Genomic DNA, 72,089 nt, shown 5'->3' on the forward strand with positions numbered 1-72,089 from the left:
CCCGGGATTAAGAAAAGGATTAGCAAAACCCTAACTAGATAATTATGAGTTAATTGAGGAATTATATTATTATATAGTTCAATATATGTGAAATTATATGAAATTTAACATGTTAAGACCCCGTTGGTGAGCCAGGGGCATTTTGGTAATTATGACCCGAGAAGGGTAAATTGATGAAATTAATTTAATTATGTGCTTAATAGAACTATATTATTATATAGTATGCCTGTGTTGTCTTTTCAGGTGTGTTCTGACAGGTTGGCGCGGTATAGTCACAACCGGGTATTTCGGGTCGAACCGGGTTCGGGCCCGAAATGAAAATTAGATTGAATTAATTGGCATTTTATTTGATAATGTGAAATCTGAAATTTAATTGGGTTTGAATTGGTGTGTAAATGTTATTTTTTTGCCCTTGCATGCCTAAGTGAATGTTATTTGGCCCTAGGGGCAAAATGGTCTTTTAGACCCTTAATTTATGTTTAATAAAAGAATGATTTTAAGGAAAATAAAATGAATTTTCTGGTGTTATTCTCTCTCTCATCCGACCCTCTTTCTCTCTTCCAAAACCTCTTGATTTTTCAAAATTTGTTTGGAGAATTGCTTGAAGTTGGTGTGGAATCAAAGCTTTGCAATTGTTGAATTTTGAGCTTGCTTTTGGATTGAGTTTAAGGTAGTTTTCTCAGCTTTATTTCTAATTAAAGTTTGCTGATTTTTGTTGTTAGAAGAGCATGAAAATGGTTGTGATGTTGTGAATTGCATGTTCTTGATTTTGATGTTGATCTTGGTGAATAGAGTGTGTAAAGCATAATTTAGTTGTGATGTAGGTTTATTGAGCATGGAATGTGAGTTATTGGTTGAGTTTGCAGCTCTGATTTTAGTGTTGTTCTTGAGTTTGTGTTTTGGGGTTTTGATGTTCATGGTTATGGACTTGAATTCTAGGTTGAATTTTTGCTCAAGTGTTGAGCTTGACTTGAGAGTTGTTAATCTTATGTTTGGGATGCATATTCTGTGATGAATTTAAGCATGAAATTGTGTTTTACTCCCTGTTTTGGTTGAGGTTCGATTATATGGTAAAGTGGGCATGTTTAGACCTTAAAATCTGGTTTTCTGGGTTTTTCGAACCCAGTGGCCGCGGCCAGATCTATGGTCGCCGCGGCCATAAAACCTGGCAGTGAGCCATCTTTTTCCTGATTTTGTTTTGGCCATAACTTTTGACTCGGGACTCCGTTTGGGACGTTCTTTATACCGTTGGAAAGCTCTTTTCGAGCTCTATGTGATTATCTGTATTGTAAATGCCATGCTTGAATTTTATTGAGTTAAAAGTCAGGGGTTAACCCTAAGTATGAATTATCCCGGATTTGTGTGACTAGGATTACCGGCACCTGATCAGGAGCACCCGGGGATTTGGAATCTCCTTCTATAGCTGGACAACAGGTAAGACAGTGGTTTGCACGTAGAGTATGCGCAGTGGCGCTTATGTTGAATATGATATATGTGAGTTATGGTAACCGGGATTAGGGTTATTACCCTAATAGGAACGGTTTGTTAGCCTAGGGTTATTACCCTAGTGAAATATGTGTATAAATGTCATGCCATGTTAAGTGAAATGAAATTTAAGAATTATGCGCTCAAGGCATAATTAGGTTGGACTCGGTACACATAACCGAGATGAACCACTTCTAAGGCCTTAATGTATTTAGACGTGTGAGAGCAACACGTGGTTCTACGTCACGTAGATTTAATTAGATGTGTGAGCGCAACACATAGGTCTACGCCACGTAGACATAAATGGGCATGTTGATATAGTGATTAGGTCTGTGCTATACAGACATATGTAAATGAGCATATTATATTTATTGTGATTTATACTGTCTTGCTGGGCTTGGCTCACGGGTGCTCTACTGTGCAGGAAAGGGTAAGGCATTAGCTGATCTGCCATGAGTTTTCAGGAGCAGGACGAAGAATGTACATGTTCACGCCACTTCAGACCAAGCGGGTTATGGGTCTAACAGTGTTGACTTTTGTATTCTGTTTTGCCGCTTAGGCCGGCTAGTAAGAAAGAACTTGTAATAATTTTGTAAATATTTTTGGGATCCCAACTATGTTTGAAAAGTTTAAATATATTACAAGTTTATTTTCAGTCTGTTTAATATAAAAGTTTAAATTCTGCGCTATTTTTAATTAGTAATCCCGGTTAGGGGATTAGGGTTTCATAATAATTTTGGGTAGCGTGCCTAATTATTTAGGGCGTTACAGGCCTATATTGTCCCGCCGTTATTGGTAAAATAAGGCCCAATCAAGTATTTTAAGGGACCAATCTCAGCGAGCCTATATTGGCCCGTCGTTATTGGTAAAATACGGTCCAATCAAGCATTTTAAGGGACCAATCTCGACGAGCATATATTGGCCCATCGAGATTGGTAAAATTTTTAGCTTTCAAAATATCTATAATCGCGGAACATACGATGCCTGTCGAGATTGCTACGCTCAGGATTTTTCTAAAAAAAATTCAGTTCTATCTCGGCACGCACACGTGGGCTCACCGAGATAGGGCTACCGAGATAGGCCTTTGTTGTAGTGTTAATATTATTTAAGAATAATATTATTTTTAACTAAATAATATAGTTTTATCAGATAAAACTATATAATTAAATACTGATTACATAATTCATAATTAATGTAACTATTTAAAATAATAATTTTTACAAAATAACTATTTTGCTCTTAAGAATTATTTCTCAAAAAAATTAATTCTTACTCAAATTTCTTCATCAAATTAAACTTTTCCCTATACAGTGTTGTATAGATGTGACTTGGGGAACATGAACCTATATTTCGAAGGTCCAATAAAAACATGATTATGACTGAACTCATCAATTGAATAATTCAGTTTATTAATACTATTCTTACTCCACTATATATATATATATGGAATTACACTCTTTGACAATATATATAAAATTATATTTTTAGAATTATTACTAGTTATCTATTAATATAATCAATATAAGTAGTTTGCCCTCTAATTATTATTTCATAATTAGAGTTGGTCAAAATTACCGTTTTACCCTTCTAATTATCTCTTGATTTTTTATGTACCATTAATTCAATGTGAATAGTTATTCTATAATCTAATTATAGATTTAGATCCAACTATTATCACTCCCAAAATTAAAACTATAAGGGAACTAATATTCGATCATATCTAAAAGTTTGGATTCCATTATTAGATAACATATTCATTGCCACTTATTTTATTAAGCTCCCAAAATAGAAATTGTAACAATCATCTTCTCTGAGAAACTTTAACGAGTGAATCAAAGAATTTAATGCACACAAATAAGAGTTCATGTATACTCAAGATTTAGACTAATCTACTAATGATCATCATTGTAATATGAACAAACTCTTTCATGGTAAATGATATGTGAATGAAAGATGTTATTACATATCGGTCCAATAATGTATAATCAAATTATACAGAGCACATTTACTACATATCTATCCACATGTAATCCGAATACAAAATACACTAGAGTATAGTGTATGGTAAACTACACTTGGTAATTCTATATTAAAGATCTCTTACTTTAATACGCTATCGACTTGTTTTATTCATATTGTATATTTTTTATTGTCTTGTATGAATTTACAAGATTATACCATCTTCATATGAATAAGGAATTTTTAAATATTTATTAATTATATTTCTATGATTAGTGTATTTATTTTATCTTATAATTGCATTTTATATATTTTATAATATATTATCCATTAAATACTTGATTTTATGGCATAAATCCCAACAACCAACTCCTCCAAAATTGTTATCGAATGTCGGGTTCAAACTCTTCGTTTTGACGTTAGTAGGCGTGGTGTTGGTAGCCCCTTCATTGACGACAGTTTCGTTTATGCTAATATTGAAGCTCAAAATTTTGATTCTCCAAAATCACAAAAAATGTTACTAGAAATCTCCTTCTTGTAGCGCAAAATGTTCTTGGAGAAACTTATACAACACAAAAAATACGAGTATTCGAGTCGATAAGAATACCCACAAACAGAACTGCAAGTATTCACCTTGAGTGGGGAGTAATCAAAGTAAAACAATGATCATCAAAATATAAACAGAAAATATATAAAAGACACGGAAGAATTACAGTGGTTCAACTAGAGCTCGGTCTGGTTAGTGTACTTTGAAAAATAGATTGTGATTAGACTTATTTATCTCAGATCATCTCCTTTATCTAAAAAAGAAGTGATTACAAAAATGATTATATAAGACTGTTACATCATTAAATATACTTAAATCAAATGAAAAACCTTTATACAATAAATGAAAGAATATTATTTTGACCATTCTTATTTAATATTCGAAGGGGTGCGATTATATAATCACACATTGACCGTTCATATTCCTGTAACTATGTACTCCCAAGTTCATTCGAGTTACTCGTATAGTGGGTCTTCAAACTTTTTGGGAGCATATGAACCTCTCGAGGTTTCGGGTGCATAAATCTATCGAGGTCATAAAATATTATGCATGATGATATTGATTGCGCATCATCAGTCATCCATGTACTGACAATATAGAACTTGCGAGTTATTGTGTACACTAGTCATTCAGACCAACTATTGTAAAGACGCAATATTTACATAAGGTGCGAGAGAAAAACACTGGGTCATCTCATATAATCAATATATATTGTCACTGTGCTAACCTTTTTTTATGGTTAATTAGCTTTTATCCTCTTTTACTATGTACGGCATAGTATGCGATTAGACCCTGTCTCAATAATACTTTCTCGCATATTTTTTATTAGGCGATCGGATACCCTGTCAAGATTCATATTCTTAACATGTCATCCATTTTCTATATGAAACTGGGTCCATATATTAGTTTTTTGAACAAGGGTCCATATATTAGTTAAATACACAAGACTACACGCTGTTAAAAATTCATGATATTGAGTGTTATATCGATCTATATTCGTCAATAAACATAAAATCAACATTTTCCACGGCTTACGACTTTTGTATAAATTCGTATAATTGGTCACCCAAGTATATATAGGGAATAGAACTCTACATAATTAATTAATTATTTTTTTCTTTACAATAATTAATTAAATAACTTTTCCTAAATAATAGGCTTAAGATTATAATAATTTCAAATTTCATGATGTTACACAATCTTTTTCCACATTATTTCAAGGTACGTCTTTCTATAATTGGAAACTCTTCCTCAATATAATTGATGAAGTTTGACTTGATATTTTCTGTTGGTGATATTGGTTAATCATGAGACAGAAATAGAGGACGAGAAATGAATAGTTCTAGCTACTTCCACTGTTTAACTGGTGGCTGGATATTGAAGTCAAACAATAATATGTTAGGGATGACTGAATTTCGAAATATATTAATTAACAAATTTAAGTTATTAAGACTGTCCCCCAATAATGATCAGTTTCCGACCACAAATCTCATCATTTAGAAAAAATAAATATTAATTAACAATGACATAGTTAAATTCGTAATAATTGACTACACTTAAGAGAGCTTCGAAATGTCCTACTATTTGACTTTTTCTACCAAATTATTAAATGACGTTGCTTTCTATTACTTTTTTTTTGCACAGTCCATATCCATTATTGCCAAACCCAAACGGAAAAAAGTGAAACAATATAATTTTATATATTATGCCTTAAATTATATTGAGATTATGGGATTTCGTATTTGATTATAGCTAGTTGTGCACGTTAAATTTCCCATACCTAAATTTAAAAATACGTTCATACAGTGAGAATACAAATAACTACTAGTGTACGTATATATATAAATATTAATACTATATATATAAAGTTGATTTTTTATTTGGTGTACGAAGCACATGGTCTCGAATATACATACTAGATACCCTATTAATTATATATAATATTGACCCCAAAAATGGATAGGCCTGCTTAGTTATTCTTCAAGAAAATTGATAATGCATATATATATAAAATATTATTAAATTTAAATTATGAATTAATTAATAAATTTCTACGTATTTATTGGGAATAGTCTTCTAAAAAATGTCTAGTAAATAATAAAATTAAAAATAATATATCCATGTTAAATTATATATATGAGAAAGAGAAAATGAGAAAAAAAAATATAAAACTTAATCAACATAGATAAATCATAAAAGACAAAAATTATATTATACTATTTTATATACATGAAATACAAAAAAAAATTAATAATAATAATAATCGATGCTAGGGTAAATTATAATTTTTCTTCACCAATAAAAGTGAAACAAAAAATAAATAATTATTTTAAAATAAATAGTCAAAAAAATAACAAAATGATACAGTTGGAAACTTTCTTTTTAATAGAGGGTAAAATAGTTAGATAAAAATTATATTATACTATTTTATATACATGAAATACAAAAAATAAAATAAAAAAATAATAGATGTTAGGGTAAATTATAATTTTTCTTCATCAATGAGAGTGAAACAAAAAATAAATAATTAATTTAAAATAAATAATCAAAAAAACAACAAAAGGATACATTTGGAAACTTTCTTTTTAATAGAGAGTAAAATAGTCATAAAATATCAAATTATTATAACACTTTTAGAATAGTAAGAAAGATATATGCACAAAAATATTGTCACATAATAATATAATGATATATATATAAAAAAAAGTGTCAATACCATTAATAGTTATACAATATATAGTAAATTAATTCACATTTTAATTATAATTATACTAGCAATTATCATAATTAATATTTGATTGAATAAATAATATTTACCAGATGAAATTTTAAATAAATCTTCAAAAAAATTCAGCAAAATAAAAATTTTCAAAAGAATATATATAATATCAGACAAATTGAAAAAAAAAAAAAAAAAAAAAAAAAAAAAAAAAAAACCAAATCAAAAGTACCAAAAGACAAAAGAAAATAATAATAATAAAAAGAGGGCGGCAAAAAGACACAACACAAGATAATAGCTGGCAGCAAAACAAACAATTATAAGAAAAGAAAAGAAAAAAAATGATGTCAATGTAAATACTTAATTTTTGTCTTTCTAATTTTAATAATAAATAAAATTATTTCAAAGTAATTGCAAATAAATAGTATTAGTTAAAATGTAATTACTAAATAAATTAAAATTTTATTGTAAAATAAATAAATTAATTAACTTCTAATTTTAATTTGATATAATCCCATGTTTTGGATTGAAATTAAGTCATATAATTCATAACATTTCATTATTTAAAATAAGTTATTGGTTAAATGTTATATAATATTATTTTTCAATAAATCTATAAATATAAATTATTAGTTAATGTTTGATAATTTATGTTTTCTTTTATTATATTGTGATGATTTGAATTTTTATAAAAATATTAAAAAAGTCTAAAATGTACGGCTAACTTTTTTCTTTTTTACTTAAAAAAAATGCTTCAACCACTAAACAAAATTAAAATTGAAATACAAAGTATGTGCCAATATTTTTTAAAAAAAAAAAATATTTGAACAAATTAGAAATAAAGTATATAATTTTTAAATTAATTTTAATTAAATTGTATTCAATTTTATAAGATTGTATTATATTTTGTATATTTATACAATTTTACTGAAACTTATATTAATAATAAAACAATAAATAAAATATTATAATTAATTTCTATGGACATATAAATATTATAGAAAATATAATATTTGTACTAAATCATCATATTGATTATTATATTTTAAGTATTAATATGTAATCAATTAAATTTATATATGACTAATAATATTAATAATATGTAAATGCTCCAAAAATAATTTTTAAATACCATATATTTGTAATGTTTTGGATCATATTAATATAGTCATTGCAATGTGTAATTAAAACAAAAAATAAATTGTAAATATTACTAATTGTAATCACCATAAATTTTATTTTCACTTATAAAATGACTTATGTAATATATATATATTATTTATAGTGATAATTTGGTGAATTATTTTTATTAAAAATAAAGTATTTCCGATTAAAAGAAAAACACCTGCACGTGTTTGGGTAATTTATATGGTTGGTGTAATTATAAAAAATTAAAAATTTATAAAAATAATTTTAATTTTACAAAAATTTACATAATAAACTAATAATATGAAAAAAAAAATTACAAAAATATGTCAATATGGAAAAAAAAATTATTTTTACTCTTTGAATATTTTTATTTACAAAATATCTCTTTAGTAAAAACAATAAACCATTTTTGGTTGCCTTACAGTTTATTTGTAGTTGTATTATAATTGTCATGAAGTTTTTTTTTTATTATTATTTTATAGTTTATTTATAGTTGATTTATAGTTGTCGTGTGGTTGATTTTCGTTATTATATTTTAGTTGTGCTTTTTTATTTTTTGCTGAATAAAGTGTATTTTTATAATTTTAAACTTTATAAAATATATTTTTGTAATTAAAAACTTAAGCCGTAAAATTATAAATAGAGAGTATATTGAAAATTTATCTTTATTTTAGTCACTGTTAATTTTAATATTACATATGACACTATATACAATGATGTAAAAGGGTATATAGGCAAAAAGAAGATAAAAAGAAAATGGAGAGGACACTTTTGGAAATATAGGGACTTTTATTTGCACCCCATAAAATATAAATACACTCTATTATTAAAAAAAATAAACTAAAATAATTTTTAAAAATTACTCTTAATATTTTTTTTTCAATTTTTCCTCATATTATTTTATGTTAATTTCAATACTTATTTTAATTTTATTTTCATGATTTTTTCTAACTCATGTATATATATTTTTTATTTTTTAAAAAAAAAAATTCATATAATTTTTTATTTTATTTTTTTGGTATAATATTTAAAGTATAATTTAATTTTGTTCGATAGTATATTTTTTAAGAATATGAGTTGGAAGAAAAAAGTTGAAAAAATTAAATATAATTAAAGATATAAATTTTATATAAAATAAAATTATTAAAATAAAGTATCTTTAGATTTTTTTATTAATTTTTTTAAGGTGTAAATAAATATTCCCTTTCCAAATCCCTATATTTCCAAAAGTGTCCTCTTCATTTTCATTTTGTAGTCTCTTAGTAAATTGTAAGATATACTGTTGTAAACAAAAGTATATAGAATTACAATTAATTTATGTACCGAAAATACTAAAATTACTTTTAGAGAATGAATATTAAGAACATTCACTACCAAACAATTTTTTTATGTATGTATTATATGTAAAATTCAGTATAAAGTAAAATAAAAATGGAAAACCAATATACCAAATGTTAGGGCAGGAAACACATGTTGCTCTTATAATTTCTTAATTAGTCTTCTCTTTGGATCACTAATTGACCCGGTAAAAAAAACATAAATTCCAATATGCATTATCACAAAATCAATTCCGCAGCTAAATATGACTACAATATATTTATTATTGAATGACTTAGCTTAGGCAATCTAACCTACGTGATCTTTAGAAAAGGATAGATTATGTGTAGATTTTTTAACAAAAAACTTATTATTATTATATATAAATTTCTTTATTGATTATATATAGATGTATTCTTAATTGGTATTGATGGGTATTATTAAAAAAAATTTGATATTCTATACCTAATTTTATCATCAAATTTTTTTTTTTTTAGCAAAAATTCTTACATTATATGGCTTGAGGTTGTTGTACCAGAGCATCTTCAAAGCATTTTGAAGAATATTTGATGAGATAGAAAATTTAGGTGACAAAATATAAGGATGTTAGAGCATCTCCTATGGAGATACTATTAAGGATGCTTAATGACATGAATATATTTATAGTATTTTTTAATTGATGCTTACCATTGGAATGAAAAAGAATATCATACCATAACATCCTAATGATGTGTAAGAGAGATAAAATAAAATAATATATTTTTAAGTGATGTGGAAGTTTATGACACTCTTAAAGAATGTTATTATTGGAGATGCTCTTATACCTTAGACATAAAAGAATATTATTCTTGAAATTTGCATTGATGTCACACAATGATATTAATACTATGTTTTTTGTTAAATAAAAAAAAATTAAAGGTTCAATATATATATGTTATATAAATTAACAATTAACCCAAGATCTATTTGTATATAACATAGAACACAATAGTAGTATATGATAATTGAGTATGTGTACCTGATTGATCCATAGCAATTATCTCTATTTGATCCACAGCAGTTACTCCAATTTGATAGTGCAATACTATCAACTAAGTCTTTCCACAGCAGTTACTCCAATTTGATAGTGCAATACTATCAACTAAGTCTTCCTCCCTAGATCTCTAAATCAGAAGCAGTTTATTTTCTCTGATTATCAAAAGGTATACAATTGTGATGAGACAATATGTATTTATAGAGTTAGGGAGGGGACTTAGCTACAAAACCCTAGTTGGGCTGGGCCTGCTCATCAAAGGCTTCAGTCAACTAGAAAAGCCCACACTTCTGCTTCACCTAGACTTTACTCACAGATGCTAAGCCCATTAACAATTGATCACCAACAACATGGGCTAATACAACAAAGAACTATCCAATCAACCCAAGTTTTAATAAAACCAATAAAATTTAATGTAAGCCCAAATAAAAGTCTAACATTCTCCCACTTGGGCTACATTGATTTTAATACATATATATTATATATCAAAATAATTTTGTTTGAAAACGACTCATGGGTTGAACAACAGGAAAACATTTGTGGCCACTTTAAAAACTGATAGTTCTCTGATAGCATCTCAACATACCGGTCCAATTTAACCTTTGATAATGAACTATGACAGTCATATTGTTTTTAGCTCAACAAAAGACATTCATAATCACAAATACCAAAGTATTAAATCGACATGGTCAATAAGTCTAGTAGTGTGGTAAGGAATTATGTTCAACATGTGATCAATTTAAAATAACATAATATCCTTATCAGTCCTCAATTTCACTGATACCGTGATGCTTAATAAATAAGCCAGTGAAATTAAACATACACCACTTAAAATAAGTAAGTGTCACTAAACTTGCTTAAAGAATTAAGCCAACAACATATCATTGTCAATAAGCAAATAAATTTAAAAGACAATGATCACAACAATATGAACCACATGCTTTCAATTCAATCATTCTCGAGAATATAACAAAACATAATTGAAAACATATCCAAAAAATATTGAAACATAAAATGTAGTTCATAACTTTATTCAAAAAATTATAAATAATAATTTCTAAAAACAAACAGAAAACAAAACTCCCACTAACCCAAAAGATCAAAAGATTCTAAAATTCCCATATTAACAACATGTTTATTAAACAGCACGGCACTTAACCCTTTGGTTAGAGGATCAGCTAACATCGACTCGGTCTTGCAATTTTCAATGACAATGTCTCCTTTCTTGACCAAGTCTCTGACAGTGAGATACTTTATTTCCATATGTTTAGAAGCACTACTAATCTTGTTATTCTTTGAAAAGAAAACAGCAGCATTATTATCACAATAGATTAGCATAGGTGTGGAAATAGAATCAACCACTCGTATCTCCGAAATAAAATTCTTCAGCCACAAAGCTTGCAAAGATGCCCCATAACATGCAACAAACTCAGCATACATAGTAGATGATGTGATCAAAGTCTGTTTGACACTCTTCCAAGAAATAGCAGCACCTGCCAAGGTGAAAATATAGCCAGAAGTTGACTTTAAATCATCTACACAACCACCAAAATCTGAATCTGAATAACCAACAACTCGAAGATTGTCAACATGCTTATACACAAGCATAAAACTCTTCGTTCTTTGCAAATATCTCAAAACTTTCTTGGCTGCAACCCAATGATCAAGGCCAGGATCAGATAAATATCTCCCAAGAACATTGACTACGAAAGCTATGTCAGGTCGAGTGCAAACCTGAGCATACATCAAACTCCCTACTACACTTGCATAAGGGATGTTCTTCATTGCTCCTCTTTCCAAGTCGTTCTTAGGACATTGCTGCTTAGTGAACTTGTCCCCTTTCAGAATAGGAACAGAACCAGCTTTACATAAATCCATGTTGAACCTTTTGAGCACACGATTAATGTAAGCTTCTTGAGATAAGCCAAGAACTTTTCGATTCCTGTCACGATGGATCTCAATCCCCAAAACATAGGATGCCTCTCCAAGATCTTTCATATCAAAATTTGAAGACAGAAAATTTTTGGTCTCATTTAGTAGTGACAAATCACTGCTGGCAAGTAAAATGTCATCTACATAAAGAACAAGAAAAATATAACGACTCCCACTGATCTTCATATAAATACACTGATCAAACTTGTTCTCTACGAAACCAAACGATGTCACAACCTTGTCAAACTTCAAGTACCACTGGCGAGATGCCTGTTTGAGACCATAAATGGATCGTTTCAACTTGCAAACTAAGTGTTCTTTTCCATTCTCCTTGTAGCCTTCAGGTTGAGACATATAGACTTCCTCATTCAATTCTCCATTCAGAAAAGCAGTTTTAACATCCATTTGATGCAACTCTAAATCAAAATGCGCAACTAAGGCCATAATAATTCTGAATGAATCTTTAGTGGAAACAGGTGAGAAAGTTTCAGTGTAATCAATACCTTCTCTTTGAGTAAAGCCTTTAGCCACTAAACGCGCTTTAAACCTTTCAATCTGTCCCTTTTTATCCCTTTTAGCCTTTAAAATCCACTTACAACCTATTGGTTTAAAACCATCAGGTAATAAAACTAGCTCCCATACACCATTTTTCTTCATGGAGTCGATCTCATCATCCGTAGCTGCTAACCATTTTGAAGATTGTGGACTATTAAGTGCTTCACTAAAAGTGACAGGATCCACAAAATGATCAATATCATATTCTCCTTCTCCAAGATAAACAAAATTATCATGACACTTTGTTGACTTCTTTTGTCTCTGAGATCTTCTTAGAGGAGGTACTTCTGGAATAACTTCTCTTTGTTGATCATTGTTTTGAATAACATCTTCCACAACTGGAATTTCTTCAATAACAGGATTCTCATTAACAATAGGAGCTTCATCATTAATAGGCCCTTCATCAATAATAGGACCTTCATCATCTTCGATATCGGGAGCAATATATTCATCAACAATGGGAGCATTACCAACTGGAGTAGGATGGAGACTACTATTATCATCTCTTGAAAATGACATAGGAATACAAATTCCTTTAGAGGACTCCCCCATTTCAAGAGATGTTGAAGGAATTTTTTCAGCAACATCAAATTCCAGAAATTTAGCAGTCTGAGATTCAACAATTCGCGTACCACGAGTGGGACAGTAAAAGCGATAGCCTTTTGAGCGCATTGGATAACCAATGAAATAACAGCGATTTTGTAACACCCTAACTACCTTAGGCATATTACGTGATTTCTAAACGTACTGTGCAGCTCGTTGCTAATCAACGAGGTTTATGGAAAAACGTGATTAATTAAAATTTTGCTTTTTGATTAAACTTGTAAAACATATTATAAAAGACTCGGGATCCCGATTATAAAAATATTTACAAAAAATTTCACTGTTTAATTATTACATCAAAATAAAAGTCGTCTAACGACAGTTACAAAATTTCAGCCTTGCTGTCCCGAGGATCGTACGCTCCAGGCCTAACCGCCCCGACATGTACAATCTCATAAGCTCGCTCACGGTCCATCAGCTACAGCCTTGCCTTTACCTACACATGAACATAAACTGTGAGTCGACAGACTCAGTAAGAAAAGCATAATAATATCATACATAACTAACTGCCGTGTCCAACACGATACTGAGTCCCGCTACTGCCATGTCCAACATGGTACTGAGCCACTACTGCCATGTCCAACATGGTACTGAGTTTTGAACGTTCAGGGGACGGTACTATTGACAAGTATCCTCTGACGGCCGAACCGGTCATACTCCGGCTGCTGGTCATACTCCAGCCTGTACCGACGGGATAGGTCAATAGCACTGAACCACCAACCAAGTGTCATCCTGATCGGTCGAACCGGTCATACTCCGGCTGCTGGTCATACTCCAGCCTGTACCGACGTGACAGGGTTGGTTGGTTCGAAGCCTAAATACATAACTAATGTAATCTAACAGGCTTCCTACATGCACGCTAACACATGTAATCTACATATGCATACTGTTATACTAATCTTACCTGGATTCCGATTTCAGGTGTGCCGGTCAACCTGACTGGAACTGAAGCTGAGCGGCGGATTACTGGCTCCTAAACCATAAAAATCACAACGCTATAAGTGACACGCTAAATCACTTCCCGGGGACTAAAACTAAGAAATAAAGTTTCCCTATCGATAAAAAGCATGGCAATACCCCTAAAAACCTAAAAACGAGGAAAACTAGGGTTCGGAAAAATTCCCCGACCGGCAGACCGGTTGCCCAACCGGAATTCCGGTTCTGGGAATTACTGAACCCTCATCCGGAATTCCGGATGTACAACCGAATCCGGTTCCTCGCAGGCAGCCAACTAAAATTCTCATAACTCGACCAATTCAACCCCAATTGGTCCCAAACTTTCCAGACCTGTTCTAAACTATCCCTAGAACAAATCCAAAGCATCAAAACCACCCAGAAACCACACATACAAAAATCACCATTGGAGCTCAAGCTTTGAGTTCCAAACTCAAGCTTGAGCAAATCCACCTAAACATGCATTCCACTAGCTTAATTCTACTTAAACTAGCATAAAATCATCACTGAAAACAATTAGAAACTACAGCAACAATACAGAAACAGAATCACTATAATTTCCTCCAAAAATCATATTTTTGCAAAGAAAACTCAAAGCTTTAACAATCTAACCTACATGCTTACATCATAGCTCAATAATATCAAATAACATGCTTTAAATCACATATATCAACAACAAAATCACAGCAGCAACATATACCAAAATCATGCATGCATTTCATCAATTTTCACCATTTTTTTTTTTAAGAAATTAAAGAAGGAGAGACAAGAACCAACCTAGCTAGCAATGGACCTTAAGAGATGATGAATCAACAAGCCAAAATCAAGGGAGAAAAACCCACTCCTTGCTGCTCAAAGCTTGGCCGAAAATGGAAGGGAAAGAAAGAGAGAGTTTCTCTTTTTTTTTTTTGAAAATTCTATTTTTGCTAAGTGTGAGAAATGAAATAAAAGCTATTTACATAAACTTATTTCAGCCAACTAAAAATAAACAATTAACATTTAATTTCCATTTAAAAGTCACTAAAAGACAAAAAGTCATTGGGGCGAAAAGACCATTTTGCCCCTCCACCATAAAATCACATAAATCATACTAAAGGGGTATTTTTGGGAAATTCTAAATTCCCGGCCATTCCCGACATTCCCAATGTCTAAAACCCGTCCCCAAATTACTAACATACTAAGTTATGATTTCTACTGAGCCAAACGCCGAGTTCCAAAATACCGGACACCGGAAATGCAAAATATGCAAGCTACTGAATAACATAAATAACAGTATCATAAATTATTTAAATAGCTATAAATAATTTCATAATTAAACATAAACAACTGCTAATTTCCAAATTAACTAAGCGGGCTTTACAACTATTCCCTCCTTAAAAGGATTTCGTCCCCGAAATCTAACCTGAATAACTCTGGATATTGAGCTCGCATATCTGACTCTAGCTCCCAGGTGGCTTCTTCCACCTTACTGTTTCTCCAGAGAACCTTGACCAATGCTATGGTCTTATTCCGAAGGACTTTATCCTTTCTATCCAGGATCTGCACTGGTTGTTCCTCATATGACATGTCTGGCTGAAGCTGAAGACTCTCATAACTGAGTATATGAGAGGGGTCTGAAACGTATTTTCTCAACATTGAGACATGGAATATGTTGTGCACTGCTGATAAGGCTGGAGGCAATGCTAACCGATATGCCACTTGACCTATCTTCTCGAGAATCTCGAAAGGTCCTGTAAATCTAGGGCATAACTTGCCTCTTTTCCCGAAACGTTTAATCCCCTTCATCGGAGATACCCGTAAAAATACATGTTCCCCTACTTGGAACTCAACATCTCTGCGTTTCGGATCTGCGTAACTCTTCTGTCTGCTCTGTGAGGCAAGCATTCTAGCTTTTATCTTTTCTATTGCCTCATTGGTTCGCTGAACTGACTCTGGACCTAGGTATTTCCTCTCCCCTGTCTCATCCCAGTGGATAGGGGATCTGCATTTCCTACCGTACAACAGTTCATAGGGAGCCATCCCTATCGTACTCTGATAACTGTTGTTGTAAGAGAATTCTATCAACGGTAGATACTTACTCCATGAACCTTCAAAGTCCATAACACAGGCTCTCAACATATCCTCCAATATCTGAATCGTCCTTTCGGACTGACCATCTGTCTGAGGATGGAATGCTGTACTGAATTTTAGCTTTGTACCCATTGCCCGTTGCAAACTTTGCCAAAATTTGGAGGTGAATTTCGGATCCCTGTCCGAAACTATAGACTTCGGTACCCCGTGAAGTCTCACTATCTCCCTGACATATAACTCTGCCAACTGATCCACTGAAAATGTTGTTCGACCGGCGAGAAAATGAGCAAGATTTCGTAAATCGGTCCACCACTACCCGGATGGAATCATGCAAACCCGTGGTCCTAGGTAACCCGAGCCACAAAATCCATCGTAATATCCTCCCATTTCCATTACGGTAGGGTTAGAGGCCGCAACAACCCCGCCGGTCTCGATGTTCGGCCTTGATCCGTCGACAAGTGAGGCATCTCGATACGAATTCTACCAAATTCTTCTTCATACAGTTCCACCAGAAGTACGGTTTCAAATCTTGGTACATCTTGGTGGTGCCGGGATGCAGAGAATATGGAGTAGAATGAGCCTCCTCAAAGATCTCATTTCTAAGTTCCGTACTGTTCGGAACACAAACCCTGGCTTTATACAAAAGCATCCCACTGTCTGACACTGAAAAGTCTTTGGCTTGACCAGCCAATACCTCATCTCGGATCTTCACTAACTCCGGATCTGTCATCTGAGCCACCTTTATTCTTTCCAACAGATCAGATTGCAGCGTTAAGTTGTGAAGCTGACCTACCACAAACTCAATGCTGGATCTAACCATATCCTCTGCTAGCTGAGGTGAGATCTGAACCATGCTAGCTACTTGCCCGGGACCCTTCGCTCGGTGGCATCGGCCACTACATTGGCTTTTCCGGGATGATAGAGGATCTCACAATCATAATCCTTCACTAATTCCAACCAACGCCTTTGTCTCATGTTCAAATCTTTCTGAGTAAAGAAATACTTGAGACTTTTATGGTCGGTGTAGATCTCACACTTCTCTCCATACAGGTAATGCCGCCAAATCTTCAGTGCAAAAACCACTGCGGCTAATTCTAAATCATGAGTCGGGTATCGCTGTTCATAATCCTTTAACTGACGGGAGGCATAAGCGATAACCCGATCGGCTTGCATCAATACGCACCCCAAACCCTGTTTGGATGCGTCACAGTAGACTACGAACTTCTCCTTGTCCGAAGGCAAAGCTAGCACCGGAGCAGTAATCAACCTCTGTTTCAGCTCCTGAAAACTAGCTTCGCATTTATCTGACCAGATAAATCGCTGATTCTTCTTTGTAAGCTCGGTTAAGGGCATTGAGATTTTGGAGAACCCCTCCACGAACCTACGGTAGTACCCAGCTTATCCCAAGAAGCTTCTGATCTCTGTCACTGTCTTCGGTCTCGGCCAATCCCTGACGGATTCAATCTTCCCGGGATCCACCTTGATCCCATCTTTACTCACAATGTGCCCTAGGAAGGACACCTGAGACAACCAGAACTCACATTTCTTGAACTTGGCGTAGAGCTTATGTTCTCGAAGTCGTTGTAGTACCATCTGAAGATGTAACTCATGCTCCTCTTCTGACTGAGAGTACACGAGGATGTCGTCAATAAACACAATCACACAGATATCGAGGAAATCCTTGAATACTCTATTCATCAGGTCCATGAATGCTGCAGGAGCATTGGTTAGTCCGAATGACATAACCAGAAACTCGTAATGTCCATACCTAGTGCAGAAAGCCGTCTTTGGAATGTCCTCCTCTCGGATTCTCAACTGATGATAACCCGAACGGAGATCAATCTTAGAAAAGACCGTCTTCCCCTGAAGCTGATCGAACAAGTCATCAATCCTAGGTAATGGATATTTATTCTTCACCGTCAGCTTGTTCAACTCTCTGTAGTCGATGCACATCCTCATAGATCCGTCCTTCTTCTTGACGAACAAAACCGGGGCTCCCCAGGGTGACACACTGGGCCGAATGAACCCTATGTCAAGCAACCCTTGGAGCTGAATCTTTAGTTCCTTAAGTTCAGCTGGAGCCATCCTATACGGGGCTTTGGAAACCGGATCCACCCCTGGTGCCAAGTCAATCACGAAATCGATCTCCCGCTGAGGTGGTAACCCTGGAAGTTCTTCGGGAAAGACGTCCAGAAATTCCCGAACCACTCTGATGTCCTCTGGCCGAATGGTATCTGGCCGAGTGGTGTCCACCACCACGGCCAGAAACCCTAAGCACCCGCCGTGCAACAATTCTCTCGCTGACATAGCCGAGATCACCGGGATCCGAGATCCCTGAACTGAACCCACAAATACAAACGGTTCTTCACTTTCCGGTTGGAAGACCACCATCTTCCTCTTACAGTCAATGCTCGCCGAATATTTAGATAGGAAATCCATTCCTAAAATAATATCGAATTCGACTAAGCTCATCTCATCGGATCGCCGCTTAACTCTCTACCATCTATCCCGATCGGCATAGACCTAATCCACCTATTGGAGATAACCAATTCTCCGCTGTGTAACGGGGTTCCAAACCCGATTCATATCTATCAAAGGGTCTACCCAACTTACTAAAGACTCGGCCGCCACATACGAATGTGTAGCCCCGTAATCAAACAAAGACCGAATAAAACGAGTTGTTAATAAAAAGCCGACTCCGTAACATGTGGTGATGGGCCGGCATCCGCATCGGCTGCGTGATAGCGAACACCCCGGCTGGAGTGGGTATCGCCGGAGCTCTCGGTGCCTCTCGGCCGAGCCGGGGACATTCCCTCTTGAAGTGTCCGGCATGCCACAATGAAAGCATCCCTGACCCTTGCACTCACCCCGATGATGCCTCTTGCAGCTAGGGCACTCGGGATAGGAGAATCGGGTCTCGCACCACCAAGACGACTCCCTCCGTTCGGTTCCCCGGAACCTCTTGTTCTGACTCGAGCCGCCGGAAGCAGTGGGTGCCCTCTTCCTCTGATCAATAGCCGAACCACTACTCCCCCTGCTATAGCCTGATGCAGGAGGGGTAGGAGCTCCGCCACTAACCAGAGTACTGACTGATTCTGACATGCACCCCACTGCGCCCTCAGCTCGCAGTGCCTTCTCCACCATCTGAGCATAGGTGGTGCCGTCGTCCGTGGTGATCATCGGGTCATGCCCGATCTTGGGATTCAATCCGTCCGGATACTTCTCCTTCTTGCCGAAGTCGGTCGGCACAATTCCCGAGGCTAACCTCGCCAACCGATCAAACCGAGTAGTATACTCGGTGACGCTCATGTTCTCCCGCCGGGGTCGTGTGAACGAACTCTTTCCTCTTGGCGCTTCGACCGCCTCATTGTAATACTTTGCGTTGAAGAGTTCTTGGAACCTTTCCCAAGTCATGGTGGTGACATCATGAATCTGAGACACCATATCCCACCATACCGTGGCGTCCTCCCGGGCCGAAACGTGGCGCACACCACTCGTCGTTACCGGTGACACCCATGAAATTCGGGATTCCGGTAATCACCGTTAGCCACCGTTCGGCTTTCATCACGTCCGGACCTCCCGTGAATACCGGAGGTGCTTGCTTCGGAACCGCTCATACAATGGTTCCAATCTATGGGCCGCCACCACTATCTCGGCACAGGCGGCGAGGCGAGGTGCCACCGGAACTACGGCACGAGGCTGCGGGAGCACCCCGCCGTCTCAACCTCTCGAATCTCGAGGTCTTGTTCTTCGATCCGGGCTTGCATCTCCGCAAACCGCAACTCCCACCCGGGGCTCCCTGATCGGCTGGGGGAGCCTGGGCAGCCTGTGGCGGGTTCTCATCACCCCGGCCACGAGCCCTGCCTCGGGGACCTCTGCCTCGGCCCCTAGCAGGTGGGGGAAACTGAGCTCCCTGTCCCTGATTCGACCCTACGGAGTTGCCCTGACTCCTGGTAGTCCGCCTGGCGTCCATCTAGTTAGAACCGCCTGCGAAACCAAGAGTTGGCATATCAGGTCGTATTCAAGGCGAGCTTACTAATGCCGCTTAATTTGGAAATTAGAAATGAAACATGCGCCTATTCTACTATCAGGCTACTAACATGCTTCCTAACAGGCTTTTCTTTTTTTTTTTATAACTGAATAAAATAAACTACTAAAGCAATAAAGGCTTGCGAACCGTGAACCGAGCTAGCTGGCGATGATGATTGTACATGTCGTGACGATCTTCGGAAGACAACACAGCGGCTACGATACCAAATTGTAACACCCTAACTACCTTAGGCATATTACGTGATTTCTAAACGTACTGTGCAGCTCGTTGCTAATCAACGAGGTTTATGGAAAAACGTGATTAATTAAAATTTTGCTTTTTGATTAAACTTGTAAAACATATTATAAAAGACTCGGGATCCCGATTATAAAAATATTTACAAAAAGTTTCACTGTTTAATTATTACATCAAAATAAAAGTCGTCTAACGAAAGTTACAAAATTTCAGCCTTGCTGTCCCGAGGATCGTACGCTCCAGGCCTAACCGCCCCGACATGTACAATCTCATAAGCTCGCTCACGGTCCATCAGCTACAGCCTTGCCTTTACCTACACATGAACATAAACTGTGAGTCGACAGACTCAGTAAGAAAAGCATAATAATATCATACATAACTAACTGCCGTGTCTAACACGATACTGAGTCCCGCTACTGCCATGTCCAACATGGTACTGAGCCACTACTGCCATGTCCAACATGGTACTGAGTTTTGAACGTTCAGGGGACGGTACTATTGACAAGTATCCTCCTGATCGGTTGAACCGGTCATACTCCGCCGCTTGGTCATACTCCACTGTACCGACGGGATAGGTCAATAAGACCGAACCACCAACCAAGTGTCGGCTGATCGGTCGAGCCGGTCATACTCCATTCTTGGTCATACTCCGGCTGTACCGACGTGACGGGGTTGGTTGGTTCGAAGCCTAAATACATAACTAATGTAATCTAGCGTGGCTTCCTACATGCACGCTAAACATGTAATCTACATATGCATACCGTTATACTAATCTTACCCGGATTCCGATTTCGTGTGTGCTTGGCCAACCCGACTGGAACTGAAGCTGAGCGGCGGATTACTGGCTCCTAAACCATAAAAATCACAACGCTATAAGTGACACGCTAAATCACTTCCCGGGGACTAAAACTAAGAACTAAAAGTTTCCCTATCGATAAAAAGCATGGCAATACCCCTAAAAACCTAAAAACGAGGAAAACTAGGGTTCGGAAAAATTCCCCAACCGGCAGACCGGTTGCCCAACCGGAATTCCGGTTCTGGGAATTACTGAACCCTCATCCGGAATTCCGGATGTACAACCGGAATTCCGGTTCCTCGCAGGCAGCCAACTAAAATTCTCATAACTCGACCAATTCAACCCCAATTGGTCCCAAACTTTCCAGACCTGTTCTAAACTATCCCTAGAACAAATCCAAAGCATCAAAACCACCCAGAAACCACACATACAAAAATCACCATTGGAGCTCAAGCTTTGAGTTCCAAACTCAAGCTTGAGCAAATCCACCTAAACATGCATTCCACTAGCTTAATTCTACTTAAACTAGCATAAACTCATCACTGAAAACAATTAGAAACTACAGCAACAATACAGAAACAGAATCACTATAATTTCTTCCAAAAATCATATTTTTGCAAAGAAAACTCAAAGCTTTAACAATCTAACCTACATGCTTACATCATAGCTCAATAATATCAAATAACATGCTTTAAATCACATATATCAACAACAAAATCACAGCAGCAACATATACCAAAATCATGCATGCATTTCATCAATTTTCACCATTTTTTTTTTAAGAAATTAAAGAAGGAGAGACAAGAACCAACCTAGCTAGCAATGGACCTTAAGAGATGATGAATCAACAAGCCAAAATCAAGGGAGAAAAACCCACTCCTTGCTGCTCAAAGCTTGGCCGAAAATGGAAGGGAAAGAAAGAGAGAGTTTCTCTTTTTTTTGTTGAAAATTCTATTTTTGCTAAGTGTGAGAAATGAAATAAAAGCTATTTACATAAACTTATTTCAGCCAACTAAAAATAAACAATTAACATTTAATTTCCATTTAAAAGTCACTAAAAGACAAAAAGTCATTGGGGCAAAAAGACCATTTTGCCCCTCCACCATAAAATCACATAAATCATACTAAAGGGGTATTTTTGGGAAATTCTAAATTCCCGGCCATTCCCGACATTCCCAATGTCTAAAACCCGTCCCCAAATTACTAACATACTAAGTTGTGATTTCTACTGAGCCAAACGCCGAGTTCCAAAATACCGGACACCGGAAATGCAAAATATGCAAGCTACTGAATAACATAAATAGCAGTATCATAAATTATTTAAATAGCTATAAATAATTTCATAATTAAACATAAACAACTGCTAATTTCCAAATTAACTAAGCGGGCTTTACAACTATTCCCTCCTTAAAAGGATTTCGTCCCCGAAATCTAACCTGAATAACTCTGGATATTGAGCTCGCATATCTGACTCTAGCTCCCAGGTGGCTTCTTCCACCTGACTGTTTCTCCAGAGAACCTTGACCAATGTTATGGTCTTATTCCGAAGGACTTTATCCTTTCTATCCAGGATCTGCACTGGTTGTTCCTCATATGACATGTCGGGCTGAAGCTGAAGACTCTCATAACTGAGTATATGAGAGGGGTCTGAAACGTATTTTCTCAACATTGAGACATGGAATACGTTGTGCACTGCTGATAAGGCTGGAGGCAATGCTAACCGATATGCCACTTGACCTATCTTCTCGAGAATCTCGAAAGGTCCTGTAAATCTAGGGCATAACTTGCCTCTTTTCCCGAAACATTTAATCCCCTTCATCAGAGATACCCGTAAAAATACATGTTCCCCTACTTGGAACTCAACATCTCTGCGTTTCGGATCTGCGTAACTCTTACATGCCTTTCTGTGAGGCAAGCATTCTAGCTTTTATCTTTTCTATTGCCTCATTGGTTCGCTGAACTGACTCTGGACCTAGGTATTTCCTCTCCCCTGTCTCATCCCAGTGGATAGGGGATCTGCATTTCCTACCGTACAACAGTTCATAGGGAGCCATCCCTATCGTACTCTGATAACTGTTGTTGTAAGAGAATTCTATCAACGGTAGATACTTACTCCATGAACCTTCAAAGTCCATAACACAGGCTCTCAACATATCCTCCAATATCTGAATCGTCCTTTCGGACTGACCATCCGTCCGAGGATGGAATCTTGTACTTGAATTTTAGCTTTGTACCCATTGCCCGTTGCAAACTTTGCCAAAATTTGGAGGTGAATTTCGGATCCCTGTCCGAAACTATAGACTTCGGTACCCCGTGAAGTCTCACTATCTCCCTGACATATAACTCTGCCAACTGATCCACTGAAAATGTTGTTCTGACCGGCAGAAAATGAGCAGATTTCGTAAATCGGTCCACCACTACCCAGATGGAATCATGCAAACCCGTGGTCCTAGGTAACCCGACCACAAAATCCATCGTAATATCCTCCCATTTCCATTCTGGTAGGGTTAGAGGCTGCAACAACCTGCTGGTCTACGATGTTCGGCCTTGATCCGCCGACAAGTGAGGCATCTCGATACGAATTCTACCAAATTCTTCTTCATACCGTTCCACCAGAAGTACGGTTTCAAATCTTGGTACATCTTGGTGGTGCCGGGATGCAGAGAATATGGAGTAGAATGAGCCTCCTCAAAGATCTCATTTCTAAGTTCCGCACTGTTCGGAACACAAACCCTGGCTTTATACAAAAGCATCCCACTGTCTGACACTGAAAAGTCTTTGGCTTGACCAGCCAATACCTCATCTCGGATCTTCACTAACTCCGGATCTGTCATCTGAGCCACCTTTATTCTTTCCAACAGATCAGATTGCAGCGTTAAGTTGTGAAGCTGACCTACCACAAACTCAATGCTGGATCTAACCATATCCTCTGCTAGCTGAGGTGAGATCTGAACCATGCTAGCTACTTGCCCGGGACCCTTTCTGCTCAGGGCATCGGCCACTACATTGGCTTTTCCGGGATGATAGAGGATCTCACAATCATAATCCTTCACTAATTCCAACCAACGCCTTTGTCTCATGTTCAAATCTTTCTGAGTAAAGAAATACTTGAGACTTTTATGGTCGGTGTAGATCTCACACTTCTCTCCATACAGGTAATGCCGCCAAATCTTCAGTGCAAAAACCACTGCGGCTAATTCTAAATCATGAGTCGGGTATCGCTGTTCATAATCCTTTAACTGACGGGAGGCATAAGCGATAACCCGATCAGCTTGCATCAATACGCACCCCAAACCCTGTTTGGATGCGTCACAATAGACTACGAACTTCTCCTTGTCCGAAGGCAAAGCTAGCACCGGAGCAGTAATCAACCTCTGTTTCAGCTCCTGAAAACTAGCTTCGCATTTATCTGACCAGATAAATCGCTGATTCTTCTTTGTAAGCTCGGTTAGGGGCATTGAGATTTTGGAGAACCCCTCCACGAACCTACGGTAGTACCCAGCTAATCCCAAGAAGCTTCTGATCTCTGTCACTGTCTTCGGTCTCGGCCAATCCTTGACGGATTCAATCTTCCCGGGATCCACCTTGATCCCATCTTTACTCACAATGTGCCCTAGGAAGGACACCTGAGACAACCAGAACTCACATTTCTTGAACTTGGCGTAGAGCTTATGTTCTCGAAGTCGTTGTAGTACCATCTGAAGATGTAACTCATGCTCCTCTTCTGACTGAGAGTACACGAGGATGTCGTCAATAAACACAATCACACAGATATCGAGGAAATCCTTGAATACTCTATTCATCAGGTCCATGAATCTTGCGGCAGAGCATTGGTTAGTCCGAATGACATAACCCGAAACTCGTAATGTCCATACCTAGTGCGGAAAGCCGTCTTTGGAATGTCCTCCTCTCGGATTCCTCAGCGATGATAACCCGAACGGAGATCAATCTTAGAAAAGACCGTCTTCCCCTGAAGCTGATCGAACAAGTCATCAATCCTAGGTAATGGATATTTATTCTTCACCGTCAGCTTGTTCAACTCTCTGTAGTCGATGCACATCCTCATAGATCCGTCCTTCTTCTTGACGAACAAAACCGGGGCTCCCCAGGGTGACACACTGGGCCGAATGAACCCTATGTCAAGCAACCCTTGGAGCTGAATCTTTAGTTCCTTAAGTTCAGCTGGAGCCATCCTATACGGGGCTTTGGAAACCGGATCCACCCACGGTGCCAAGTCAATCACGAAATCGATCTCCCGCCGAGGTGGTAACCACTGGGAAGTTCTTCGGGAAAGACGTCCGTAAATTCCCGAACCACTCGATGTCCTCGGCCGAATGGTATCCGGCCGAGTGGTGTCCACCACCACGGCCGTAAACCCTAAGCACCCGCCGTGCAACAATTCTCTCGCCGACATAGCCGAGATCACCGGATCCGAGATCCCCGAACCGAACCCACAAATACAAACGGTTCTTCACTTTCCGGTTGGAAGACCACCATCTTCCTCTTACAGTCAATGCTCGCCGAATATTTAGATAGGAAGTCCATTCCTAAAATAATATCGAATTCGACTAAGCTCATCTCTATCGGATCGGCCGCTTAACTCTCTACCATCTATCCTGATCGGCATAGACCTAATCCACCTATTGGAGATAACCAATTCTCCGCCAGGTAACAGGGTTCCAAACCCTGATTCATATCTATCAAAGGGTCTACCCAACTTACTAAAGACTCTGGCCGCCACATACGAATGTGTAGCCCCAGAATCAAACAGCACTGAATAAAACGAGTTGTTAATAAAAAGCTGACCTGTAACAGCTGATGGGCTGGCATCTGCATCGGCTGCGTGATAGCGAACACCCCGGGCCGGAGTGGGTATCGCTGGAGCTCTCGGTGCCTCTGGCCGGAGCTGGGGACATTCCCTCTTGAAGTGTCCGGGCATGCCACAATGAAAGCATCCCTGACCCTTGCACTCACCCCGATGATGCCTCTTGCAGCTAGGGCACTCGGGATAGGAGAATCGGGTCTCAGTACCACCAAGACGACTCCCTCTGTTCTGGTTCCCCCGGAACCTCTTGTTCTGACTCGAGCCGCCGGAAGCAGTGGGTGCCCTCTTCCTCTGATCAATAGCCGAACCACTACTCCCCCTGCTATAGCCTGATGCAGGAGGGGTAGGAGCTCCGCCACTAACCGCAGTGCGGCGGATTCGACATGCACCCCACTGCGCCCTCAGCTCGCAGTGCCTTCTCCACCATCTGAGCATAGGTGGTGCTGTCGTCCGTGGTGATCATCAGGTCATGCCTGATCTTGGGATTCAATCCGTCCAGATACTTCTCCTTCTTGCTGAAGTCGGTCGGCACAATTCCCGAGGCTAACCTCGCCAACCGATCAAACTGAGTAGTATACTCAGTGACGCTCATGTTCTCCCGCTGGGTCAGGTGAACGAACTCTTTCCTCTTGGCGCTTCTGACCGCCTCATTGTAATACTTTGCGTTGAAGAGTTCTTGGAACCTTTCCCAAGTCATGGTGGTGACATCATGAATCTGAGACACCATATCCCACCATACCAGGGCGTCCTCCTGGAACTGAAACGTGGCGCACACCACTCTGTCGTTACCGGTGACACCCATGAAATTCAGGATTCTGGTAATCACCGTTAGCCACTGTTCGGCTTTCATCACGTCCGGACCTCCCAGGAATACCGGAGGTGCTTGCTTCCGGAACCGCTCATACAATGGTTCCAATCTATGGGCCGCTACCACTATCTCGGCCTGGGCAGCAGGGGCAGGTGCCACTGGAACTACGGGCACAGGAACTGCAGGAGCACCCTGCTGTCTCAACCTCTGAATCTCGAGGTCTTGTTCTTCGATCCGGGCTTGCATCTCCGCAAACCGCAACTCCCAATTCGGGGCTCCCTGATCGGCTGGGGGAGCCTGGGCAGCCTGTGGCGGGTTCTCATCACCCCGGCCACGAGCCCTGCCTCGGGGACCTCTGCCTCGCCCCTAGCAGTGGGGGAACCGAGCTCCCCGTCCCCGATTCGACCCTACGGAGTTGCCACGACTCCGGTAGTCCGCCTGGCGTCCATCTAGTTAGAACCGCCTGCGAAACCAAGAGTTGGCATATCAGGTCGTATTCAAGGCGAGCTTACTAATGCCGCTTAATTTGGAAATTAGAAATGAAACATGCGCCTATTCTACTATCAAAGCTACTAACATGCTTCCTAACGAGGCTTTTCTTTTTTTTTATAACTGAATAAAATAAACTACTAAAGCAATAAAGGCTTGCGAACCGTGAACCGAGCTAACCTGATGATGATTGTACATGTCGTGACGATCTTCGGAAGACAACCCGCGGCTCGATACCAAATTGTAACACCCTAACTACCTTAGGCATATTACGTGATTTCTAAACGTCTTTGTGCGGCTCGTTGCTAATCAACGAGGTTTATGGAAAAACGTGATTAATTAAAATTTTGCTTTTTGATTAAACTTGTAAAACATATTATAAAAGACTCGGGATCCCGATTATAAAAATATTTACAAAAAGTTTCACTGTTTAATTATTACATCAAAATAAAAGTCGTCTAACGACAGTTACAAAATTTCGGCCTTGTCGTCCCGAGGATCGTACGCTCCAGCCTAACCGCCCCGACATGTACAATCTCATAAGCTCGCTCACGGTCCATCGGCTACGGACCTTGCCTTTACCTACACATGAACATAAACTGTGAGTCGACAGACTCAGTAAGAAAAGCATAATAATATCATACATAACTAACTGCCGTGTCCAACACGATACTGAGTCCCGCTACTGCCATGTCCAACATGGTACTGAGCCACTACTGCCATGTCCAACATGGTACTGAGTTTTGAACGTTCAGGGGACGGTACTAGTGACAAGTATCCTCCTGATCGGTTGAACCGGTCATACTCCGGCTGCTGGTCATACTCCAGCCTGTACCGACGGGATAGGTCAATAGCACTGAACCACCAACCAAGTGTCAGCCTGATCGGTCGAACCGGTCATACTCCGGCTGCTGGTCATACTCCAGCCTGTACCGACGTGACAGGGTTGGTTGGTTCGAAGCCTAAATACATAACTAATGTAATCTAGCAGGCTTCCTACATGCACGCTAAACATGTAATCTACATATGCATACTGTTATACTAATCTTACCTGGATTTCGATTTCAGGGGTGCCGGTCAACCTGACTGGAACTGAAGCTGAGCGGCGGATTACTGGCTCCTAAACCATAAAAATCACAACGCTATAAGTGACACGCTAAATCACTTCCCGGGGACTAAAACTAAGAACTAAAAGTTTCCCTATCGATAAAAAGCATGGCAATACCCCTAAAAACTTAAAAACGAGGAAAACTAGGGTTCGGAAAAATTCCCCAACCGGCAGACCGGTTGCCCAACCGGAATTCCGGTTCTGGGAATTACTGAACCCTCATCCGGAATTCCGGATGTACAACCGGAATTCCGGTTCCTCGCAGGCAGCCAACTAAAATTCTCATAACTCGACCAATTCAACCCCAATTGGTCCCAAACTTTCCAGACCTGTTCTAAACTATCCCTAGAACAAATCCAAAGCATCAAAACCACCCAGAAACCACACATACAAAAATCACCATTGGAGCTCAAGCTTTGAGTTCCAAACTCAAGCTTGAGCAAATCCACCTAAACATGCATTCCACTAGCTTAATTCTACTTAAACTAGCATAAAATCATCACTGAAAACAATTAGAAACTACAGCAACAATACAGAAACAGAATCACTATAATTTCCTCCAAAAATCATATTTTTGCAAAGAAAACTCAAAGCTTTAACAATCTAACCTACATGCTTACATCATAGCTCAATAATATCAAATAACATGCTTTAAATCACATATATCAACAACAAAATCACAGCAGCAACATATACCAAAATCATGCATGCATTTCATCAATTTTCACCATTTTTTTTTAAGAAATTAAAGAAGGAGAGACAAGAACCAACCTAGCTAGCAATGGACCTTAAGAGATGATGAATCAACAAGCCAAAATCAAGGGAGAAAAACCCACTCCTTGCTGCTCAAAGCTTGGCCGAAAATGGAAGGGAAAGAAAGAGAGAGTTTCTCTTTTTTTTGTTGAAAATTCTATTTTTGCTAAGTGTGAGAAATGAAATAAAAGCTATTTACATAAACTTATTTCAGCCAACTAAAAATAAACAATTAACATTTAATTTCCATTTAAAAGTCACTAAAAGACAAAAAGTCATTGGGGCAAAAAGACCATTTTGCCCCTCCACCATAAAATCACATAAATCATACTAAAGGGGTATTTTTGGGAAATTCTAAATTCCCGGCCATTCCCGACATTCCCAATGTCTAAAACCCGTCCCCAAATTACTAACATACTAAGTTGTGATTTCTACTGAGCCAAACGCCGAGTTCCAAAATACCGGACACCGGAAATGCAAAATATGCAAGCTACTGAATAACATAAATAACAGTATCATAAATTATTTAAATAGCTATAAATAATTTCATAATTAAACATAAACAACTGCTAATTTCCAAATTAACTAAGCGGGCTTTACAACTATTCCCCCCTTAAAAGGATTTCGTCCCCGAAATCTAACCTGAATAACTCTGGATATTGAGCTCGCATATCTGACTCTAGCTCCCAGGTGGCTTCTTCCACTCGACTCAAGCTTCTCCAGAGAACCTTGACCAATGCTATGGTCTTATTCGAAGGACTTTATCCTTTCTATCCGGGATCTGCACTGGTTGGTCCTCATATGACATGTCTGGCTGAAGCTGAAGACTCTCATAACTGAGTATATGAGAGGGGTCTGAAACGTATTTTCTCAACATTGAGACATGGAATACGTTGTGCACTGCTGATAAGGCTGGAGGCAATGTTAACCGATATGCCACTTGACCTATCTTCTCGAGAATCTCGAAAGGTCCTGTAAATCTAGGGCATAACTTGCCTCTTTTCCCGAAACATTTAATCCCCTTCATCGGAGATACCCGTAAAAATACATGTTCCCCTACTTGGAACTCAACATCTCTGCGTTTCGGATCTGCGTAACTCTTCTGTCTGCTCTGTGAGGCAAACATTCTAGCTTTTATCTTTTCTATTGCCTCATTGGTTCGCTGAACTGACTCTGGACCTAGGTATTTCCTCTCCCCTGTCTCATCCCAGTGGATAGGGGATCTGCATTTCCTACCGTACAACAGTTCATAGGGAGCCATCCCTATCGTACTCTGATAACTGTTGTTGTAAGAGAATTCTATCAACGGTAGATACTTACTCCATGAACCTTCAAAGTCCATAACACAGGCTCTCAACATATCCTCCAATATCTGAATCGTCCTTTCGGACTGACCATCTGTCTGAGGATGGAATGCTGTACTGAATTTTAGCTTTGTACCCATTGCCCGTTGCAAACTTTGCCAAAATTTGGAGGTGAATTTCGGATCCATGTCCGAAACTATAGACTTCGGTACCCCGTGAAGTCTCACTATCTCCCTGACATATAACTCTGCCAACTGATCCACTGAAAATGTTGTTCTGACCGGCAGAAAATGAGCAGATTTCGTAAATCGGTCCACCACTACCCAGATGGAATCATGCAAACCCGTGGTCCTAGGTAACCCGACCACAAAATCCATCGTAATATCCTCCCATTTCCATTCTGGTAGGGTTAGAGGCTGCAACAACCTGCTCGGTCTGCGATGTTCGGCCTTGATACGCGACAAGTGAGGCATCTCGATACGAATTCTACCAAATTCTTCTTCATACCGTTCCACCAGAAGTACGGTTTCAAATCTTGGTACATCTTGGTGGTGCTGGGATGCAGAGAATATGGAGTAGAATGAGCCTCCTCAAAGATCTCATTTCTAAGTTCCGCACTGTTCGGAACACAAACCCTGGCTTTATACAAAAGCATCCCACTGTCTGACACTGAAAAGTCTTTGGCTTGACCAGCCAATACCTCATCTCGGATCTTCACTAACTCCGGATCTGTCATCTGAGCCACCTTTATTCTTTCCAACAGATCAGATTGCAGCGTTAAGTTGTGAAGCTGACCTACCACAAACTCAATGCTGGATCTAACCATATCCTCTGCTAGCTGAGGTGAGATCTGAACCATGCTAGCTACTTGCCCGGGACCCTTTCTGCTCAGGGCATCGGCCACTACATTGGCTTTTCCGGGATGATAGAGGATCTCACAATCATAATCCTTCACTAATTCCAACCAACGCCTTTGTCTCATGTTCAAATCTTTCTGAGTAAAGAAATACTTGAGACTTTTATGGTCGGTGTAGATCTCACACTTCTCTCCATACAGGTAATGCCGCCAAATCTTCAGTGCAAAAACCACTGCGGCTAATTCTAAATCATGAGTCGGGTATCGCTGTTCATAATCCTTTAACTGACGGGAGGCATAAGCGATAACCCGATCAGCTTGCATCAATACGCACCCCAAACCCTGTTTGGATGCGTCACAGTAGACTACGAACTTCTCCTTGTCCGAAGGCAAAGCTAGTACCGGAGCAGTAATCAACCTCTGTTTCAGCTCCTGAAAACTAGCTTCGCATTTATCTGACCAGATAAATCGCTGATTCTTCTTTGTAAGCTCGGTTAGGGGCATTGAAATTTTGGAGAACCCCTCCACGAACCTACGGTAGTACCCAGCTAATCCCAAGAAGCTTCTGATCTCTGTCACTGTCTTCGGTCTCGGCCAATCCCTGACGGATTCAATCTTCCCGGGATCCACCTTGATCCCATCTTTACTCACAATGTGCCCTAGGAAGGACACCTGAGACAACCAGAACTCACATTTCTTGAACTTGGCGTAGAGCTTATGTTCTCGAAGTCGTTGCAGTACCATCTGAAGATGTAACTCATGCTCCTCTTCTGACTGAGAGTACACGAGGATGTCGTCGATAAACACAATCACACAGATATCGAGGAAATCCTTGAATACTCTATTCATCAGGTCCATGAATGCTGCAGGAGCATTGGTTAGTCCGAATGACATAACCAGAAACTCGTAATGTCCATACCTAGTGCGGAAAGCCGTCTTTGGAATGTCCTCCTCTCGGATTCTCAACTGATGATAACCCGAACGGAGATCAATCTTAGAAAAGACCGTCTTCCCCTGAAGCTGATCGAACAAGTCATCAATCCTAGGTAATGGATATTTATTCTTCACCGTCAGCTTGTTCAACTCTCTGTAGTCGATGCACATCCTCATAGATCCGTCCTTCTTCTTGACGAACAAAACCGGGGCTCCCCAGGGTGACACACTGGGCCGAATGAATCCTATGTCAAGCAACCCTTGGAGCTGAATCTTTAGTTCCTTAAGTTCAGCTGGAGCCATCCTATACGGGGCTTTGGAAACCGGATCCACCCCTGGTGCCAAGTCAATCACGAAATCGATCTCCCGCTGAGGTGGTAACCCTGGAAGTTCTTCGGGAAAGACGTCCAGAAATTCCCGAACCACTCTGATGTCCTCTGGCCGAATGGTATCTGGCCGAGTGGTGTCCACCACCACGGCCAGAAACCCTAAGCACCCGCCGTGCAACAATTCTCTCGCTGACATAGCCGAGATCACCGGGATCCGAGATCCCTGAACCGAACCCACAAATACAAACGGTTCTTCACTTTCCGGTTGGAAGACCACCATCTTCCTCTTACAGTCAATGCTCGCCGAATATTTAGATAGGAAATCCATTCCTAAAATAATATCGAATTCGACTAAGCTCATCTCTATCAGATCAGCGCTTAACTCTCTACCATCTATCCTGATCGGCATAGACCTAATCCACCTATTGGAGATAACCAATTCTCCGCCAGGTAACAGGGTTCCAAACCCTGATTCATATCTATCAAAGGGTCTACCCAACTTACTAAAGACTCTGGCCGCCACATACGAATGTGTAGCCCCAGAATCAAACAGCACTGAATAAAACGAGTTGTTAATAAAAAGCTGACCTGTAACAGCTGATGGGCTGGCATCTGCATCAGCCTGCGTGATAGCGAACACCCTGGCTGGAGTGGGTATCGCTGGAGCTCTCGGTGCCTCTGGCCGGAGCTGGGGACATTCCCTCTTGAAGTGTCCGGGCATGCCACAATGAAAGCATCCCTGACCCTTGCACTCACCCCGATGATGCCTCTTGCAGCTAGGGCACTCGGGATAGGAGAATCGGGTCTCAGTACCACCAGGACGACTCCCTCTGTTCTGGTTCCCCCGGAACCTCTTGTTCTGACTCGAGCCGCCGGAAGCAGTGGGTGCCCTCTTCCTCTGATCAATGGCCGAACCACTACTCCCCCTGCTATAGCCTGATGCAGGAGGGGTAGGAGCTCCGCCACTAACCGGAGTACTGACTGATTCTGACATGCACCCCACTGCGCCCTCAGCTCGCAGTGCCTTCTCCACCATCTGAGCATAGGTGGTGCTGTCGTCCGTGGTGATCATCAGGTCATGCCTGATCTTGGGATTCAACCCGTCCAGATACTTCTCCTTCTTGCTGAAGTCGGTCGGCACAATTCCCGAGGCTAACCTCGCCAACCGATCAAACTGAGTAGTATACTCAGTGACGCTCATGTTCTCCCGCTGGGTCAGGTGAACGAACTCTTTCCTCTTGGCGCTTCTGACCGCCTCATTGTAATACTTTGCGTTGAAGAGTTCTTGGAACCTTTCCCAAGTCATGGTGGTGACATCATGAATCTGAGACACCATATCCCACCATACCAGGGCGTCCTCCTGGAACTGAAACGTGGCGCACACCAGCTGCCGTCGTTCTAGGTGACACCCATGAAATTCAGGATTCTGGTAATCACCGTTAGCCACTGTTCGGCTTTCATCACGTCCGGACCTCCCAGGAATACCGGAGGTGCTTGCTTCCGGAACCGCTCATACAATGGTTCCAATCTATGGGCCGCCACCACTATCTCGGCCTGGGCAGCAGGGGCAGGTGCCACTGGAACTACGGGCACAGGAACTGCAGGAGCACCCTGCTGTCTCAACCTCTGAATCTCGAGGTCTTGTTCTTCGATCCGGGCTTGCATCTCCGCAAACCGCAACTCCCAATTCGGGGCTCCCTGATCGGCTGGGGGAGCCTGGGCAGCCTGCGGCGGGTTCTCATCACCCCGGCCACGAGCCCAGCCTCGGGGACCTCCTCGCCGGCCCCAGCAGTTGGGGAAACTGAGCTCCCTGTCCCTGATTCGACCCTACGGAGTTGCCCTGACTCCTGGTAGTCCGCCTGGCGTCCATCTAGTTAGAACCGCCTGCGAAACCAAGAGTTGGCATATCAGGTCGTATTCAAGGCGAGCTTACTAATGCCGCTTAATTTGGAAATTAGAAATGAAACATGCGCCTATTCTACTATCAGGCTACTAACATGCTTCCTAACAGGCTTTTCTTTTTTTTTTATAACTGAATAAAATAAACTACTAAAGCAATAAAGGCTTACTGAACCGTGAACCGAGCTAACTGCTGATGATGATTGTACATGTCGTGACGATCTTCGGAAGACAACCTGGCGGCTCTGATACCAAATTGTAACACCCTAACTACCTTAGGCATATTATGTGATTTCTAAACGTACTGTGCAGCTCGTTGCTAATCAACGAGGTTTATGGAAAAACGTGATTAATTAAAATTTTGCTTTTTGATTAAACTTGTAAAACATATTATAAAAGACTCGGGATCCCGATTATAAAAATATTTACAAAAAGTTTCACTGTTTAATTATTACATCAAAATAAAAGTCGTCTAACGACAGTTACAAAATTTCAGCCTTGCTGTCCCGAGGATCGTACGCTCCAGGCCTAAGCGCCCCGACATGTACAATCTCATAAGCTCGCTCACGGTCCATCAGCTACAGCCTTGCCTTTACCTACACATGAACATAAACTGTGAGTCGACAGACTCAGTAAGAAAAGCATAATAATATCATACATAACTAACTGTCGTGTCCAACACGATACTGAGTCCCGCTACTGCCATGTCCAACATGGTACTGAGCCACTACTGCCATGTCCAACATGGTACTGAGTTTTGAACGTTCAGGGGACGGTACGATTGACAAGTATCCTCCTGATCGGTTGAACCGGTCATACTCCGGCTGCTGGTCATACTCCAGCCTGCACCGACGGGATAGGTCAATAGCACTGAACCACCAACCAAGTGTCAGCCTGATCGGTCGAACCGGTCATACTCCGGCTGCTGGTCATACTCCAGCCTGTACCGACGTGACAGGGTTGGTTGGTTCGAAGCCTAAATACATAACTAATGTAATCTAGCAGGCTTCCTACATGCACGCTAAACATGTAATCTACATATGCATACTGTTATACTAATCTTACCTGGATTCCGATTTCAGGTGTGCCGGTCAACCTGACTGGAACTGAACCTGAGCGGCGGATTACTGGCTCCTAAACCATAAAAATCACAACGCTATAAGTGACACGCTAAATCACTTCCCGGGGACTAAAACTAAGAACTAAAAGTTTCCCTATCGATAAAAAGCATGGCAATACCCCTAAAAACCTAAAAACGAGGAAAACTAGGGTTCTGAAAAATCCCCCAACCGGTAGACCGGTTGCCCAACCTAATTCCGGTTCGGGAATTATCGAACCCTCATCCGAATCGGATGTACAACCTAATTCCGGTTCCTCGCGAGCAGCCAACTAAAATTCTCATAACTCGACCAATTCAACCCCAATTGGTCCCAAACTTTCCAGACCTGTTCTAAACTATCCCTAGAACAAATCCAAAGCATCAAAACCACCCAGAAACCACACATACAAAAATCACCATTGGAGCTCAAGCTTTGAGTTCCAAACTCAAGCTTGAGCAAATCCACCTAAACATGCATTCCACTAGCTTAATTCTACTTAAACTAGCATAAAATCATCACTGAAAACAATTAGAAACTACAGCAACAATACAGAAACAGAATCACTATAATTTCCTCCAAAAATCATATTTTTGCAAAGAAAACTCAAAGCTTTAACAATCTAACCTACATGCTTACATCATAGCTCAATAATATCAAATAACATGCTTTAAATCACATATATCAACAACAAAATCACAGCAGCAACATATACCAAAATCATGCATGCATTTCATCAATTTTCACCATTTTTTTTAAGAAATTAAAGAAGGAGAGACAAGAACCAACCTAGCTAGCAATGGACCTTAAGAGATGATGAATCAACAAGCCAAAATCAAGGGAGAAAAACCCACTCCTTGCTGCTCAAAGCTTGGCCGAAAATGGAAGGGAAAGAAAGAGAGAGTTTCTCTTTTTTTTTTTTGAAAATTCTATTTTTGCTAAGTGTGAGAAATGAAATAAAAGCTATTTACATAAACTTATTTCAGCCAACTAAAAATAAACAATTAACATTTAATTTCCATTTAAAAGTCACTAAAAGACAAAAAGTCATTGGGGCAAAAAGACCATTTTGCCCCTCCACCATAAAATCACATACATCATACTAAAGGGGTATTTTTGGGAAATTCTAAATTCCCGGCCATTCCCGACATTCCCAATGTCTAAAACACGTCCCCAAATTACTAACATACTAAGTTGTGATTTCTACTGAGCCAAACGCCGAGTTCCAAAATACCGGACACCGGAAATGCAAAATATGCAAGCTACTGAATAACATAAATAACAGTATCATAAATTATTTAAATAGCTATAAATAATTTCATAATTAAACATAAACAACTGCTAATTTCCAAATTAACTAAGCGGGCTTTACAGATTTGTTCTCGGATCTAACTTTTTCAAATTAGGATCATAAATCTTTACTTCAGCTGGACAACCCCATACACGAAGATGATTTAGACTAGGCTTCCGCCCAGTCCATAACTCAAAAGGGGTCTTGGGAACAGATTTACTGGGAACACGATTTAAAATATAAGTTGCAGTCATAAGTGCTTCACCCCATAAAAACTCTGGAAGATTTGTTCTACTCATCATACTTCTAACCATATCCATGAGAGTGCGATTTCTCCTTTCAGCAACGCCATTTTGCTCAGGTGAACCAGGCATAGTGTATTGAGCAACTATACCATTTTCTTGTAAGTACTCTGCAAAAAGCCCCATGTGTTGTCCAGATTCTGTATAACGACCATAATATTTTCCTCCACGATCAGAATGAACAACTTTGATGACTCTTCCTAATTGTTTCTCAACCTCATTTCGAAAAATTTTGAGTTTATCAAGGGCGTCAGATTTTTCTTTAATTAAATAGGTGAATCCATAACGAGAAAAATCATCAATAAAAGTGATAAAATACTTGTTTCTGCACAACGTGGTGGAATAAGGACCACTGATGTCTGTGTGGATAATTTCCAATAAAGATTGACTGCGATTTGCAGTCTTCTTTCTTGTTTTAGTTAATTTTCCACGAGTACAATCAACACAAGTATCCCAATCAGAAGCATCAAGAGGAGGAAGTATTTCAGATTTAATTAAACGATCAACCCTTTCTCTGGAAATATGACCCAATCTTTTGTGCCATAACAATAAGGATGTTTCCTTAATATGAGGTCTTTTACCCACAGTATTCACAACATTAAAAGAGGAATCTAAAGGAGCCAATGACAACTTGTAAAGACCATCAGAATAAAAGCAATTTCCAATAATTCGAGAGTCAAGCATAATGTCAACATTATCATTTGCAAAATGAAAAGAATATCCTTGTTTAACCAAAAGCGGAAGCGAAACTAAATTCCTTTTAAAAGTAGGAACATAAAAAGTATTGTTCAGAATAATCTTATCACGAGACTGTAATTCAAGAATAAATGTTCCAACATAGATAACGTCAACTCCAACATCATTGCCAACTTTAAGCTTGGACTCCCTCTCACTTGGCTTCCTGAGATCCCTTAGCCCCTGTAAGGAAGCAGAAACATGAACAGTAGCACCACTGTCTAACCACCAAGAATCAATAGGAACATCAACTAGATTAGATTCAAAACAAACACATGCCAATGGATTACCTGATTGTGCTTGCTTCTTTTCTAACCAAGTCTTAAATTTGTGACAGTCTGTTCTCCGATGCCCCAATTTTTCACAAAAGTAACACTTCACATTAGAGTATTTGGACTTTCCGTTGTTATTCTTCTGTTTATTCTTATGCTCCTTACCATTACCATTCTGTTTAGTAGCACCATCATTTTTATTCTTGAATTTTCCTTTTCCTTTGTTGGGCTTGAGGTGAGAAACATAGTTAGCAGATTCATTCTTCTCCCTTTTAAGCTTGCTTTCTTCAGCTACACACTGAAAAATTAGTCGCTGATAGTCCATGTTTGATTGTAAGTGTTGTAAAATTTTGTCTTGATAAGGCTGAAAGAGGCAGGAAGAGCATGAAGAGCTCGATGAATAATGAAAGAGTCAGGAAGAGGAATATTATGATCTTTCAACTTGGACTGAACATTCACCAATTTCAGAATAAAATCTCGCACTCCTTTTAATTCATCATACTTAATGGTTGTCATTTCATCCATAAGATGTCCAGCTTCAGCGTTTTCACCAGTGTCGTATAATTTTTCTATAGCATTGAAAAACTCTTTGGCATTTGTAGTGTCTGGCAAACCACTCAATAGATGTTCAGGAATGGATCTTTTCATAGTAAGAAGACTAAGTCGACTTGACTTTTCCCATTGTGCATGATGAGTTCTCTCGGCGAAAATTTTCATCTTGAGTCAGTAAGATCAGCAGGTTTTTCTTCTCGTAGGCACAAGTCCAAATCCATTATGCCTAAAGTAAATTCCACATCTCGTTTCCATGTCTTGTAGTTGGAAGCATTCAAAATATGGATGGAAGCATTATTGTTGTTCACAGAAAAGGAGACTGAAAAATTCAAAAATTAAAACTTGAATAAGCAATATGAGCAATGTATTAGAAAATATTGTAGAATCAACTGGTCATTATAAACTCCCCTTTGGGGTGAGAATATAACACACACATGATTTACCTTCATGAAGTTAACAACAAAGAAAAAATACATATCATTTAAGAATTTTATTACCTTTGGGCAAATAAATTTCTTAAAAAAATATGTATTAATTCAAGCAAAAAAATAATAATAAATTTATATATTTAAATTATTACCTTTGGGCAAATAATTAAAAAATATATATTTAATATTAATTCACTTCATGGAATGTGAACTAATATATGTAAATACTACCTTTGGGCAAGTAATTACACATATAGTCAACCAAAAATATAATATTTTCTTCAACATGTGAAATTTGGTGATAAAACAATCATTGAAAATTAATAATTTTCAACCAAATTTCCAAAAGAGATATATAATTGCTTTTATTATATTGATAAGCAAAAAATAAAGTGTCCACCATAACACATTATTTTTGTATCAAACAACCAAGTTTTATAACTTTAGAGCAACAAATAATCAAAAGATGTGAATATAAGAAAATTGGTGGAGACTACATAGTCAAAATAAATTAAATAAGAGAGTGACTATGTTTTATGGAACGAGAAGAAACTCAAAAAATTTTCTATGATCGACAGATTTCGAAAAATTATCAAAAATTATTTTTAATAATTTTTTAACTACATAATTATCATTAAAATAATAATAATTATTAAACGGAGTCAAAAAATTAATTAAAAATCATAGAAAAATCAAAAAATTAAATTCTAATAACGCTGAAAAAAAAAACATCGAAAAACGACATCCGAGAGTGCCGCACGCGCCCCCACGCGCGGGCTGTGCGACTGGGCTTCGCGGCTGGGCTTGATCTTCTTCCTCCAGCGGGTCTGAAACCGGGTCACGCGACCCGGTGCTCCTCCAGTCGGGTCTGCTCTCTTTTTCCGGCCAAAAATCGACGAAAACATGGGGAAATTGATGGGTTTCGATCGGGAATCAATTTCTAGTTGATTTACACTATTAATTTCGTGTATTAAAAACTAAATGAGTAGATCTATGGCTAAAATCAATCCCAAAATTGAAGAACACAAAAGAAAAAAAATTGTGATGCTAATCTTAGTTAAATCCGAAATTAATTATGTAGGAACATTCTTAAACAATTAAGAATGAGAAATCTATTATTAATTTTAGATCAAAAACTATAAAATTAAATTACACAAATTATAATTTCATATTATAATCATATAAACCCTAAAACTTTAAATTTAAAATTCTCTTAATATACACAATGATTTCATGCATATAATATATCAATAGAACAAGAATTTAACGATAAACAAAACCCCTAAAGTTTTAAGATTTATAAACCAAAAATTGCACATAAAATAATAACGAAATTGATATGAAATTATGGATAATTAACATATACAAATTAATTATACTAATTATAGGTTCTAAATCATATACAATAGGCAATCTGATACCACATGTTATATAAATTAACAATTAACCCAAGATCTATTTGTATATAACATAGAACACAATAGTAGTATATGATAATTGAGTATGTGTACCTGATTGATCCATAGCAATTATCTCTGTTTGATCCACAGCAGTTACTCCAATTTGATAGTGCAATACTATCAACTAAGTCTTTCCACAGCAGTTACTCCAATTTGATAGTGCAATACTATCAACTAAGTCTTCCTCCCTAGATCTCTAAATCAGAAGCAGTTTATTTTCTCTGATTATCAAAAGGTATACAATTGTGATGAGACAATATGTATTTATAGAGTTAGGGAGGGGACTTAGCTACAAAACCCTAGTTGGGCTGGGCCTGCTCATCAAAGGCTTCAGTCAACTAGAAAAGCCCACACTTCTGCTTCACCTAGACTTTACTCACAGATGCTAAGCCCATTAACAATTGATCACCAACAACATGGGCTAATACAGCAAAGAACTATCCAATCAACCCAAGTTTTAATAAAACCAATAAAATTTAATGTAAGCCCAAATAAAAGTCTAACAATATATATATATATAATAGTTTAATAAAGGAAAATTTATATATATAATAATGTGTGAGGGTATAATTATAGCATTTTTGAAAGGTGTTATAACATTAGAGTATTTTTAGAAGTAAGGGTGCCAAAAATAATGTGGAAGAATGATAAAATAAAATATTATATCTTTGGATAATGTGAAAATATTTAGCACATTTAAAGAATGCTACCATCAGAGATGCTCTTAGTTGAGAGAAATAAATAAAAGTTATGTTTGAGTTAGATAATTTTTATATAAATTGTTGACCTCGCTTCTAGCCAACGACAGTGAGTCTTAATTAAACGATTAGATTAAATGAACAATAGAACGCAAAGAACAATAAGTAAAGAAAATATCAGGATTTATATGAGCTTCGATCCCGTGTTAGTGGTAATAGCCTACTCCATTTTCAGTTGTATTAACTTGTCAAAGAAATAATGAAGAATTCCTTCTCGAACGTTCTTACAAAAGATATATGAGTAATTTTCTCTTAGATCGTAATTTCTCTCTTGAGTGTTCGCTCTGCTTAATTTCATGTCCCTCAATAGTGAGATGAGACCACTATTTATAGGGGCTAATTACATATGAATGATTTCCCGTAATTTATAAGTAATTAACATGTTTCCATAAGGGATATTGGCGGCTAAACCACCTGAACTTAACGGTTTGTAACACTTAACCACAAAAATCGAATTTTTGGCGGCTAAATTACCTAAACCCTAGTTCTGTTTTGCTCTGCACGCCTCCATCTAAAAATTACCTTTAAGTGCCACGATGGACTGTCCACGTGTACACACTTGTACACGTGGCAAATTTTTAATGGTCCATGTAATATTAATTTTAAAAAATAATTATAAATATTAAAAAATCAGAAAAAAAAAATTAAAAATATTTTTTTTTACTTTTTTTTTTCTTTTTCCTTTTCTTTTCTTTTTTTTTTTCTTCTTCATTTTTCTACAGAAAACCCAGCCCTAACTCCCAGCCATCTCTGACCCCCCCTAACCCGACCCTCCATCTCCGCCCAGCCCCAGATCAATTCAACTCTGGTCATCACGCGAGTCACCAACTCCGATCATCACAATATTTAATTTCTATTTTTTATTTTTTCAAAAGATTTCTCATCTTTTCGTTTGGATCCGAACAAGAGAAAATGAAATACTTTCCTCTATGTGGACCGAGATTTTAGGGATGATAAAGATGAGTTCCAAAGCATTTTGTTTTGATTAAAAAAAGGAAAAGAAAAAGAAGTGAGAGAATACGAAGAGAAGTAAATAGTTCTAATTAATTGCTAGTCACCAATTGTTTAAATCATTTTCAATCCTTCACAAATTTTTGTATTTTTGTCATTGGGCAGAACAACTGTATGCTGGGAATGGGAAGCGCGCAGCCAAATCGTCGGGAGAGTTTAAGGATAGCTTTGAAGAAAGCAGGAGATGAGGTCAAGGGAGCAGCTTTGGCTAGTGATGCTTTCTTCCCATTTGGTAATGACACATTCTTTTCATCAACGTGTTTAGATTGATTGGGAAGATTTAAGTAATGATTGATCTTAGTGCTAAACTTAAAACCAGATATAGTTATAGTAAGTAAATCATGATAGGACAAAAATGTAAGTTGCCACCCTTACTGAGAAAAATGATATTTGTTGTTGTTTTTTGGATCAGCTTGGAAAGATGTTGTGGAAGAAGCGTGTGAGAATGGAATTGGTGTTATTGCTGAGCCTGGGGGGAGCATCAGAGATGGGGATGCCATAGACTGCTGCAACAAGTATGGTGTATCGCTTGTCTTCACGCGAGTCACCAACTCCGATCATCAGACCTGGGGCTGGGCGGAGATGGAGGCTCGGGTTAGGGGGGGTCAGAGAGGACTGGGAGTTAGGGCTGGGTTTTCTGTAGAAAAACGAAGAAGAAAGAAGAAGAAAAAAAAGAAAAGAAAAAAGAAAAGAAAAGGAAAAAGAAAAAGAAAAAAAAAAGTAAAAAAAATATTTTTAATTTTTTTTCTTATTTTTAATTTTTTTAATATTTATAATTATTTTTTAAAATTAATATTACGTGGACCACTAAGAATTTGCCATGTGTACAAGTGTGTACACGTGGACAGTCCACTGTGGCACTTAATGGCGATTTTTAGACGGAGGTGTGCAGAGCAAAACGGAACCAGGGTTTAGGTAGTTTAGCCGCCAAAAATTCAGTTTTTGTGGTTAAGTGTTACAAACCGTAAAGTTCAGGTGGTTTAGCCGCCAATATCCCTTTCCATAATTACAAGAAGAAATTGAGCAAATCCAAGCTAATTGTCTTTATTCTTTGAAGGTACGAATTAATCCTACAAAAATTAGGATTGCTTCGTGACATGCAAGTTTGGAGATAACGTCGATCACTATTGGAATTGTCAACCCACATTTACTGGTTGGTGCATGCGAGTTGATCAAGCGATCGAGCTGGTCAGATGTCCACCAATGACTTTGCTTGGACATCCTGCTATATGTACGTCTAACTTGGATCTTCATATTTATTTTTACGGGCTACTAGGAGTAAAACTATCCGCCCAAGTTGAGGAATATAAGACACGTGCCATCCAGTCTGGTGCCACGTGATAGTGCAAAAATTAGGATAACATAAAATATATATTTTTTGATGTAGTGTTAAAAGAGATATATATTGGATTAAGTAGCTAAATTAAGTATGAAAACTCAAATATTTCTTTCTTAATTAATTTTTTTGATTGAAATTGAATAGTTTGATATTTCTATATATTATTCGCATTTCCGAACAAGTGACGCGTACATGTACGCTCAATGACCCCATGTCAATTTTAAGGCAGGGCCAAAATGGATAACGGTACGGCCACATAACAGATAGTACAAATTCGGTTAAGACTTGACTGAAGGAAAACCCGGACCGACAAACCTAAAGAGCTGATTCGACCAAATTACAATGTGTTCGATAAGACATAAACAGATGCCCCATGGGCACTCTGGACGGGTAGTCCAAAGGATGTCGTGGAAGTCAACCTCCTAGGGCTGATACAAAATCCCAAAAAATTAAGGGACAAGCTTGTGAAATAAGCACAACACAAAAGGTAACTACCTTTTGTCCAACGTCCCACTCCTCTGGTCAGTACAATACATGATTGGTTATGCATGGCCACCTGTCAACCTCAAGTAATAATATATTGTACGAATGAAGGTTACCTCTTAATTGGGCCAAACCTACCAGGCCAAAAAGTCAATATTATATGGGAATCTCAAAAAAATACCCCTTTTTTTTGTTATTTTTATATTTTTACTGTCATATTTTTCTTTTACATTACCGTGCCAAGTTTTCAAAAATACTGTTTTAAAGTTTCAAAATTATAAAAATATTTTGTTTTAGTAAAATTAAAAAAAAAAATAACTTTAAAACAACTAAGATAGCTAAAAAAACAACTCTAAAACAACTTAAGAAACAACATGAAACCAACTATAAAATAAAAAAAAAATACAAAACAAGAGAAAAATAACACAATATTAACCTAATTCCAATATGCCAAAAAATATCAACTCCTCAACATATTTTTGTATTATGAAATTTCTTATTTTTACTTAGCTTTGACAACATGATTTATCTTTTTGTATTACTACACTATTTTTTCATGAAATTTATTGTTACAACTTCATACTTTCAATTTTTTTTTTCGCTCTCTTCCATTTTAAGTTAGTGACAGTTAAAATAAAAATTTAATTTTTAGAAATTATAATATATAGTTACATTAATAATAGAAATCAGAAAATTTTATGATTTCAAGATGGGGTGTATAATATAATGGGTAATATATAATTAATATGTTAATATCTACTATTGAACATTGTGTCAATTAAAAAATAAAAAATAAAATTATCATTGCATTTAAAAAAATATGTCAAGAAAGTAAACTAAATATATGTCTCTACATATACAAAGCAATACACATATAACAAAAAAAATTGTCAAGAATAAAATAAAAATATACACCATAAAAAAATACACATTAGTAAAAGAAACAACTAAAAAATATATGTTCAACAAAAAAATTCTAAAAACTATTTAAAAATAACAAAACAAATGTAAATATATATAATGAAAAAATTATTTGGAATAAACTAAAAATATACACATGTACATAAACTAAACAAAACCTATATAATAAAAGAATACATAAAAATAATTATAAAATAACTATAGAACACATAAATAACAACATAAACATAACTATAAAATAACAAAAAGAGAGCTATAAATCAACAAAAAAAATAACAAGATATCAAGCTCGTTGAAATATGCTAATCATTCATAAAACACACCATAGAAAAATAAAAAAAAATAAATAAATAGAAAGATAATTGTTCAACAAAAAAAGCTAAAAGCTACCTAAAAACAACTAAAAACACATAAAAATAATAAAACAAATGTACATATATAGAACAAAAAAAAATTTTTGAGATAAACTAAAAATATACATCATAAAATGCACATAAATTTAACAATACTTATACAAAAAAATACATAAAAATAACAGAAAAATAACTATAGAACATATAAACAACAACATAAAAATTACTATAAAACGCTATAAAATAACTATAAAACAACAAAAAACAGCTATATAACAAGACATCAACCTTGTTAAAATATACAAATTCTTTATAAATTAACTCTGAATAACTACAAAACATCCAGAAAAATACTACTTTTATTAATCATGTAAACGAGAGAAAGATATAGAAGCATTACTCATAATTTTTTTGTAAGAGAGAGAAAGAGTGTTAAAAAAATGAGAATAATTGTGAAAGTAAAAGAAACATATATTAGTAAATGTTAAAAGAAAGTAATTCAATTTTTTTTAATAAAATGTGATTAATTAAAGAAAAATAGTATGAAATTATTTGAGTATGAATAGTAAAAAAATGTAAAAGATAGAAAAAGAAATATAATAAGTATTTGCATTATTCTTAAAAAATATAATAATAAAATAAAATTTTGTGAGAGAGTGAAAAAATGAGAAAGAAAAAGATATAAAAAAAATACACTTATTATATGTATTTATATATATGTAAAGATAAAAAAATATTAGAGAGAGAGAGAGAGAGAGAGAGAGAGAGAGAGAGAGAGAGAGAGAGAGAGAGAGAGAGAGAGAGAGAGAGAGAGAGAGAGAGAGAGAGAGAGAGAGAGAGTTGAAAAAAAAAAAGATGAAAAAGGGAGGAAAAAAAAAGTCACCCAATGCTACCACTACAAAATTCTCACTTTTAGCCACAACAAAACTTGTGACTACAAGTGAAAAAGTTATTACAAATGATATATAATAATCTTATGTTGTGACTAAAATGTCCATAGCTAAAGTTATTAGTTACAAAAGTCATAATTTGTTGTGACCAAATGTGTTTTTAGTTACAATACTTGTTGTGACTAAAATTAAATTAGTGACAATTTGTATATAGACACTATATATATTTTTTTCACAAATAACTTTTTGTTGTGACTATAAGGTTGTCACTAAAGATAAACTTTTTTTGTAGTGTACATAAGAAAAAGAAAAAAAAAAAAGTTAGCCTAGAAATAAAAGTCATTAAAAAAAGACAAACATATATAAGCACTACTATTAGAAAAATGATAGTTCGGTTCAGGTTTTAACTCAAATTATCCTTGATTTTTTAAAATACTCGCTATTTAAGTTATTTGAGGCGAAGACGTAGGTTTTGAAAATACTAAAGACGTAAGGAGAGCCTATGTCTTCAGTTCTTATTTAATAAACGAATATATAGGTGGAGTATAATTTTAAATTTCTGTGGCGGAAGACCCTACGTCTTCGGTTTTTATATAATAATCGAAGAGAAAAAGGGTCTGTCTCTTTCAGTTATTACATAATAACCGAAGAGGTAGGACCCTTTTCTCTTCGGTTATTATGTAATCACCGAAGACGTAAATTTTTTTTATTTGTTTAAATCTAAATATATATTAATTTTGTTAGTTTTAATTATATATTAATTCTTTTAAAACAATTATAAATTAATTATAATAATAAACATTTACTTTGAAATAAAGATCAATTTAATTATATAACAAAACTAAAAGTTCAAAATACATTTTAATTATATTATAACAAAGTTAGAGTATATTTTACAAAATATGTTAAGTCCTTAATATTAAGAAACGTACACAAAATAAGTTTTGCCTAAAATTTATAGTCTAAAACTAGTTAGTACAAATATCATATTAAATTCGATAACCACTAATATTGCTATGGTAGCAACATCGTCTCCACATTGTATTATTTCTTCTTATCACATTGTAAAATTAAATTTAAATTAGTTATATATTACTTAATTATAAGTTAGTATATTAGTTACATGTATATATAAATAAATTAATTATAACTTAATTACCTTTTCATTTATAAATTTATAAGAACGAATAAATGTAGAGCTTTCACAATGTCATTGATGTACCTTAATACATAAAAATGACATTCATATCCCAATGTTTATTTTGAACAGGTTGCAGGAGTTACTCCTGGAAACATTCCTAGTAACTCGTTGGAGCCTCAAAGCAGTTCATATGCCTTAATTAAACTCAATAATATATATAAGATTCAATAGTTGCTATAAATTTAATAAAAATTATAAGTTTAAAATAAAAATTGAGAAGTACCTTTTGGAGTATGTAGTGAATAGTCTTCCCGACGAAGGGTCCAAGTGAATGGTCTTCTTGGCACAGACGATCTCAAGCATCCAATGTCGTCTAATAAAAAATCAATAATAAAATATTAAGTGTTAATTTAAAAATAAGAATGAAACTATATTTTAAATAATCCTTATATAGTATTTGTACTTACTTGTAGTTCCAAAGTATAAAGAACACATGTAATTTATTATTCATTGTGTTCAACAATTCTGCCAATCTGACAATAACTTCATGGTCAACAACACTTTCTTTGTCCATGGCGTTGAAAAGCTCTAGTCAAATAACTTGAAATACTCCTGCATATATATTCGTTAATGTTGGGAATATTTTACCAGAATCTAGATTTACTAACAAATATATTGAATTAACATCCTAAATATGAATATCTCTAAAACAATGAAATTAAACACATAATAGTTTAGAAAACCTTACATTGGTTGCAGCAGAATATAATGACTCATTCCGCTCAAATCTCTAACCCTTGTTCCTTTTTGTCGCAAAGTATTATCAAGATCTGAGCCTTGATCTCTTTCTCTCCTTCAGGTTTGGTTACCACCGTCTTACTCACTATGATTGAGTACTTTTTTAATTGACTTGCTATGTGTGGGCATGGTACTCTATCACTAAGGGTGAAGGAGGCTTGGAAATAACTATAGATGGTGTCTCTCATCTACTAGTTGTTTGACATAGAAAACTATGTTTGATTTGGTTGAAGGCATCAAGTGGATGAGTGAGAGCATCATGTTCCTTTTATAGTGTTTCAACTAGGGCTTAGGGCTGAATTATATGGATTAAAAAAGAATAAAATATTAGGCAAAAATCACTTCTAAGGCCCGCCATAAAGGACCAATCTCTAATTACAATTTTGCCACTTTTTTCAACCACTTATTCTTCTTTCAATAATACCATATTTTCCAATTCAATCCTATAAATGCCAAAACTATTAATTTAATAATTATAATTAATTATCAAATAAATTTATCATTTATATAATTTATTAATTAGACCATACGAAGTCTCTTAATTAATAAATTGACGCCAAATCTCTTTTCTTCACAATTAAGCCATTGCTTAGTGAACATTCATAAATAAGAAATAGTCTAATTTTAGAATTATAATTGATTAATTAAAACCAATTAACTGAGTTTGAAGCAGTATTATCTCAACTAGTGAGGGGACTATGGGCCTATATAATCGAGCTTTTAATAATTAGATCTAGAATTTACCAAGTAAATTCTCTAACTTATTAATTTTGTCTTGCGCCACTATAGATTTGAAATTGAATAACACTCTCAATTATATAGAATGCTCTATATGTACCACGATATATATACGTTATGATTATTCATTGTTACAATCTTAATAGTCAAAGATCCTGTATAAATGATCTACATCGAAAAGGGACAAATTTACCGTTCTAGCCTTCAATGTATTTTATCTTTAAAACACTTAGCTACCTATAAATAATACTTCAGTAAACTAATATAATGACTAAAATGAGCCCTTAATCATTTATCTCAATTTAGCCAAGCTTGAAGGAAATCATCGTTTCACTTCTAAATACTTATAGAAGTTATAGATTCTATATCAATGATTAGCGCTCCCACTCAATTGAACTACCATGTTCCCAAGATGTAAATATCCGCCAGAACCATCAGTTAGCTTCCACGAACAACTTGAAGGACATAAATAATACAACTAAGTTGAAACTAATCATATCAGGCTTAAGATCCATAGACCTAAAATCAAGCATTGATATTGACTTAGAAAGATATGACGTGTTTGGATAATCTTAGTTTTGTACAACCATTGAACAGGGGCTATATATCAGCATCACTTAGAAAATTATCGAATTTTTCAGGATCATTAAGAAATTCCTCATGTGCTTTCATTAAGCAAGTCTAATGGATTATCATCGAAATCATTACCCTCGATATCATCTACCTCCCGCTTTCCTAATTGATATGGATCATCAGCTAAATGTTCGCCATGTCAATACCAAGTAGTATAACTTCTATTGAAACCTCGTAAATACACATGGTCCTTAATCATTGTAATATTTCTTTTAGATCCATTACAATAATCTACACACGAACAATGAATACGTTCGAGATTTTTAGAATTCTTTAAGGCAAACTCTAAAAACGTATCAAACCCTACTTGAATTCGCAATGTGTCTCTCTCCTCACGTATTCATGATTTATCCATAACAAATGTCCTAACTAAAAAAAATTCAGTATTTAGTAACTAATTATAACTAGTTACTAATTACACAATGTAACTAACTAACACTACTAAAAAATCCCAAATTCCCGTCGGTTTTACACTGTTGGCCTCTCTGGTATTTTTTGAGGTTGTGTTCGAGGACCAAGTAATTCTTCAGATACTTGTCCTTTTCCACTCACAGGTGGCTTCTTCTGCATTTGGTTATTGGGGCGTTGCGTCTATATGGAAGACAAAACAATTAAGTTAGAGTTTTTAACTAATCAATAAACATATTAAGTTAAGGGAATTAATTAAAACATACCAACTCTACTCCAACTGGCGTAATGTAGTCCTTTAGCCATGCTACATAAAGTCCTACAGCATGACCTACAGTGGTGTATCCATTTTGAACGACGGGACATGGAAGACGGGCATTTTCTACATAGACTTCATCGATGAAAACCCGACGATAATCCTTGTAGAGGAAATCAGAACCCTGGACTGAGAACTTGCCATTCTTCAAATATTGCTCCTTCACCATGAATCCCTTAGCAACTTTCAATGACAATCCACTAGGCTCCAACCGAACATGCAGCCAACATGGATATTTCTGTATTTCAAAATTCAAAAAAAAAAAGGAATCAATACAATTTGTAAATTGACAATACAAATTAAAAAGTAATATTGAGATTACCTTTTCTGAAATGCCATCGGTATGTGGCGGTGGAGCTGGTGGAGCGGTTACCTTCTCAGCATGCAGTGTACTCGGTTGGACGTTCCCAAAAATTTTAAACATGCAAAAAACAAAAAACAAACACACAAAATAATACAAAACTAACAAAACAATATTAAAACTATCCACCCATCCGACCGCAGTACATGTATATTCACAGAACCTACTTCACTACGGATGAATATCTAAGATATTCAAACTCCACTAAATTAAGAATTTAAAGTTTTAGTGATTATACCTTTCTCCGATAAAGTTAGCTACTTGTGTACTCTTCAATCAACACAAACCACTCGATACCTAAAAATTAAATTTAAAATATGCATCAATAATATTTGCTTTTTCATGGGCTATTAACTCTTTTAGCTATTATTGATCAGAGTTACTTACACTTTTTTTTTGTTGGACCTCTTTCATATACAGTAGAAGCAGAAAGAATCTTAGTTGATCGTGTTGCTCATCTTAATCCTTCTGATGGAGGTTCTGCTACAACACAATGTAATTTTGATTTATCTTTGTTGCCAATAAAAATTAATAATAATAATAATAATAATAAGTCATTCATCCATTAAAATTTCAAGAACTTTAGCCACAATTGAAACAAGCATTGATTTTGTATTCTACTAAACAACAGATCAAACATTTTGCCTCAACTCACATCACCTGTTCAAAATTGAAAAATAAAAAATAAAAATATTTTTAAAAAAAGAGTACAAATTCTGGGGGAAAACGTAGACAAGATATCATTATCTTTCTTGTATTAATGTGAAATAGTAATACAAGCAAAAATTGGTTAAGGAAATCCAGTGTGAAGCCGAGATATCATTATTCTGGAAATCAAATTTTCATAGCATTTAGTTTGTAACAACGCAAAAGGTTACAGGTATGTTTCACACGTCCAGTAAGTAGATTGTCTCCACAGGCAATGATATTAACAAAAAAAAATATAGTATCTAGAACTCTTGCAGGATTAATTAAGCTGTTGAAAATAAATGTTTGAAATTTAGCTGAAATCGTCTCATAAGAATTGTAGGAGAGAAATTATCGACTGAACATTTAGTTATCAATTGTAAATATTTGAGGGAAATCTTAGCTTTTTTTACATCGTTTTTCTCTTAAGCCACATTGTGCCACCAAAAAAATATATTGAAACTGGAGTTTGAGCTTCTGGGTGTATGATGTTATTAATTTTTGGGTTTACATTTTGTAATATTATTTCATGTCTTGCATAACATAATGGAATTCTTTTAATTTAAATTGTTCTTTTCTTTTTTCTTTTTCTTACTGGCCTGTAAAACATCTGAAATATGTAGATGAGAAATTTTCTTTCTGACTGAGACTTGCAAACTACAAAACTATATGGTTTGAGTTCTTTAAATTAGTTACTCTTTTTGTATATGCAGACTAAGAGAACCAAGAAGGCCGGAATTGTAGGGAAATATGGTCAGTGCTTTTTCTTAGTCATCTTTTGTTTCTTAAGCATATCCTGAAAATTTGATTTAGAACAAATGGTTTTGTTTAATAATGATGGAAGGTGGGATATTACAAATAGCTGAACTTACAAATTTGATTTAGAACAAACTATAATTTAGTTAATTTTACTTCATATAACAATGAAATATAGCAGTTAAATCAATGATCGGTCATCTCATTAGCATTTTTCAATAAATCACTTAATTCATATGGAAATTTTATCAATCATAATTAAACTTAGCATAAGAGATAGAAAGAACAATTGTAAAGACAAAATTATATAGTCTCAGTTATAGATTCTTCTAATTTCTCAGCTACGAACCAATGGATTAACAATAAGAAACAATTCCAAGTTTTCTTTTTTTGACAAAAATTACTCACATACAGATTTGATTCATTCTTCATCTTTATAATTCATATATAAAATGACTAAAAACAAAAACTAATTGAACAGGTCATTATTCTCAATGGTTCTCTGTTTTCTCGGCATCCAAACAACCTTGATTCAATTCAATAATCCAGAATTTTAAAACAACAAAAAATGATATTTATAAATAAATAAAACAGAGCATTATTCATTACCTGTCCACTCTTCCTTGACAACTGATCGAACCCATTTCGGGAGGTCCAAAATCTGTTCTTCATCCTCAACGCGATTAGGCCAAGTACTGGCCAGAGAAGGGTATTGTGAAGGTGCTCTTCCCGTAAGAACTTCAAAAAGCAAGACACCAAAGTTGTACATATCAGCTTTCTGAGATAGCCCAATAAAAAAATGATAAACAAAAATCTAGAAAGATAAAACTTACAAAAGGCAAGAGCTGAAGCATACCAGAGTATCAAGAGCTGAAGCAGAATCGATGATCGGATCTGAGGTTGAAGGAGGGGCTCTCGGCAGTGGAGGGGTGGCGGAGCTGCGTCGCCGGTGGTGTGATTTCCGTCACCGTTAGAGAGAGAGAGAGAGGGAGATAGATGAGTGAGATCGAGAGAGGGAGATTATCGAGAGAGGGAGATAGAGTGAGTGAGATCAAGAGAGGGAGATAGAGTGAGTGAGATCAAGAGAGGGAGATAGAGTGAGTGAGTGGGTGAGAGATGGAAATAAATGGAGGGAATAATAAGGCAAAATGGGGGGAAAGCAAAAATTATATAATTTTACTTTAACCTTATACCCGACGGTTTTGAACCGTCGGGCAAAGAATGAGCCACGTTTTAAAACTGTGGCGAATACTTTCCCCGACGGTTCTAAACCGTGGCGAATAGTGCATCAATTTTTTTTTAATTTTTTCTCTACATTTATTAACTGTCGCCTATTGTTTACGAGTGTTCAAAACTGTCGCCTATAGTACAATATAGGCGACGGTTTTAAACACTCAGATAATTTTTTTAGCGACGGGTCTCCAAAAAAAGCGTTTTTGGGACCGTCGCGAATTTGGCCTTTTGTAGTAGTGTAAGTTTCTCACAATTAATTCATATTAATTTACATATTACTAAAATTCTTGTTTTAGTTTGGTTCATGTTATTAAGTTGTATAAGTTGTAATTAAGTAACTAGGATAGTGTTTAGTTGATTGGAATGTTGGTAGAATTGCATTGACTTTTCCATTCATTTGTTTTGTTCGTCATTTATAATTGAAAATTTTATATAAATATGTTATGTCACTTAATTTCTTACAACTAGCGAGTAATTAACTAGTTATTTATGTTATGTACTTTTCCTTTAACATTTATGTTTTTTTAGTAAAATTTATTCTAATTCTACCAAAATTTCAGCAGCATAACGGTTGTAATTAGACGTTCCCAAAATTTTTAAAAGTGCCTAAAGTAACAAACAGAACAAATATAACAATACAGAACAAACAAATTAACATATACAATACAAAATTTCTCCACCCATCCGATCGCAGTACGTGTATTCACAGAACCTACTTCACTACGGATGAATATTTAAGATATTAAAACTACACTAACCATGCATTGATATTTAATTATAATAATAAAAAGTTAGTGAATGTATATACCTATTGCACGTTAAAATCCGATCAATACTGAAATATGTCGAACCTCCAATATTAGCTCACAACCTATAATATTATGCAATACACAACAAAATTAGAATTTTAATTATATAATTACTTACTAGTTATTAAAATATATAACAAGCTACTAGTTACTAAATTGTATAGTTAATTTTTTAAAAAATAACATATACATATACAAATATAATCAATTATATATCACACTAACATAATTTTAAAAACTTAATTCTAAACTGATTAAATCGCTACTACCTCATTCTCATTCACAATAAATGTATATACAATACAATTACACAAAATACACAAATAGTATATACACAATATATATACACAAAATATATTTATAAACACATATTCAATAATAAAACACAAAATATATACATATATATTATATATCAAGCTAATAAATATTTACCTTATAAGCACAATCCGGCGATAAATTGCGACAAAAATCCAGCCACCTATAGCATACACACAATATAATATTAATAAAATAAAAGAATCCCAAAAAAAAATTACAAAAATGAAATAATACCAATGTACATTAATAAAATGAATAGAAATCATATTTATACCTTAATGGACGTTGAGATTCAACGTTTTCTCCGCTAAAAATCGGTGGCCGGAGTTATACCACCACCTTCTCTTAAAATAGGTTCGGGTACAGTGCAAATGGGTGAAAAAACAAAACTTTTTCAGTGTATTTGATTAGATATTGAAAATAGAAAATTTTAAAATAAAAATGGGATGAAATGGTAAAGAAATGAGAGAGATAGGGGGTTTTTAGTGGTGGTGGGCGAGGGTTTCGTGGATTTTCATGGGGTGTGATGGCTGCTGGTTATCGTGGGGAAGAAGAAGTGGGAAAGAAGAAGACGGGGCCAGGTTATTTTTATAAACCCTATGTCGTTGGTTCCTATGAAATAACCGACGGCATAGATGCACACGAACGTGTCAATAAAGGGTGCACCTATGCCATCGGTTATTTCATAGCAACCGACGGCATATAGGGTTTATTAAAAGGCCTCAAAATTTTCCAACCCCCAACCGACGACATAAGGTTTATTAATATCTATATCTACAGTTTTTACTAAAAAAACTGCCTCTAAATGTCAATTTCGAATCAGGCGAGTATTTTCACACTCTTTAGCTTCGCTTTTTATAAAATGGGTTGAAAAAAGGAAATAGCTAAAGGCCCATATTATAGATATTATAGTAGTGCAAGAGTGGCACGCATTCCAAGAGTGGCACACAATGTCACTACATTCAGTAATCAGTCTAGGGATCGAACCACATATCTCACGGTCAAACTTGACATGAAGAGGTCGATGATCAGAGCCCCCATAATTCAAATGAGAAACAAAAAAACTAAGAAAAATATCCATCCACTCATTACTAGCAAGCATACGATTAAGTCTCAATTAGGTAAAGGAAGCATCTTTGTCATGCTTACACGGTTACACCATGTAAACTTTGGAATAGAAAAACCCAAATCTAAAATTACACTCGTCAGAGCATTGTGAAAATTATTCATAAAATAAGATGATCTCACTCCCGCCCCCTCTTTTTCATGGGCATAAAGAATCGCATTTAAAATACCACCACACAACCAAGGTCCATAATAAGAGTTCCCAAGCAAACCCAAAAATCTCCAAAAGTTTTTGTACAACTTTTGGGTTAGCCATAAAAAGCATCAAGAAGGGACACTGTGCTCTAGAAAAATTAATGGGAGAGACATCAATTTTTTTTATTATTCACCAAATTGATGAATGTATGTGACATATATAAATTAGAAACGATAAAAATAACCTCACTAAAATTCGTTACAAAACTATATAAATAAGATAAGTTATTACAGAATCATTACAAATAATAATTATGGTTTTGGTAAAAAAAAAAAGTTAATTACTACTACATTTTTACTACTTATTTTAAAAAATATTATAGAAAGAATAATTATATATGTTTATACTACAATAAATTAGTAGTAGCAGCTAACAAATATTATATTTACTAAATATGGAAGCTAAAAGTGTTAAGAAAATTATCTTTCTACAGAATAACAGCTAAGATTTTATTTTATTTTTTTAATAAGGAGCTAAGAATTGATTCATATAGAAAATATCAACTTAAAACAAATGGCAGCGAAATAGGTAGCTAACAATTAATATTGTGTGACATAAAACAGTAAATGAAATATTATTTTGTTATTAAGCACAATTGGTATCTAAGAATAAAAAAATATTTTGCTACTTAAGAAACAATGTAGTTTAATAACTATACACACAAATATTTAGCTAACAAAAACTTAGTAGATAAATAAGACATTTGCCTACAAAATAGTTTGATAGTAAAAATATTTGGTCTTATTTATTTTACAATGTGCTACAAAATTTTTGTTGTATCTCTGATAGGATGTTCATTGTTTTAAAGAAGGATCAGTATTTAATTGTCTCAATTGATGAAAGCAAAATAAATAAATAAGAGAGGCAGCTGTCACCACTTAAGCTTGTAATTCAGAAGCAGCCAGCCAAAATAGCGTTTGAATGTTGACTCAGTGCGGCGACCACAACGACAAGAGACGTTGTCTTTCAACAGATGATTGAAAGTGGGAGACAAGACAATAATACATTTTGTAATAACATGTACAAGATATTCTTAGATGCTTCATTAGAAATTGAAATCAACTTTTCTTTAAATTATTATATATACGCAACTGTATTAATCAATTAAGATAATCTGAATGGTTTAAAAAAAGAAAAATATGTAAAGAACCTATCCCATAATATATATATATACATAATTTATATTTATGAATGACTTATAAGGGATGACTAGGTAGTGATATCGTCGAAGCAAAAGGAGATTGCACTTATATGCAGGCAAAGGCAAACATGTGCATGCGCATATGATATATTAATTAAATGTGTTTCACAGATCAATGAGCATATATATATTATCCGTCCTTTCTTTGTATATATTTGTTCCCTGTTCATACTAGAACTAGTTCTTTAAAGTACTAATCAGTTCATAATGCACTAATTAATAAACTTAAAATATATATTTTACGAACAGAGATTTTGAATTTATTATTATTAATATAAATATATATGTATATATATGTAAATTAAAAGACAATTTGAGGAAAAAAATGAAAGGATTTATTTTTTCTTTTAATGGTAAACAATAGTCATATATATGTATATGCTTAAGTACACATTTTATCTTTATACACAGTTATATGTATGGATAAATATATAATTTCGAAAAGCAGACTCTTCGATCGTTTTCCATTAACATCATATTCAAATCAATAGAGCTAACCCTAGCTAGTATATACTAGATGGAGAAGACGACATATGCATGCAAGACAAGGACATGAATGCGTGGTCCAGACCATTAATAATTAACATAAAATAACGAATCATGCGCCATTTATAGTGGAAATTAAGCAATTTTCAATACGATACAAGTCTATCTTTCACTTCATTGTTAATTTCCTAATACAAATTGCTATAAAGTAGTATAAAGAGCATCAACATAATGGGGTTTGAACGAACACAAGAGTACTAATTTCATGTTTCACCACTCATGCGTAACTTTGTCAGATGATATAGTAATCTTGATATTAATAAACGAGGGAAAGACATAGCTCTTGAATCTGACATATGAATATAAAAGCCTAGAGTTCTTTTACTCACAAAAAAAAAAAAAAAAAAAAAAAAAAAAAAAGCCTAGAGTTCTTTCAATAAAAGCCTATTTTATTTTAAAGTGAAAATATTGTGTGTGTTTTTTTTTCAAACCTTATTATATTCTCCAAATTATTATCTTTATTAATGTTTTAATTGACCTTCATTTCAACAATGGAAAATCATATAATTAAAAATATTTATCAAATCATCCATAATAAATTACACGACATATATTTTCTAAAAACAAAACATACACTACAAAATAACTTCTTTTAGTCACATGATGTAAAAAATTTATACTAATTATGAATTCTCATTCCTAATATGTGATAAAAAAAGTCTGTAGTTAAAAGTATTAGTCAAAAAAATTACAATTTGTTGACTAAATACGTTTTTAGTCACAATAATTATTGTGACTAAAATTAAATCAGTTACAACTTGTATCTAAATATTATTAATTATGTTTTAGTCAATATATACCAGGAAAAAAAGTTTTAGGGGCGACATTATAATAGGCAACCTTTTGTGCCTCCAAATAATAGGTTATTAGGGCCAACTTTCTTTCATGGTCACTCCTAGTAATTGTCTTATATTTAAAATAATATTTCAAAATATTGTTGTTGCAACATTTATTACATTTAGGGGCAACATAAAAAGTATTTTATTAAAAAAAGTATAAAAAATACAAACATGAGAGTAATAATTATTATTAGGGGTGACATTTTGGAGTTTCAGGAGCAACTAAAGTCGTCCATAAAAGTTCCTTTTTACATTTTCAATTTCTTAACAAAGAGGAAAAAAAGCAAAATAATTAAGACAATATTAGCTCACACAAACAAAAAACAGAGAAAACAGAGAAGAAAGAAACAATGAACCTTTTATTGAGATTGAAGGAATTAATTGGTTACAGATACAAGAGAAGGCAAGCTTTATATAGCTACAAAAAAGAATTAGTTACAATCATAATGACCATAATAGAATTAACTAACATGACAGCTAGGACCAACTAGCTTACAACTAACAACTTCTTTGATACCCCCTCAAGATGGACCATAGATATCTCTAAGTCCCATCTTGTCTTTAAAGCCCTTGAATTGAGTAGGAAATAAAGGTTTAGTTAGAATATCAGCAAGTTAGTCTTTTGTTGAAACATGAACCATTTTGATAATCCCTTCTTGCACTTTCTCTCTCATTATGTGGCAATCAATCTCAATATGTTTTGTTCTTTCATAGAACACAAGATTTGCAGCTATGTATTGTGCAGATTTGTTATCACAATACAAGAATGCAGGCCCTTCATGTTCAACTTTAAGCTCCTTTAAGATAGACAAAAGCCAAATAACCTCACATGTGGTATTTGCCATTGCCCTATACTCAGCTTCTGAAGAAGATCTTGAAACAACATGTTGTTTCTTGCTTTTTCATGAAAATATTGATGCTCCAATGAGAATGCAAAAGCCTATAGTAGATCTCCTTGTGTCTGGACAAGAAGCCCAGTCAAAATCGCTATAGGCATGCAATTTAACTTCAGTTTTTGTTGCAAAGAACAAGCCTTGACCAAGACTACTCTTAATATATTGCAACACTCTTTCTGTAGCATGAAGGTGAGTAACACGAGGTGTTGCAAGAAATTGACTAAGCTTGTTAACTGAGAATGAGAGATCAGGCCTAGTGATTGTCAAATACTACAACTTTTCAACAATATTTCTAAAAAGAGTCGGGTCTATAAGTTTTTCTTTTACATCCTTTCCAAGTTTGAGGTTAGGCTCCATAGGTGTATTCGTGGGCTTGTAGCCTAAGTGTCCTAGATCCTCAAGCAGTTGCAGGGCATAACGTCTTTGAGAGACAAAAATCCCTTGTTCAGATCGAGCTACTTCTAAGCAAAGAAAATACTTTAGATTTCCCAAATCCTTAAGCTAAAATATGTCATTCAGTCTTACTTTCAAGGCTTGGAGTTTCTCAAGGTTATTGTTGTTGGGTTTTGTGACCTAAATAAAACTCATTTCAATATAATCAGATTTATTAGTTAACAAAGATCAGAAATAGCATTTTATGTTGCATGGTTCACATGATTTATTTCATGATTGTTTAATGTATAAATTCTATTAAGTCCAGAACATATGTATTTGTTAATGATTATAGTGTTGTCAGCACAGTGGAATATAATCTTGATTATATGTTCAAAAGTTTAATTTCCTGATTTGTCAGTTCATTGGATTTAGACTGGCATGATAATCAGCGATAGGTATACTTACACCTTGGATAAGTGTTATGTTCTTTCCTGGGTATTGGCAAAGTTTACTAGTATCGGATGTATGGAGTATACATTGGAAGGGACCGATATTGAACTTTGATTAGATATGTTAAATTTACCGTAGTATCTATTCAATTCAGTATCACCTAGTTGATCCTAGATCAAATGATCTTAATCCTGATATGGTTAGGTTCGATCTCAAGAGTATTATACATGTTCTTTGATTTGCTATTTAAGCCTACTTTCGGGTCAGGGTGATACGTACATTTGGGGAACATGATAGTGCAATTGAGTGGGAGCGCTAAACATATAGATATAGAATTTATAGCTTTTATAGGTATTTAGAAGTGAAATGATGATTTCCTTCGAGCTGGCTAAATAGAGATAAATGATAGAACGTTCATTTAAGTGACCATATTAATTCATTAAAATATCATTTATAGGTGGCAAGTGTTTTAAGGATAAAATACATTGAAAGGGTGTAACAGTAATTTTATCCTTATGCAATGTAGATCATCTATAGAGGATCATTGATTATTGGGATTATAACAATGGATAATTTATAGCATATCTATATCGTGGAACATATAGAGCGTTCTATATGACCGAGAGTGCAATTCCAAGTTCTATAAGTGGATGCAACAAGGAATTAATAAGTTAGTGAATTTACTTGGTAAATTCTTGGTCTGCTTATTGGAAGCTCGGTTATATAGGCCCATGGTCCCCATAGTAGTTGAGAGCATACTGCTTGTAAGACTTAGTTAATTGATTTTAATTAATCAATTATAATTCTAAAATTAGACTATGTCTAGTTTATGAATTTTCACTAAGTAAGGACAAAATTCTGAAGAAAAGAGATTTTAAGTTTTATTTATTAATTAATAGACTTTATTAGTCTAATTAATAAATATATTAAATGACAATATTATTTAATAATTAATTTTTAGCTATTAAATAATTAGAATTGATATTTAACTGGTTAAATTGGAAAATAGGCGTTTTTGAGAAAATGGGATGGGAAAATGACAAAATGACAAAATTGCAAAGTGGGCCCAATCCACAATCCATGGCCGGCCACATTTAGTGTAATTTACCATTTATTTTTGTATTATTTTAATGCTAATTAATTCTAACCTAAACCTAGGTGGTTACCTATAAATAAATAGTGATGGCTTAAGAGAAAAGATTGATGATACATCACATTCCTTCAGTAAAATTTTAAGCCTTCTTTCTCTATAGGCCGAAACCACCATTCCTTCTCTTTTCTTCTTCAAACTATTCAGCCTTGAGTGATAGAGTGAGTGCCCACACACATCAAGTGGTATCTCAATCATAGTGTGTAAGACTGTTAAGAATCCAATCAACAAGAAGGATAATTGGGCTCAAGAAGGAGAGAAAGAGATCCAGATTCAGATCTTGATAATGCTCTGATACATAAAGGAATCAAGGGCTAGAGATCTGAATGGAAGGAGTCATTATTCCGCTGCACCCAATGTAAAGTTTTCTTAAAACCTTATGTGTTTATTTCATTGTTTTAGAATTCATATTAGGATGTTAATGAAACATACTTGTTAGTAAATTTAGATCCTGGTAAAATATTTCCAACAACTGGCCTCAGAGCCATGGTAATGATTTTCTTTCATGAAATATAAATTAAAACGATGTTTTGTGTTGATTTGGATGGCTTCATGTTGTTTATGTGCTTATGTGATGAATGTATGTGCTGTACAAATTTTTTCCATGAAAAATATTTTTTTTGTTTCTGAAAACATTTTATTTGGATTCCTTGTGAAAAATTAAGCAATTTTGTTTTTTACGGAACTCAATTTCGATAAAAATTGAAAAAGATATGAATTTTTGAAAATTGGGTACCATGGCTGTCGACTGGGTGCATCGAGTGCACCAGGCACTCGGACAACACGGTACACGCGCGCGGCTTGCTGGGGATAAACCCGTGTCTTAAGACACGGTCTGGGCATTCAGACATGCCCATATGCTGCAAGTTATGCTCTAGGAGGCTGCAGCTGCCGAGAATCCTCAATAATCACTCCCCTCCGCGCGCGCATGAAGGCTACGTGCAACCTGTTGCACGCCCACTCCTGGGCAACAACGATTTTTCACCCAAAAATCCGATTTTTGTGGGATTTTTTTTCCCAAATTTCGGATTTTTCAATTTTCAAACCCTAATATCTAAATAAAATATTATTTTTAAATATATTTAAACATAAATATCATTTTTTAAATTAATAATATTTATTTTTTAATAGATTATTATTAATTTTGATATTTTGAGGTTTAAATTTAAAAATTGATTATTTTATTTTTTAAATTATGGTCAGATTTAAAAATTTATTAATTTCTTTAATATTTATATATTATTTAATTATAAGATCAGATATTTTGATATTTAACATATTTTAAATTAAAAGATAACTTTATCTTTTTTATTTGAAATATTATATTAAAATTATCTTATTTGATAAATTAAATAATTAATAAATTTGAAATTAACCTAGATATTTTTATAGATATTCTTACCATAATATTTTCAAATTCAAAAGTTTGTTATTTTGTTAAATATTTAATTATTTATAAATTATAAGTTTAAAAATGATATTTTACTATTTTAGATCATTTTACTTATTGGAATTTATAAATTATATTTTAAATATTTAAATAACTTAGATATTTTTGTAGAAATTTGAATTATGGTTAATTTAATATATTTTGACATATAATTAGGATAATTATTATTTATTTATTATTTTATTCTTAAAATAATAATTATCTAACCACATCTATTTTAAAATTGGTTATTTTAATTATTTTAATTTTATTAAATTATAAGATTAGAATATGATATTGAAGATATTTTTTTTTTCAGATCATTTATCTTATTTGATATTTAATTTAATTTGATAAACATAATTCAAATAAACCTAGATATTTTAAATTAGTTTTTTTTTTTTTGAATTTTAAATTTTGATGAGATTTTTAAGGTTGGTTTTAACAACCCTAAATTTTAAAATTTAGTTGGTTAGTTTAAAATAATAATTTAATTATATTAATATCTTATTTCACATCTCTTACATGGACAATGTTTGTTTAATTTATATTGTTTATTAAAAAAAAAAATTAACAAACCTATTATTTATTTGATCTAAATTGCTATGATTAACTTGTTGACAGATCCAATAATCTGATTTTAATCATAGTCCAATTATCAATAGATCTTATAAATAATTTGTAACAGGTAATTTTGTATATGTGTAAACCTAGTAACATGATAGGGCTCATCCAAATCATTTGACCTGTGTGAGCCTATATGTTTGCTATTAGGCTTAGATGTATATAGGAAGACCATTTAAGTTTTACTAAGTAAATGGACTAGGCTCCTAAAATAAAATTTGACGTAAGTAATTTTAGTTAGGCCCAATTAGAATTGGACTTATTCAATGAATAACAATTATTTATTTAAAGGTTAAATTCCTCTCCTTTGGCCTTTTGTGAGAGTTAGGGGGCCAATAGCAGTGGGTACGACATACTGAACCCAGTCCTTGTTGGAATTTATTTTACCAGGATCTTAGATCTACTCACAAGTATGTTTATTAACATCCTAAATAAGAACTTTCTAAAACGATAAATTAAACACATATAAAGTTTAAGAAACCTTACATTGGGTGCAGCGGAATAATATGACTCCTTCCGTTCAGATATCTAGCCCTTGATTCCTTTCTGTAGCAGAGCATTATCAATATCTGAACCTGGATCTCTTTCTCTGAATCTTTGATGCTGAAACTCCTTCTGTTGAATGTCTTTCTTCACGATCTTCCTCACTATGATTAAGGTATCACTTGATGTGTGTGGGCACTACTCATACACTAAGGATTTCGAAATTCTAAGGAAGAAGAGAGAGAGTGGTCAGCTAAAGATAGGGAGAGAGAAGGCTCAGTTTTTTTCTGATTCAGAAAGTCTGAAGAAAAGTGTTATTTTTTCTGAAGCCTTCACTATCTATTTATAGCATTCCACTAGGGTTAGATTTGAATTATATGGCATTAAAATAATGAAAAAATCAATTTAAAACAGCTACATAGGTGGCCGGCCATACACTTAGTGGATTGGGCCTTGGGCTTTGCAATTTTGCAATTTTAACACCTTTTGTATCTGATTTTCTCAAAAATGCCAATTTCCTAATTCAATCATTTAAATGCCAATTATTTCTATTTAATAACTATAAATAATTATTAAATAATATTGTCATTTATCATATTTATTAATTGAACCATACAAAGTTTAATAATTAACAAATATGCCCCTATAAACTCTTTCTTTACAATTTCGCCCTTACTTAGTGAAAAATTCACAAATAGACATAGTCTAATTCGTGAATTATAATTGATTAATCAAAACCAATTACATGAGTCTTACAAGCAATATTATCTCAACTAGTGGGGGGACCATGGGTCTATATAACCGAGCTTCCAATAAGTAGATCAAGAATTTAGCACTAAAATTCACTAACTTATTAATTCTTCGTTGAATCCACGCATAGAACTTAGAATTGCACTCTCAGTATATAGAATGCTCTATATGTTCCACCATATAGACACATCATTAGTTATCCATTGTTATAATCCTAATGTGATCAATGATCCTCTATATGAATGATCTACACTGTAAAGGGATTAAATTACCGTTACACCCTACAATGTATTTATTCCTTAAAACACTTGACCCCGTATAAATGATATTTCAGCTTATGTGAAATGAGTACTCCACCATTTATGTTCATTTGGTCAAGCTCGAAGGAGATCATCCTTTGCTTACTATTCGCCAGATAGAAGCTATAGATTCCATGTTTATGATAGCGCTCCCACTCAATTGCACTACCGTGTTCCCAAAAAGTACGTATCACCCTGACCAAAAGGTAGGCTTAACTAACAATTCAAGGAACACGAATAGCCTTTCAAGATTGAGCCTAATCATAACAGGATTAAGATCATTTGATCTAGGATCAACTAGGCGATATTGACTTGAATAGATTTTACGGTAAGTTTAATTAAATCTAAGTCAAAGTTCAATATCGGTCCCTTCCAATGCATACTCCATGCATCCAACCTGAGCTTTACTTTAACCAATGTTCTGGAAAGAATATAGCACTTCTCCAAATGCAAGTAAACTCTGTTGTAGATTATCATATCAGTAAAACCCTGTGTCTGATAAATCTAGGAAACTTTATTCACATAGTCATGTTTACTTTCCAATGTGTTGACGGCACAATAAACAGGATCAAGTATGTGAAAAGGGTTTCAGATGAATTTATACATTATGTACATATAATCATGAAATAAATCATGTGAACCATGCAACATTAAATGTTATTTCTGATCTATATTAATAAGTAAATCTGATTATATTGAAATGAGTTTTATTTAGGGCATAAAACCCAACAAACTCCCACTTGCACTAATATAAAACAAAAAGTGCGTTTCAAATAATCTCAACACCTTGATATACAAATCAAGTGTAGTAGTAGTAAACTCCTCGTAATAGGATCTGAAAGGTTGAATTAAACACAACCTTTTCTCCACCATTACTCTTTCTTTAATCACAAAATCATTGATAATGTGAAATTCCTCTCTATATGTCTACTCTCTTGGGATACTGGATTCTATATCTTTGGCAACTACTTTTGGTTAATCAGGAAATTAACACTAGTAGTTTAAGGCAATTTGGAATGATACCAAAGATGTATAGAACTTTTCTTAGACTGAATAAGTACCTTTCCTGCAGCTTTAACATTCAGTCCCTCTCTGGTAGACCTAGAGACTTCAGATAGGTTTTTACACTTCTCCAAAATCACTATTCCACCCCCAGAGTAACCACCATCTTATCAGAAATATTTACTAGCACATAGGCAAATTTCAAAATCTGATGTGGTGTAGTCTAAGAGTTTTAAACTGTTGGAAATTTATTTTACCAGGATCTTAGATCTACTCACAAGTATGTTTATTAATATCCTAAATATGAACTTTCTAAAACGATAAATTAAACACATATAAAGTTTAAGAAACCTTACATTGGGTGCAGCGGAATATAATGACTCCTTCCGTTCAGATATCTAGCCCTTGATTCCTTTCTGTAGCAGAGCATTATCAATATCTGAACCTGGATCTCTTTCTCTGAATCTTTGATGCTGAAACTCCTTTGCTGATGATCTTTCTTCACGATCTTCCTCACTATGATTGAGGTATCACTTGATGTGTGTGGGCACTACTCGTACACTAAGGATTTCGAAATTATCAAGGAAGAAGAGAGAGAGTGGTCAGCTAAAGATAGGGAGAGAGAAGGCTCAGTTTTTCTGAATCAGAAGAAGTCAGAAGAAAAGTGTAGAAATTTAGTGTAAATTTCCTGAAGCCTTCACTATCTATTTATAGCATTCCACTAGGGTTAGGTTTGAATTATTTGGCATTAAAATAATAAAAAAATCAGTTTAAATTGCCTATAAAAGTGGCTGCCCATGCTTAGTGGATTTGGGCCTCACTTTTTGCAATTTTGCAGTTTTAACACCTTTTGTATCTAATTTTCTCAAAAATGTCAATTTCCTAATTCAACCATTTAAATGCCAATTCTAACTATTTAATAACTATAAATAATTATTAAATAATATTGTCATTTATCATATTTATTAATTGAACCATACAAAGTATCATAATTAACAAATATGCCCCTATAAACTCTTTCTTTACAATTTCGCCCTTACTTAGTGAAAAATTCACAAATAGACATAGTCTAATTTGAGAATTATAATTGATTAATCAAAACCAATTACATGAGTCTTACAAGCAATATTATCTCAACTAGTGGGGGGACCATGGGTCTATATAACCGAGCTTCCAATAAGTAGATCAAGAATTTAGCACTAAAATTCACTAACTTATTAATTCTTCGTTGAATCCACGCATAGAACTTAGAATTGCACTCTCAGTATATAGAATGCTCTATATGTTCCACCATATAGACACATCATTAGTTATCCATTGTTATAATCCTAATGTGATCAATGATCCTCTATATGAATGATCTACACTGTAAAGGGATTAGATTACCGTTACACCCTACAATGTATTTTATCCTTAAAACACTTGACCCCGTATAAATGATATTTCAGCTTATGTGAAATGAGTACTCCACCATTTATGTTCGTTTGGTCAAGCTCGAAGGAGATCATCCTTTGCTTACTATTCGCCAGATAGAAGCTATAGATTCCATGTTTATGATAGCGCTCCCACTCAATTCCACTACCGTGTTCCCAAAATGTACGTATCACCCTGACCTAAAAGTAGGCTTAACTAACAAATCAAAGAACACGAATAGCCTTTCAAGATTGAGCCTAATCATATCAGGATTAAGATCATTTGATCTAGGATCAACTAGGCGATATTGACTTGAATAGATATTACGGTAAGTTTAATAAATCTAAGTCAAAGTTCAATATCGGTCCCTTCCGATGCATACTCCATGCATCCAACCTGAGCTTTACTTTAACCAATGCTCTGGAAAGAACATAGCACTTCTCCAAATGCAAGTAAACTCTGTTGTAGATTATCATATCAGTAAAACCCTATGTCTGATAAATCTAGGAAACTTTATTCACATAGTCATGTTTACTTTCCAATGTGTTGACGGCACAATAAACAGGATCAAGTATGTGAAAAGGGTTTCAGATGAATTCATACATTATGTACATATAATCATGAAATAAATCATGTGAACCATGCAACATTAAATGTTATTTCTGATCTATATTAATAAGTAAATCTGATTATATTGAAATGAGTTTTATTTAGGGCATAAAACCCAACATAAACACACTCTTATAGACTAACATATAGTTCCTCTTCTTAATCTTAGGATTTACTTGATTGTCTTCCAATGTTCTTCTCCTGGATTAATCTGATACCTACTCATTACTCCCACTCAACAGCAGGTGTCTGGTCTAAGGCATACAAAAGCATATCTAAGACCTCTCACTGTTGATATGAGAAATTCTTTCATGGCTTTATCTTTTCTGGAATAGTTGAGACTTTTCCTTAGATAAAATCTATGCCTAAGAAGTTGTGAAGCTTCTATAGATTTCCATTAGAAAGAAAATGCTTCAGCATCTTACTAAAGTAAGTTGCTTGCATTAGAGTAAGTAATTACCAGGTATACCACAAGCCATAGGTTTAGATAAACTCAAACCTATAATACTAGGAACAAGAAGTTTTGTTAAGTCCATTGAATGAACTTATAAACGAAAATTTCCTTTTATGTCCTTGTAATAGAAAACTTTAGGTTACTCCATGTGAATGGATTAAACCATAGTTCTATTGGCTTTCTTCTTAGTTTCTTATCTTGACAATCCATTACTTGTTTAAACTCACAATGGATTTTAATCACTAGTGTCTCCCAAGTCATAAGAAGGTGAGTTCCTAGAAACTCTCCCACTACGACAAGGTACCGTGAATTATGTCGAAGAAAACTAAATGGTATTAACCTCTTTGGTTGTGACAAGACAACAGAGGCAGTGGGATCATCATATGTCATATAAGATGATAGAACACTTTTGGAATCAAGAATTAAATATCTCCTTTATTTGCTACTTGTTTTTCAGACTTAGTCATTTTCTTAGAAAAGTAGTATTTGTTTGAACAAACACTTTCTTATCTATTGACAATGGGATAGTCCACCCCTAATCACTTAGAATAGCTAACAAACCATGGTTAATGGTTCTAGCTTTTCTTAAGATTTTGATTAGGTCATCCATGAATCTAGTAATGATTTACATTAAGTACCCAACCATTACATCATTCTGAAATTGTATTACCATAGAAGGAATTAGGCAACGACTAGTAACTAATCATCAACATGTAACTCGAAATTTCTGGGGAGGTAAGTTTGGATATAATTCAAAAATCAATTTAATGATCTTTGAACTGCATATCTACTAACTATTTCTCCACCCCTATCAGTTCGCAAGATCTTTAACCACTTACCTTAATGGTTTTAACCATTGCTAGAAATTAATGAAATTTTTCAAACATTTCAAATTTCTTGCTAAAAGGTATAATCTAGAGTTATCGTTTGAAGAATACAACGAAAAACTCATATCCACCCCTGAATGTACATCCATCTGCGGATGAGATGAACTACTTTCAGTGGATATAGGCATATTAACTCTTTGCAGAGATTGATCTTGTCAAATCCACTATGAACAAGATACAAATACCATAGATTAAAAAAAATGTGGTAGTGTCTTTTGATGACTTAGGTATAGTTACATCAAAGAGTTCTTAGAATACTTCAAGTGGATCCTGGTCACAGAATACCTAACTCATATTCCATACAGTTTGAATCCATTAATAAAAGATGGATATTAAACACTTGAGAAAGTGTAACGGTATTGTATCTAGAATTAGAAATATAAGAAAATTTCTGTTTGGATTCTAAAATTAAAGTCAAAGACTTAAATTTATACCAAATATTATGAGTAATTCTATCTTGGACCACCACTACTAATTTAACTCTAAGTCAGATTTGCCCATACAAGTAGGAGATTTCTAAGATTGAGGTTTTATATCAATTGGGAATAGAATTTCGGGATTATAATCATATGCGTCATTTAATTTCTTAAGAGAAAATATAGAATGACATGAAATGATTTATAGACCATTCATCCAATGATATATTATTGAGCTAATTCGAAATGAATAAGCTAAGAGGAATTAGGATAATTTCGTTTAAAATAAGAATCCAACGATGCTTCGATCAGCGAAAGACAAAGTAATCTTATTTATACAATCTTCTTGTTTCATATCGTAAAAATACTAGTCTAAGGTGTCATCAATTGATGAACAGCTAGATGTCGCATATACAATATTTATCTTTCGAGATCTAACACTATTATGTATGTCTAATGGTGAAAATCCATTAGGGATTTATCTCATTAGAAAAACAAACATGTTAGACCAACAATGAAGATTCGAAATTAAACTACAACTTAATAACCAAAAGTAACATGGTTCAATATAAATTCATACACAATTCAGAAATTATAAGCATATAACAAGTAGGAATGACAAGTGAAAATACTAAAACATACAATCCTAAATAATTTCCAAGGTTTTTCAACAAACTGATACAGTGTCCCGTTTAGGCGAGAGTCAAAGCATCATCCATTGAATAGAGTTGTCAGCTCATCTAAAATGATAACCATTCTAGCAACCTTTTATTCGATCAAAATAAGAATCCAACGTTGTCCCGGTAGGCGAGAGTCAAGGTTATTCTCATTTCATGAGCCTCTACCATTGTTTCATGTTTCATAAGTTTATCTCTAAGTAGTCACCGTAGGGGAGAGTCTAATAGAGACGAAAACTTACAAAACACTTATCAAATGAAATCTTACGGTGTTAAATGCGTTCAACGAATAACCATCCATAGGGGGACGAAGTCTAGCGTCTCGAGGTTATATTGAAAACATTTAACTTTTGTAAGACCAACAATGGAGATCGAATATCTTAATAATAATCAAGCTCATTATTTAAAGTGAGTTGTATTTTCTTTGATTCTCTGTATTTAATTTATTTATTTTGAATATATATTTATTTAAAATTTCCAATTTAGAATGAAAAATTCTAAATATAAATTTTAATTTAATATTTATAAATTTTACTTAGATGGATATAAAAATAACATGAATTATTTCCATCTTAGTAATAATTTCCAATAAATATTTAGAAAAATATTCAATTTAAGTTGTTACAAAATTAATATAAATTAATTTACAACTCAAATTTAATTTTCTATAAATATATATTGCATTTCGAAAAATTAAAGTATTTAAGAATACAATTTTCGAAAATGCATGTTAAAATAAAAAATTAATCCTCGAAAAATTATTCTAATTTAATGTTGGCCCAAAATTAATTAATAAAATTAATTTACAACAAAAAATATAATTTTCCTATTTAATTAAATATATAAGAAAAATTTCAAATATTTAAGTATGATGATGAAAATCAACTTAAATATTAATTTTCTATTTAATTAAATACACTAGAAAAATACTTCAAGCAAAAATATCATCTATCTAGATTTTTCTTTGACTAATTAATTCAATTTCTAATAATATACTTTAATTCAATTTATTTTAAATTAATCAATAAATGAAAAAATCATTGATTTAAGTTGATCCAAGAATTAATTAAAATAAATAATTAATTTACAACTTAATCTATTTTTCAAGATAAAATTCAAAATTCTAGCATTTAAGAAATGCAATTTCGAAAATTGATTAATAAAATAAAGAAAAAATATATTTTGAAAATTATTTAAATTTAGTTGAAAAATTAAATTTCAACTAAAAATAATTTTCTATTTAATTAAATGTCATGAAAAAGAAATATTTAAGTATGATGATAAAATCAACTTAGATATTTAATTTCCAAATTAATTAAATGTATTAAATTCAAGAAATAAATAATTAAGTGTAGAGAAGGCTTAATTATTAATCTCTAGTTTAATACTAGGAAAAAATATACTTAAAATAAATTGTACCAAAATTAATTATTTAAATAATTAATTTCACAATGTATAATATTTTCCTAT

The 72,089-nt window shown here is 34.9% G+C and overlaps 2 protein-coding genes and 1 long non-coding RNA gene across 3 annotated transcripts; 2 read left to right on the forward strand and 1 right to left on the reverse strand.

Moving 5' to 3' along the window:
- The first annotated feature begins 929 nt into the window (after positions 1-929).
- Positions 930-2,140, forward strand: LOC133030867 (uncharacterized). Its single transcript, XR_009684405.1, has 2 exons — positions 930-1,434; positions 1,910-2,140. It is a non-coding gene; the product is annotated as an uncharacterized LOC133030867 (long non-coding RNA).
- Positions 2,141-42,704: 40,564 nt separating this feature from the next.
- Positions 42,705-43,280, forward strand: LOC115723576 (uncharacterized; the record flags this gene model as incomplete). Its single annotated transcript, XM_061104766.1, has 2 exons — positions 42,705-42,846; positions 43,027-43,280. Coding segments are annotated over exons 1-2 (372 nt in total), but the record flags the coding sequence as incomplete, so codon positions are not given.
- A 7,098-nt stretch (positions 43,281-50,378) lies between these two features.
- LOC133031288 (uncharacterized) lies at positions 50,379-51,026 on the reverse strand. Its single transcript, XM_061104767.1, has 3 exons — positions 50,957-51,026; positions 50,585-50,872; positions 50,379-50,501 (listed from the first exon to the last, which is right to left on the reverse strand). Exons 2-3 carry the CDS (start codon positions 50,801-50,803, stop codon positions 50,379-50,381), a joined length of 342 nt encoding a protein of 113 aa, XP_060960750.1. The 5' UTR covers positions 50,804-50,872; positions 50,957-51,026.
- Between the last annotated feature and the right edge of the window lie 21,063 nt (positions 51,027-72,089).

This window comes from Cannabis sativa, chromosome 9 (genome assembly GCF_029168945.1).
Source record: "Cannabis sativa cultivar Pink pepper isolate KNU-18-1 chromosome 9, ASM2916894v1, whole genome shotgun sequence".
NCBI lineage: Eukaryota > Viridiplantae > Streptophyta > Magnoliopsida > Rosales > Cannabaceae > Cannabis > Cannabis sativa.

Bases quoted from the DNA above. Each gene is read 5' to 3' on its own strand.
- LOC133031288 (XM_061104767.1), bottom strand. From the start codon at position 50,803: ATGGTGAAGGAGCAATATTTGAAGAATGGCAAGTTCTCAGTCCAGGGT. The intron at 50,502-50,584 runs GTATGTTTTAAT...TCTTCCATATAG, and splicing joins CGCCAGTTGGAGTAGAGTTG to ACGCAACGCCCCAATAACCA.